Source organism: Salvia hispanica, chromosome 1 (assembly GCF_029641045.1).
Source record: "Salvia hispanica isolate PSC_SH4W2 chromosome 1, Shi_PSC_v1, whole genome shotgun sequence".
In the NCBI taxonomy this organism is placed as follows: domain Eukaryota; kingdom Viridiplantae; phylum Streptophyta; class Magnoliopsida; order Lamiales; family Lamiaceae; genus Salvia; species Salvia hispanica.
This window is the reverse complement of record NC_142692.1, coordinates 63174721-63244267: the sequence shown is the minus strand read 5'-3', so window position 1 is coordinate 63244267 and position 69547 is coordinate 63174721. Positions and strand designations below refer to the sequence as shown.

At 35.6% G+C, this 69547-nt stretch overlaps 10 protein-coding genes and 3 pseudogenes across 12 annotated transcripts in view; 6 read left to right on the top strand and 7 right to left on the bottom strand.

Annotated features, from left to right (window-relative positions):
* The first annotated feature begins 14237 nt into the window (after positions 1-14237).
* Positions 14238-15428, top strand: LOC148934348 (F-box protein At2g23160-like). The gene has a single exon (XM_089062276.1). The coding sequence runs from the start codon at positions 14238-14240 to the stop codon at positions 15426-15428; it is 1191 nt and encodes a 396-aa protein (XP_088918402.1).
* Positions 15429-22969: 7541 nt separating this feature from the next.
* LOC125220247 (uncharacterized) lies at positions 22970-24551 on the top strand. Its single transcript, XM_048122407.2, has 2 exons — positions 22970-23443; positions 23560-24551. Exons 1-2 carry the CDS (start codon positions 22970-22972, stop codon positions 24535-24537), a joined length of 1452 nt encoding a protein of 483 aa, XP_047978364.1. The 3' UTR covers positions 24538-24551.
* A 298-nt stretch (positions 24552-24849) lies between these two features.
* LOC125220248 (cyclin-SDS-like) lies at positions 24850-26044 on the top strand (annotated as a pseudogene).
* On the bottom strand, positions 25946-27814 carry LOC125218231 (binding partner of ACD11 1-like). Its single transcript, XM_048119864.2, has 5 exons — positions 27360-27814; positions 27146-27249; positions 26992-27067; positions 26792-26875; positions 25946-26694 (listed from the first exon to the last, which is right to left on the bottom strand). The coding sequence occupies exons 1-5, from the start codon at positions 27435-27437 to the stop codon at positions 26131-26133; spliced, it is 906 nt and encodes a 301-aa protein (XP_047975821.1). The 5' UTR covers positions 27438-27814; the 3' UTR covers positions 25946-26130.
* Positions 27815-29282: 1468 nt separating this feature from the next.
* Positions 29283-31282, bottom strand: LOC148934347 (uncharacterized). The gene is made up of 2 exons (XM_089063475.1): positions 30815-31282; positions 29283-29786 (listed from the first exon to the last, which is right to left on the bottom strand). The coding sequence occupies exons 1-2, from the start codon at positions 30905-30907 to the stop codon at positions 29394-29396; spliced, it is 486 nt and encodes a 161-aa protein (XP_088919601.1). The 5' UTR covers positions 30908-31282; the 3' UTR covers positions 29283-29393.
* Positions 31283-34260: 2978 nt separating this feature from the next.
* LOC148934346 (uncharacterized) lies at positions 34261-36258 on the bottom strand. Its single transcript, XM_089062275.1, has 3 exons — positions 36160-36258; positions 35476-36082; positions 34261-34358 (listed from the first exon to the last, which is right to left on the bottom strand). Exons 1-3 carry the CDS (start codon positions 36256-36258, stop codon positions 34261-34263), a joined length of 804 nt encoding a protein of 267 aa, XP_088918401.1.
* Positions 36259-36332: 74 nt separating this feature from the next.
* Positions 36333-38795, bottom strand: LOC148934345 (uncharacterized; annotated as a pseudogene).
* A 1292-nt stretch (positions 38796-40087) lies between these two features.
* Positions 40088-42087, top strand: LOC125223770 (vestitone reductase-like; annotated as a pseudogene). Its single transcript, XR_016130495.1, has 4 exons — positions 40088-40348; positions 40912-41427; positions 41510-41705; positions 41782-42087. The product of XR_016130495.1 is annotated as a vestitone reductase-like (transcript).
* An 8122-nt stretch (positions 42088-50209) lies between these two features.
* LOC125220468 (alpha,alpha-trehalose-phosphate synthase [UDP-forming] 6-like) lies at positions 50210-54301 on the top strand. The gene is made up of 4 exons (XM_048122637.2): positions 50210-50517; positions 50604-53008; positions 53103-53376; positions 53841-54301. The coding sequence occupies exons 2-4, from the start codon at positions 51000-51002 to the stop codon at positions 54129-54131; spliced, it is 2574 nt and encodes an 857-aa protein (XP_047978594.1). The 5' UTR covers positions 50210-50517; positions 50604-50999; the 3' UTR covers positions 54132-54301.
* Positions 54302-58242: 3941 nt separating this feature from the next.
* Positions 58243-61761, top strand: LOC125222166 (MACPF domain-containing protein At1g14780-like). The gene is made up of 8 exons (XM_048124648.2): positions 58243-58568; positions 58658-58899; positions 59773-59983; positions 60071-60148; positions 60322-60505; positions 60590-60759; positions 60864-60928; positions 61056-61761. The coding sequence occupies exons 1-8, from the start codon at positions 58332-58334 to the stop codon at positions 61678-61680; spliced, it is 1812 nt and encodes a 603-aa protein (XP_047980605.1). The 5' UTR covers positions 58243-58331; the 3' UTR covers positions 61681-61761.
* Positions 61762-61824: 63 nt separating this feature from the next.
* Positions 61825-64289, bottom strand: LOC125222167 (uncharacterized). Its single transcript, XM_048124649.2, has 7 exons — positions 63650-64289; positions 62928-63014; positions 62805-62849; positions 62600-62695; positions 62409-62510; positions 62132-62286; positions 61825-62055 (listed from the first exon to the last, which is right to left on the bottom strand). Exons 1-7 carry the CDS (start codon positions 64220-64222, stop codon positions 61974-61976), a joined length of 1140 nt encoding a protein of 379 aa, XP_047980606.1. The 5' UTR covers positions 64223-64289; the 3' UTR covers positions 61825-61973.
* Positions 64290-65027: 738 nt separating this feature from the next.
* LOC125218229 (SEC14 cytosolic factor-like) lies at positions 65028-67717 on the bottom strand. Its single transcript, XM_048119863.2, has 6 exons — positions 67522-67717; positions 67175-67430; positions 66411-66447; positions 65941-66058; positions 65623-65733; positions 65028-65484 (listed from the first exon to the last, which is right to left on the bottom strand). Exons 1-6 carry the CDS (start codon positions 67591-67593, stop codon positions 65347-65349), a joined length of 732 nt encoding a protein of 243 aa, XP_047975820.1. The 5' UTR covers positions 67594-67717; the 3' UTR covers positions 65028-65346.
* A 1829-nt stretch (positions 67718-69546) lies between these two features.
* The window catches only part of LOC125222314 (two-component response regulator ORR21-like), a 3458-nt gene continuing 3457 nt past the window's right edge, over position 69547 (bottom strand). For both annotated transcript variants that reach the window (XM_048124843.2, XM_048124844.2), the window contains one exon: position 69547. This exon is cut by the window's right edge. The gene's annotated coding sequence lies outside the window, so the exon portion shown is untranslated.

Here is a 69547-nt window from a genome sequence, read left to right as displayed (position 1 = left end):
TGAAGGTGGAGTATTAGATATGAATCATGATCATGAAAATTTAATTGGGAGTTGACGTGAGGTGGGAGTATAGATATAAATCATGATCATGGAGATTTAATTTGATATATTTAAATATTAACACTAAATTTTTTTTTAAGATTTAAATATAATAAATGATAATTCAATAAATAAACAATATAACTAATAATAAAACCGATTTAAATTAAACCAGTTTGGTCCATTTAAAAAATGAAGGGTATTATGTAGGATTATACTAGAATGACAACACTATTTCAAATGACATTGTACCACCAAGGACAATCGTTAGATTTCAGCCTGATGCATTCTTAAACTGCCACTTGGAAGACTTGATTTTATTTAAAAAATAATGAAAAAAATGCAAAAGGCTATAACTGGAAATCATAATTCTAGCCGTTTCTCCCTAAACGTAAATCACGGTCTTTCCTCCTTCCCTCTTTCTTCTGTTTTCGAAATTTATCTATCAAATCTTTAGCAAAAAACCTTCATCGTTATTTTCTATCTCTGCAATTATTTTAATCTCTTGCGCTATTTTCATTCTGATCTCTGTAATTCTTCCTTCAATCTTCACTCAGTAGTCAACCCATGGAGAATTATGTTCCTGCTGACATCCATTTCACTGATTTTGCAGACGGTAAGAAGCACTTTCATTCTGTTTCTTCAATTTCAATGGGTATTCAATCTCTGTAATTCTTCCTTCAATCTTCAGTTATCAATCAATCCATGGAGAGTGATGCTCCCGCTGACATCCTTTTCACTGATTTCACAGACGGTAAGAAGCACCTCTAATTGTGTATTTACCGCACTTCTAATTGTATATTTACAGTTTGTTGGTTTTCGATATTTGATTCAATTTTATGTAATTGTGTAATCGTGAATTTTGATATGTGAAATCAATTTCATGAATTTGATATATGAAGTATCAAATTTGTATCTTCCTAGTTGAATTCGTAAATGAAGTTTATGAATTTGTGACTAAATCTCAAGGAGTTCATATTTGATGGGTTATAGAAATTTAGAGCATGAACTGTTGTATTATACCATACAAAATTCGTAAGTCAGATTGCTTAGTTAAATATGTTCTGTTGCTTACGTATGGGGCTGAAATTGCATGGCAGTGTTTGTTGTTGAAACCATCGAAGCATTTCCAGCCGTAATGCAAGATTTTGGGAAAAGAAAAAAGAGCAACTCCTTGTTTTGCCTGTTACTGAGAAAAGGAAAAGAGTTGAAGATTTCTATTTCATTGGAAGACCGAATGTAGTTGAAATTCAGCCACTGGATGTGGTGAGGACCAAAGGTTCGTGCAGCGACTCTGGCAGCCGTCTTGTGTCGCAAAAAGAGAAGCCTATTATGTTGCAAACCAAACCAAAGTGTAGTTGTGTGAAATGTCGTGAATTATGTCCCCACGACCCTAAGAATTATGGCAAACAAAAAGAAAAAAAATAGTCAATAATTACATAGAACTACTTATATTAGTTTGCTTAGTTACTTTATTTTTATTGCTAACCACTGAATCGCAGTTGTATATCATTGTGATAGATTGCTTTCTTATTTGAATTCAGTTGTAGAATATCAGTGTGCTTAGTTACATGTTTATTATTGCTTAATTAGTAGTTTAAAATTGCTTATCAGTGGTCTGTATTTCGAATTCGTCAATAATATTCTAACCAAAATTATTAATCGCATATTGCATGACATTTTATACTGTATTGGTTTTTACTAATGTTCTTTCACATACTATCAATACAATTCGACCACCCATTAATCTAGTTTACTACGGCTTTGCTTCATCTTGCTCTATGATTACTTGTATTAGAAGGTGTTAGATATTTCTTATATCATATTGCTTGGTTACATTTATTTTGTTGCTTGCTTCTTCTTTCCGAATTGCTTAACATATATAACATGTCAACTTGTAATTAATTCTATTCGACTAGTGCTTGATGTACTTTCATAATCCACATTAAATTCATGTTACACAATGCTTGGTTTGTAAGTTTATTTTGCTTGCCTACGTTGTAGCATTTGCGCTTGGTTTGCAAATCATTACTACTTATTTTGCTTGCCTATATTAAAGTGTTCTAACATATTATTCTATGCATGTTATTATGCAAAAGGCACAACCAAAAAAAATATTCTAAAGCCACCAATGACTACACCAAAACAAACCAATATCCCTAACAAATTCAAAACAGAACAAAGTTATTGTCATTTTTCTAAAACAAAATCATTGACCATTCAAGGTTTGGGATACTCTGCCGCCATATTTTCAACATCAACGTGTCCCTTCTTTCGTGCCTCTTCAGGGTGGCTTGTTGCTGGCTTGTTGCTGTCCTCGTCATGTAATCCACGAACTTGTTTTCACTACTATAAACCATAGCTGTGAGAAATTTTTCAAGGAGCAACTGGAATGACTTGGACGGCTTGTTAGTAATGTCGCACTTCCATTCATTAACTGTAGTCACATATACGTCTCCATATGTCGCATAGTGAACACTCCACAATCGTTGGTAATGCCTTTTGTTTTCCACTTGAATTCAAGGTGTTCAAGTATAGCTTTTCTTAGCATCCGTCCATAGCTCACACACTTGTTGTGCTCCAAAAACTTTATAAAAAAGGTTGTCTGCAAGTAAGAAAAAAAAAAGGTTAACTCAACATGCAAATTGCAATATGCATTTTCATCTTAATTTTTTTTGCGTGGCGCATACCAGTTTTTCAACCACAATGTCATATCTAGTTGCAAGAAGCTTCCACTATGTGTGCTGTCAAGCAAGCACACCGCACCAGATTTACAAATTGTACTAAATTTATTGCCAACCAAGCAAAAAACATAACAGAACAAAGCAAATACTAAGGCTCAATCAAGCGTAAGTTTGTTGGAGCAATTACTACGGCTCTATGAAGCAAACAATATATTAAAACCAAGCAATTACTACAATTCTATCAAGCAAACAATATAATAGCACCCAGCTTGATCAAACAATTACACGGCTCGATCAAGCAATTACTAAGGCTCAACCAAGCAAACAATATAATAGAGCCAAACAATTACTAAGGCTCAACCAAGCAAAAAACATAATAGAACAAATCAATTACTAAGGCTCAATCAAGCGTCTTAAGTTTGTTGGAGCAATTACTACGGCTCGATCAAGCAAACAATATATTAGAACTAAGCAATTACTACAACTCTATCAAACAAACAATATAATAGCACCCACCTTGATCAACCAATTACACGGCTCGATCAAGCAATTACAAAGCAATTACTAAGGCTCAACCAAGCAAACAATATAATAGAGCCAAGCAATTACTAAGGCTTGATCAAGCATAATTAGTTTGTAGGAACCATACCCAACAACAACCTGAAGTTTCAAAACAAGAGACATATATCCGATAAGAAACCATACCAGACGAGATTCGCAGCACAAGAATCTGACCCGATACCTAAATGTAACAATCCTTTTATCAAGCAATTTCAAAGACATAACAAGCAAAAACCGAGTAATACAAATGCAATCCAGAAAGTGATTAATTATACATCAATTATAGATTCTAAAATAAGCAACCACAAACAAAGCAAATACTAGGTATAAACAAGCAATTTTGAATACATTAATATGCAAACCAGCAACAGTCCGTTCTGGCAATTAGCAATTAACGTGGCTATAGAAGTAACAACCAATCAACTGAATCAATAAACAAACGGAATTTTGGAGGCATGGTGGTGAATTCGAACATTTTGATTGCTTAAGCAGTCTGAAAATAAGGAATATAACAACAATCAATACTCAATAAAACCTAAATAATCACTAAGCAATCAGACTAAGCAATAATCAATCGGAAATCGAACAAAAGGATCATTCGCAGGCAGCAATGTCGGACGACGAATTTCACGCGACAGATAAAAACAACGCAGAGCTTCACCGCGGTGGAAGTCAATGATGTGGAGAGAGAAAGGTCGATTGGGGAGAGAGAATGGTCGATTCAGTTTTCAAGTTAGTGGGAGAGAGTTATTGCGGAGTGGATACCGGGATTTTCCATTCCCGTATCAGTTTTAGTTTCAGCTAAAAGACAGAATTACCCTTGTAAGCAACAATTTGTGAATAACCAAGCAATCCGTACTCTATTCTTATAATTCAATCTCAGGCATCTATATTGGAGATCGGATGGCTATAGATAGTGTTATATTGTCACTTTAATTAAGATGGCACTACAGTGTGCCCCGTATTATGTATGTTTATCTTTTCCGTATCAGTTAATCAAGTAACAATGATCTTGAATCATGGGAATTAAATATATCCATATAATCGATAATTATTTTACCGAATATATATAATTGATTTTTAGGTAAAATATCATCAAATAATATATCAAGATTCAATTTGTAATTTTGTTTATTTTCAATTTCGAAACCAATCGACTTAGTTTTCCTAAATATATATTTGAAATTTTATTTTTGTGAAGGAAATAAAAATAAATGAAAATAAAAGCAATAATACATGAAAAGATTTTATCTTTTTCCCTTAAGAGAGAAATTGTTTTGTTTCCATGTCAAGATTATATTGCCAAATTTCATATTATTCCCTAAAAAAGTTACTGTATTTTGTTTCCGTGTAAGATTTTATCTTATTTACTACTCTTATTTTGTTTCCTTGTCAAAGCTAGGGTTTGAATTTATTTTTAGTCTATAAGTATAGCAGTATTTTTAATGTAGAAGTAGTTTCCGTCTTTCATAAACTAGCGAAGTGTAGGGTGTGGTTTTTGAAGAGTATTGCGTTCTGTCCTTCATCACTTGATCAGATGAAGGAAGATTTGTTGAGTAATCTGCCGCCAGAAATTGTCGAAGACATTCTGACAAGACTCCCGAGGAGAAGCATCGCGAAGTGTAATTGTGTTTGTAAATCATTGCGCAATTTGATAAATCCATCCTTGTATTCTCCGAAACATGCGATGGTTTTCGGTCATGAAGTCATGGGGTATGCAGTCTGTGATGAGGCAGGCCAGTTACTTTTCCAATTCGGTTTGCCTCCTCCTCACAATCAGTATTCTAATCCCGATCATAATCGTCTTGTAATAGATTCAACTGATGGTTTGGTTTTGGTGTGGGACGAATTGAAAAAGAAGCACAATATTCTTTTTATATGCAATCCAATGACTCGGGAGTATATTGAGCTTCCACCTCTGCCTGCTACAAAATGTATATTTGGATTTGGAGTGAGCAGGTTAAGTCAAGAATATAAGGTTTTATGTCTTGAAGGTAAAACTAATTCATGCCATATATATACACTAGGAGGAGGAGACTTTTGGAGAAGCATCGCGCCGCCACAAGCTGCTCCAATCATTAGAGTTATTGCAAATCGAGTGTCATGTCTTGATTATGCTTTATTTTTGAACGGAAATCTCCACTGGTTAGTATCCGATTATGATAAGTATTTCTTGATTTGTTGCTTTGATCTTGAAACAGAGCGTTTCACGAGTTTTTCGGTTCCTCCAGCTCCTCCTGAAGAAGTATTAGCAGAGCGTTTTTTTATGAGTTTTTCGGCTCCTCCACCTCCTCGTGAAGAAATATTAACGAGATTCTTTTATGGACTATATCGAATGTATATTTTGAAGGATCGGCTATGTTTATGCGATAATACAGATAGCTTGATTGTTGTTATTTGGATGATGAGTAACTATGGAGATACAAATTCTTGGGTAAAGGAATATGAGTTTAGCTTCCAGTTAACTCCGGATACCAAAAATTACTTAGTTTTTCTGCTTAAAGTTTTGGCAAATGGAGACTTATTATTCACTAGTACTGAAGAACGAGTATTCATCTATTCCAAAGTCAATAGAAGTTTTGAGACATATAGTCCTTTTCCACACCTATTTCCCTATTATAATTTGCCCAATGTTACTACTTGTACTTCAAGCTTTGTTTCGCTCAAAAGAATGAGGATTTCCAATGAGTCTCAATCGACGTCGGTGGTAAGGAGGCTGATGGAGTGGCCATAGATGACGGCATAGTTACGGGAAGTGGCTAAAGAAGAGATGTGCAGCCATGGAAGAAAAGTGAAGAAATATGGAACTTTGGATAGGAAGGAAAGGATTTGCTAATGAATATTGTTGATTTTCTGAATCACAGTGTTTTGGCATGTTTGACATTCAGCATTTGCATTAAGAATATATTGCTCGAGGAGATAGAGATTACTGATTTACAGGGGACATTTTGTATTTTTCAATGGATTAAGGTTTAGGGCTGTTTAGGACTTGATGAAAGAGTAATGATAGTTTTTGGCATTTCTATTTCACCTTCTCTCTTAGTCTTGGTGTATTGGTTATTTATTGGAAGAATTGCTGCTAGAAAGAGTTTATAATACTATAATTTTCTTAATAATTTGGCATCAATCTAGGTCCTCATACTTAGTGTCCACAGTGGAAGGCCGCTGCGGAGGAGAGGGCGCGGGGAATGTCCCGTGGACGGGGCGGTGGTGGAGCCGCAGCGATGTCCGCCATCTTTTTGAATTTTTTTTTATCTATAAAATATCTATCTCAATTCATTTTTTTTATTCCATTCCTTTAAATTTATTTTTTTCGAATTAATTTAGTTCCAGTCTAATTAAAATATACCAACAATTAATAAAATTATGTGATTTGTAGCTATGGCGTGGCTGTTATTAGGCTGAACAAAATTGTCGTGGTTGTGCTAACTGAGCGGACAAGTTTTTGTGACTATGATTTGGCTATTCTGCTTTATTATAGACACTAGTTTATTTTACAAGCTCAGGCAAAACACTTTGACAACAATGCACTGTATGCAATGCTTCTCTTGTCTCAAATAAATTTTGCTTAAATTAAAAGCAACGTGTTCAAACGTGGCAGTAAGGACAACTGAGTTCCATACTACCTGGTTGCCAATTTAACTGGCACTAATTTTTTTTCCGTCCTACACTTTTATTTTTAAATTCTCTTGATAATAAATCTTAGTACATTTTATTACTACATAAAAATAAGGTATACACTCCACTAACTTTTTCAACTCACTTTCTACTATAATTTTTAAAATATGTGCCAAATCAAACAGTATCAATTCTACCACACATTCAAACCCGATAGAAAGAAGAGATGAAGAGAGAGCATAATTAGAGAAAAACCGTCGTACTGTTATAGCAAATCTATTCTAGTATATCTATTCTTAAAGGATAAATATATATTATACTAATTAATTTAATAGTAATTAATACTAAGAACCGGTTTGAATTGTGAAATACTAAAAAAATCCAATCATGTATGTAGAATTTACTTACATTTATCACTATTTATTTTTAAAATATGTGACAAGTCAAACAATGTCAATTAAGGGGAGGGGGACGTAGTGAGTAACTGTTTTCTCAACAACTGATAGTTGGAAGACTATTTCATTTAGTATAACGAATAAATGTAACCCTAACACAAACTCTTTTTGTCGATTTCGTGAGACAAGATTCAGTTGAACCCTAACATAATACAGCATTTGAACAGTTTGTTTTAGCTCAAAATACGCTAGAAGCGGAAGGTCCTTGATTTGAAAACTTCCTTTGTATGAGTTACGAACAAAGACAAAGAGAATTACTTTTAATAAATTATAATACTCACATAATCATAAAACAAATTACAACTCAATAAATTTTGTTAAAACAATGTATTATCAGTTTATTTTAATCTCATATTCTACACAAGGAAGACTATTATAATTATTTTTTTAAAATTTTAAAATCAATTATCAATTATTTAAAATAATATTTTATTTTTTATTAAATAAAAAATCAATAAATTAAAGCTAATTTAAAATGTATATGCATCATTTTTTTATGAATGGAGTTACTAATGTAGGCACTAATATAATTATTCAAAGATTCTACTTTTCAGAAAAACAAATGTGTATATGGATGTCGATTAAATGTCCATGATTAAATGTCCTATATGGGTGTCGATTATGTAACTTTTTATTCAAATATTAAATTATCAATTAATGTGATCACAACATCTATGAGTACAAAGATAAAAACATTACTTCACAGTTCACGGCGTAAAATATTTACATCGTATATGGCATATACAGAGTAATAATAAAGTTGCACTATGACAATAAATTTAGAGTTCTAAGAATATAAACAAACTAATAAAAATAATATTAATAAGATCGAACATTCTCAAATCAATTTTTCATTGTGATAATAAAGCGGATGATCACAACTTCGAAGAAGGTAAAGTTAAAAATTTTCAAAATTAATTCTGATAAAAATTGAATATGCATGATTTTATTAAGAATAAAGTTACTATTGTAGAATCTAATAGGCACTTACTGATGTCATTAATCATAAGTAATGGGTGAGCATTTCTTAAAACAAATTTCAAAATAATTACCTAATTTTTATTTGAATATTAAACTAATCTATCTATACAAAGATAACAGTACTTCAAAGTTTATGGAATAAAATATTTACATCATATTCGGCATGTAATCATAAAATTTACATCAAGTTCTAAGAATATAAACATACTAATAAAAAATAAAAAATATAATAAAGCGGATGAATTCACAATTGATAAATCTTATTCCACAAACGATTCAATTTTAGCATAAATTTTTTTTCAATAATTGTTTAAGCATTAAAAATTCGAGCATCAATAACTTTTCAGCAAATTTAAGGCATTATAAAGAAATTATTTTCTTAGACAATAAAATACAATACCACAAACAAAAAATGGTTGCAAAATTTATCAATGAATCACATTAAAAATAACATATAGAAATACACCAAGAACTAGAATTTCAGTCCATACTAAATCACACCTAGAAAACTTTTCCAATAATCTAAACCAAAAAATGAACATATATACAAACACTCCAAGAAGACAATATATGCACCCACAAGATAAGCAAAAAAAATACACAATCAATGCAAATATCAAACCCAAAACACATGAACAATAACGCTAAGCAAGATACCAGGTAAGAAAATAAAGAACAAATTTCAAAATAATTATCCAATTTATTATTTAAAGATTATCAATTATTATGATCACGACAAAGATAATACTAACATACTTCACAATTCATGGGATAGAATATCTACATCATATTTGGCATATATATTATTATATAATAATATTGCAGTATGACAATAAATTTATGAGAATACAAACATACTAATAAAAATAAAAATTAATAAGAAAGAACATTCTCAAATCAGTTTTTCATTGTGATAATTTAAAAAATTTCAATAATTTTCCTACAAATAAAATTCCATAAACTACAAACATAGTACAAGTAGTTTAATACAAATGCGCCCAGTTTATAACGCTTGATAATTAATGAGTAAAACATAGTAGTACACTATAATTATAACAAATTCATACTATATTAAACAAAAAAACTAGTATAACCAAATTTGCTCATACACCAACCAAAATATTACAAGGCAGACGACAAACAAAAACATACAAATTGCAAATTTCATAATCATATTTTTAAAACAATAAGATACAAATTAAAAGAAATTAGTAATACAGAAGAAATATTCTGAAATCTATTTTCTTTTTAAGTGAGAATAAAGCTATAGAAATCACAGTTCTGTAGAAGGTAAACTTTTCAATAATGTGATACTATTCAAGCATCTAAACCTATATAGTATTATAAAACAATTTTCTTAGAAAAAATCTAATACCACAAACAAAAAATAACTACAGTACAAAATTTAACAATAAACCAGATTAAAACTTACAAATAAACCAATAAGACAACATAGTATACTAAAATTTCTGATAAACAAACCATACCATGCTAATTTTTCACATAAACTAAGCCATACCTAGCTAATTTTTCAGAAAATCTAATCAAGAAAATGAACAGATATACAAACACACCAAGAAAACAAAATATGAACCCAAATTAGCAAAACTTATGCTACAATCAACCTAATGAACAATATAACTAAGCAAAATAGCAGATAAGAGAAAAACAACTCAAAAGAGTTCAACAGATTGGAAATGACATAAAATTATAATTCCTATTAACAACTAGAGCATTCATAATAAATTCAATTAATAAACACCTAAAATGTAACGAATAGAGTTCATCACTTATTCATCTAGAGAAAAAATAGAGTGAAAATGATGAAAACATTAGGAGCCGATCATAATATTGTGCAGATATTAACAAGTGAAAATGCAATTATGAAGAGTGTGAGAGAGATGAAGTTGAACACAGTTGTAGATCTCTCGACAGAGCAAAATAAACGATACAAGAACAGAGCATGAAGATGATCAGCAGAGGAGGTGAAAATCAACATATGTGTCAGCCAAAAGAAATTACCAGCAAAACATCAGCAGAGTATCGTTATGAACATCAGCAGATCAACGATATGAACATCAGCAGTGGTGTAGGAACTGATCATAACCAAAAGTGAACAAATCAGCAACGGAAAAGGTACACAAATTAGTAGAATTCAAAGGAAAATAAAAATGAATGATCACACCATAATCACCATTATTACACTAGTAGAATTCAAATTGAATAAAAAATTAGTTGATCTGATCAGCAACATAAGAAAATTTGCTTCATCAGCAACAAAATCAGTGGAATTTGATAGAAATTAGAAACTAAAAATTAGAGAATGAAATTCGCGGATACCTATTCGATCGGCGGCGGCAGTGAAGGAAGTTGAGCATTCTCCTCCGCAGGTAGAAAGCGGAAATGAACTTTTCCGGCAGCAGCAACACGGAAGAACACTCGATCACCTTTGTGAGCCTGTAGATGAGGCGCATAGAAGTCATCACTCACGATTTCGTAAAGAAGAATTCTATCGTCACTTCCTCCTTTAAATCTGCAGCAGGAAGACAATTTAGCAGTATATTCGTGAACTGAGCGCCTGTGTCTGTGAGAAGACGACGCGCTTCATCCTGCGCCAAGGCAACTTGATCGCCGAAAGTTTTCTCTATCTCCATCTCCACTGAAAAAATATGAAATTCAGAATGATCGGAAAAACTCACATTTTCAATTTACGTATTTATACAAAGGCTCCGATCAGAATTGAACATAACATTCACGCGCGAAAGTATTTCCAGCTGGAAATAAATAAAAACAATAGAATTAATAAAATTACAAGAGAAGCCATCATAGGATTATAACCGGCCAAGTTGTGTACAGTCGTGGAATATAACACTCAATTTATCATTAAATAGGCCGACACATAGTATGGAAAATACTCCATACTATGGAAATTCTGAATAGGGAAGGAAACTATACTAAAAATCGTTTGCAATGAAATTATAAATAATATAAATAACAAAAATAAAATTGAAATCCAAGACTCCATAGATCTTCGGAAGGGAAGGGAATTAACAAAAGTTATGATTAAATCATCTGCCAGAAAATTGAAAAATAAAACTGATTACAAAAAGGAAGTAAAAAGATTAGAAAGAATGGTCTCTTAATAGATTTAAACTCAACGGGTAAATTTATCTCAAGAGATACATGGAGTTGACACAAATCCATCATGAGAATAACAAATAAAGACAAAAGCATTTGTCAAATGAAGAAGACAAGTACACGTATGAGATAAAGTGAAGAGGGTGGGGACCTATGTATACTTATTTCAATGTCAAACCCTAGAGCCCAATTTGATTTGGACTGAGCAAACATGTTTGGGCCTTGAAAATTTTTGAAAATAAATAAAATTATTGTATAATTATAAGTTTAGTTTCCGGTTGGAAACTAATTGGCATTTCCGTGATTTACATTGTTGAGATTTCATGTCTAGTAAAGTTAAAGTAGACTAATAAATTATATTTAATCACTATATTCAGTCACCGTAAAAGAAGACTAAGAGTACTTTACATGGTACTCTTACTCCACATGATTGAAAATTTATATACAGTCAAAGATCATATTATTATACTCTCAGTCTTATTCTAAATGAATTATTTCTTTAGATTTCTTATTTTTAATGACACATTGTTTTAAAATAGAAACATCATTCTTTCTAACTTTTTCCTTTTTCTCTTCACTTAACTTATAAAATAACACTACATAAAATCTCGTACCAAAATAAAAATATTCCACTAGGACGGAAGGTGTATTACGTTGGTAGTAAAAGCATATTAGACATTGATATCATGGTAGCTCCATCTTCTTTGGGACAAAGTTCTTTATAATAAAACAGCTAGTAATGAAAAGAAGTAAGGGCATCTGTAGCGCATCTCGTCATTGTCTCTATCTCGTCTATCAGAGACAAGACGGATAAGAGACAGTGATGCAAGCTTTGTCTCGTCCCTATCTCGTCTCTTGTCTCTTCCGAAAGAGGAAGGTGGCGAGATGTCTCGCCACGCGCCTTGGCGGCGTGGTGCGCTCCTGTTCGTCCGTGACGCCCACTCGTCGGCCCGCAAGTGGGCGTCGTTTACATCCGTTAAAATTGTTTTATTTTTTTTAAATTAAGAAAATATTCAAAAATTAAAAATAAAATAAAAATAAAATCTCAAAAATTATACTAGCCGTTTTTTTCAAATTTTTAATTTTTTAAGCCTCCAATCACTTCTATACATACCAAATCATTCCCACAAATTATCCACCATAAAAAAAACTCACTATTCTCACTCAAACACTCTACATTCTTCATCTCCGAGAAGCCCTACCGCAAGTAGTCCGCCTCGTAGTGGAGTGCATCCGTCTTTGCAAGAGCGGTTGTGTGTTCGGGCAAGGGCACGTGATTCTACCCCCACGCCCAACTTCAGGAGGATCTAATAGAGCACATTTGGACAAAAATTTTGCAACCGTTAGATGATCGTCACTAGAGAACTTCTTCTTCTGCTTCTTTGCCTCCATTTTTATTATGATTTGAGTTTTGAGATTTTGAATTTAAGTGTGCAATTTTTAATTTCTAGTATTTTAAATTATGTCTTTTTTTATTTTTTTTAGGATTTTAAATTGTAATTTTCTTCTATTTAGATAAAGTGTGTTTTTATTAATTGAATTTGTTGGAAATAAAAATAAAAAATAAAATTGAATGAATAGTTAAGGGATGAGATTGTTAAGAGATGGAGGGATGCAGGTGTTGTCTTTTAGTTAAGAGTTAGGGTGAAAAGTACAATGAGGCCCATAAATAGTGAAGAGATGAGATGATTAAGAGATTGATAAGAGACATGGATGCTGATGGCCTAATGTCATCACCCACGTCTACTAAAATATTTGAAAGACATAAAGACATGTAATTAGATATATCAATACTATAATAGGAGTCATATTTGGTGTAGACATGAATTTTAAGAAAGATAAATAATCATGTTCTTCAAAAAGTTAATGAAATATGTAGTCCAATTTTTTTATATTGATTTCATAATCGAATGTAAGTGAAGTGGGTTAGTTGAATGTGCGACCTACTTACCGTTTATGACTTACTATTATTTCTCTCAACGACAAAAACAAAATTTTCTTATTTTCTTATTCATAATCGAATGTAAGTGAACTGGAATTAACAATAAAAAAATAAAGAGTGTCTCTATAGTTATTTTCTTATTCTAAAATTAATAGAAATGCATATTACAATAAAATTAATCGAACATAACATGTGAATGTGAACGTCTGCAACCCCCATCGTATATGAAGAGGAGCATAACTCCTCCTCGTCGGGAATTTGTTATGCAATTTCGGATTCTGAACTCAGTTCCGACTATTCGCCGTCAATCTGGAAGTCGATGAAATTAAGTTCTTCGCCTACTTTATGTTTTTTCGGACGTAGATAACAATGAGCTTGAATCATGGGAATTAATATATCCATATAATTTTCCATAATTATTTTACATAATAGTATAATTGATTTTTTGGATCAAATAATATGTCAAGATTCAATTTGAGTTAATTTCGAAACCAATCGATTTGGTTTTTCTAAATATATATTTGCAAATTTAAAGGAAATGAAAACGAAAAATAAAAGCAATAATACAAATGATTTTATCTTTTTCCCTTAAGAGAGAAATTGTTTTGTTTCCATGTCAAGACTATATTGCCAAAGTTCATCTTATTCCCTATGAGATAAATTATTTTGTTTCCGTGTCAAGATTATTTTGTCAAGATTTTATCTTTTTTATTATTTTGTTTCCTTGTCGAAGATAGGGTTTGAATTTATTTATAGTCTATAAACATGGCCGTATTTTTAATATAGAAGTAGTTTCCGTCTTTCCTTCATCACGTAACAATGAAGGAAGATCGGTTGAGTAATCTGCCGTCAGAAATTGTCGAAGACATTCTGACAAGACTCCCGAGGAGAAGCATTGGGAAGTGCAATTGTGTTTGTAAATCATTGCGCAATTTGATAAAAGGGGATGCATTTGCATCCTCGTATTTTCCGAAACAGGCGATGGTTTTCTGTCATCGAGTCATGGGGTATGCAGTCTGTGATGAGGCATGCCAGTTACTTTTCCAATTCGGTTTGCCTCCTTCTCACAATCAGTATTCAAATCTTGATCATAAGCGTCTTGTAATTGATTCAACTGATGGTTTGGTTTTGGCGTGGGACGAATTGAAAAATTATCACAATATTCTTTTTATATGCAATCCAATGACTGAGGAGTATATTGAGCTTCCTCCTTTGCCTGCTACAAAATGTATAATTGGATTTGGAGTGAGCAAGTTAAGTCAACAATATAAGGTTTTATGTGTTGAAAGTAAATCTCTATCATGTCATATATACACTCTAGGAGGAGGAGACCTATGGAGAAGCATCCTGCAGCCGCCACAAGCTGCTCCTGTCACTAGATTGTATTCAAAAATATCTCACCGCCCCGAGCTTCTTGATTATGCTTTATTTTTGAACGGAAATCTCCACTGGTTAGTATCTGGTTATGATAAACAAATTTTAATTTGTTGCTTTGATCTTGAAACAGAGCGTTTCATGAGTTTTTCGGCTCCTCCACCTCCTCCTGAAGAAGTATTAGAAGAGCGTTTTTTAATGAATTTTTCGGCTCCTCCACCTCCTCGTGAAAAATTATTTACGAGATTCTTTTATGGACTATATCGAATATTTATTTTGAAGGGTCGGCTATGTTTATGCGATAATACGGATAGCTTGATTGTTGTTATTTGGATGATGAATAACTATGGAGATACAAATTCTTGGGTAAAAGAATATGAGTTTAGCTTCCAGTTAACTCCGGATATCCTCTACTTAGCTTTTCCGCTTAAAGTTTTGGCAAATGGAGACTTATTATTCATTAGTGAAGAACGAGTATTCATCTATTCCAAAGTCAAAAGAACTTGTGAGACATATAGTCCTTTTCCACATCGACTTCCCTATTATAATTTGCCCAATGTTACTACTTATACTTCATGCTTTGTCTCGCTCGAAAGCATGAGGATTTGCAATGTCCGATCCTTATCTTTGTTTTGATTCAACATTGATGGCGATAAGAAGGCTGATGGAATCGCCATCGATGACAGCAGCGAGCTTATGTGTTGGAGATAAAGTGGCTAAAGAAGAGATCAGTGAGAACGATGATGCTGCCATGGATACGAAGGAAAGGATTTGATAATTTTAGGATTTTTCGGCTGAATACAGTGTTTTAGAGATTACAAGGACATTTTGTGTTTTTCAATGTTGTTGGCATTTTTATGCGTGCTGATTTTTCCTAATCTGCTTCATTCATCCTTACATCTATTTCACCTTCTCTCTTAGTCTTGGTATTTTGTTTACAAATGAAATATTTATTGGATGAATTGCATGCTTGAAAGAGTTAATTTATGATACTATCACACTTATTTATTCGTTTATTTTACTAGCTCAGGCAAACAATTTATCAACAATGCACCGTTTGCTCTGCTTGTCTTGTTTCTAATAATTTTGCTTAAATAAAAAGCAACTTGTTCGGGAGAAAATATTCAGTGGTCCTTCCACACCAAAGTGTCATAATGAGGTGGTATACTCAATTATTTAATTTTTGATAAATGGAAAAATAAATGACTAGACATGCCAACTAATAGAGTTATTTAAGGAAGATATTCATTAAATCACATTTATAGAAGATATGCATTAAATCACTTTTATAGAATAATGCATAATTCTTAATATTAAAATTATCAATATTTTTTTTGCCTCCTACGTATACACTACATACTTATATGTATAATAATAATATTTTATATGTATTCATCATCTTTTGGCAAAAAAAAAAGTATAATGACGGAGTGAAACACTAACAAAGTATTATTTAAATTTTATGATTATAATTTTCTTTATATTATATGTTTTTACATAAAAATATATATGTAAGTGAAAATGCACACAAACAAAAAGTATGATCATAATTTAATTTTTCTAATTTTAATTGCATGTAAAGAGTTATATATACTTAGTAACTTGATATGAATGTAAAACTAACTTATAACTATTTAAGTACGTAAATATATTTATACATAGGAGGAAAAATATTACTAGCAATTTTTAGATTATAAAATTATACAATATTACGTAAATTTGGTTTAATAAATTTTGTAGGATTTTAATGCATTAAATAGGTTATATATTTACTCAGTAACTTAATGTAAAAATAAAAATTAAATTATAACTATATAAGTGTGTCAATATATTTATATATACTATAAGTCTATAAGAAGACAAAATATTGACAATTTTCATATTTTAAGAATTAAGAATTTAAGAGTAATGAATATCTTCTAAAAATAACTATATTAATTGGCATGTCTAGTCATTTATTTTTTCATTTGTCAAAAATTAAATGGTTGAGTACACCACCCCATCATGACACTTTGGTGTGGAAGGACCACTGAATATTTTCTCCTTGTTCGGAACATCCTCACCCATGCTCTTGCCACGTGGGCTCGAACCCACTTTTATTCATTTTTCACTCCATGCTCTTCCGCAAGAGTACAAAACCCACATCCATGCTCTTTCGCAAGAGTATGCTCAAGGGTCTCACCATTCTATTATTCAATTTAAATTAAAACATTTCCACAATATTAAAATACATTAAAATACCCAAAATGCTATTAAAAATTACTAAAAAATTAAAAATTATACATAATTAAAATCCTAAATATTGAGGTTGAGAGAGTTGTTAGGAATAGTGTGATTTTGTGTTAAAATGAAGGTATTTAAAAGATGAAAGTGTGAATTTTGGGATAAAAATAATGAAAAAATAAAATAAAAGTGTGGAAAAAATGGATATATTTTATTGGGAAGTGGGAAAATATTTTTTTAAGAAATCTGAAATTTTCAGATTTTTTCAAATTAAAAAACAAAAAAAATGATAAACCAACGGCCAATCAGAGCATGCCACGTCGGCTGCTAGTGCTCTTGCCGTCGGCACGGCGGTGCTCTTAGCTAAGAGCAGGGTCATGCCGTCGGCAAGAGCACAGCAGTGAGCACCGCTACAGATGCTCTCAAACGTCGCAGTAAGGACAACTGAGTTTTATACTCCTTCAATCCCCTATTAAATGGCACCAATTTTCTTGTTTTGTCCATCCCCTTGTTTTGTCCATCCCCAATTAATTAACACTCTTATTTTTTACTAATATTTTTAACTCATTTTATTCATATTTTATTATAAAATTAATATATTTCATAAAAGTAAGAGATACACCCTCCGATTCTTAAACTTCCTACAATTTTTTTAACTTGTTTAGCTCAGAATATGCTAGAAGCGGAAGGTCCTTTATTTGAAAACATCCAATAGAATTTGTAAGCAACACATAGAATTCCTACTCTACTGTAAGGATCCACTGATAAACTGTAGGGTGATCTTATTCTTTTCAACTGATCATAAACCAGTTACCACATGTAATCGCAGTACAATTAACACGCTGTCATTGTTTTGGTCGGTATGTAATCAAGCAATCTTCAATTTTTGTTCTGGAAAACTCAAACCAATCAAAGATGCTTGCTACTCACATCAGCTGAACTGACCGGAAGAGCTGGTGACGAGTTTAGCGACTGGCATTGATATATTGCATCCTCCTCCTCCTCAACCCTCTCCACCTTCTGCATCGTCATCGCCCCTACATCCTCGACCGCCTTTGTGATGGCTATGTATGCATTAGTGACCCACGAAGCTCCAGTCAAGACATAGCTATTGCCCTTGATGACAGATCCTGCACTGCTGGCTGTATCCTCCACGGCGAATAGGCGAACTTTGTAATATCTGATACTTGAAACACCTCATCCATTTCTCGCACCATCTCGTTTGCTGCAGCTGTCCCCATGCTCAGCGTCTTGCTCAGCCCAACTCTTCGGTCTAGGGAAGCAACGTTAGCCAAGGTGTGTAATGTCAATTTGTGCTTCCCGTCAAATGACTTTAATGAGACAAACTCTATAGGACTAAAGGATTAGTTGATATCTTTAGAGGATAGACCAAAATAGAAATAGTTACTAGGAGTATTTTTAAAAGATAGATAGAGTATATTTTATTATATACTCCCTCTTTCTTACAATAGGAATCATGTTCGATGTTGACAAGAGTTTTAAGAAATGCAAATAATAATAGATTGAAATATGAGGTTCACTTTTTTATATTCATTTTATAATAGTAGTACGTATATAAATATATTTTGGATTCATTTTAAAATATCTGATCCAGTATTATCTAAATTTTTAAAAATCTAATTCGAACCTAAAAATCAAAAAATCCAAATCAAAGCTTAAATTTTAATTTACTTTGAATCAGATTTCAGACATTTTGTTCACCCCCGATTAATGGATCTCATCTCTTTGCCCACTTATTTCCTCTTTATTTATTAAATATAATGAGGGACGGTGTGTTTAAATTATCAGGTAAAGTTTGTTTATCCCCCACTCCTTTTAAAATTTTGCTAGTGTGAAGGAAATTAAATTATGGGAAAACATCTTTATTTGGGGTGGGGTTGATAGAGTTTTTTGCCACACGTAATTATTATTTACCCAAAATAATCCTTATATAATATGATAAATTTCTCTCTAATTAATTTTTCTATAAATTTCTTACTTTATTATTTTACATTAAAATACGTATAGTATACTACTCCCTCCGTCCCACATAATTTGACTCAGTATTTCATTTTAGGCCGTCCCACATAGTTTGTCTCATTTCACTTTTACCATTTTTTATAGTGGACCTCATATTCCACTAACTCATTACTACTCACATTTTATTATAAAACTAATACTTTAAAAATAGGACTCACATTCCACCAACTTTTTCAACTCACTTTCCATTAGATTTCTTAAAACCCGTGTCGGATCAAAGTGTCCCAAATTATGTGGGACGGAGGGAGTAGATGGAAAGTTATATACATCAAGTTTGTTTTATACAAATGTTAAAATGAGCAGCGTCGCTCTTCCCTAAAAAATTAAAATGAGGGAGAGATGTGCTAATGGGCTTTCTTTTAGATGTGTGGAAGTAAATTTAATGGGCTTTCTTTCTTGTTCGTAGCTTATAGTGTATGAGTCCAATGAGCTGCAGGTTTGGTTGAAGGTGAAAACATTATAAAATAATTAAAATCGTCTCTACTTAAATTATTAAATATTCAGAATTACTTATAAGGATATTTGAAATAAGTTAAAAGATGCATATAAGTAAGGTAATACTCGCATCATAAGGAATATATTTCTCTTATTAAATAAAAGTTTCTACAAAATTTAAGGACAGTAAACTCATATAAGTACTTTTTTATCTTTTGACTATATATAAATTTCTCCCAATCATATTACACCTTTAACAACAATAAATATTTATGTTGGTGATTTTGTTGGAAGACAACTAATCCATTAAATAAAATATACTATTTGCTATTATAATTTTCTATAACTTATTTTTATTTAACCAAAAAAGCCATTAATTGCATTTTATTTTTTCGATCCCTCTTTCGTCATTCTATAAAGACCTACCGTTTATTTCTTTTTTTCTTCCATTTTCATTAAAAGCATCGCCCGTTACTCTCTCTCCTAAAATACTCCGCGTAGCTCTTTCCGGTGATAAGCAAAAGTAGAAAAGAGTCGATTCAAATCACAAATTGTGTTCGTTAATTAAGAAGACCAGCCAGGTTCGTGTTGTATGTATATTGATTTACTCTATATTTATTGAGGTTCAATAGTTTTTCAATTTGATTTACTTGTGAAAAGTCAATTACCTTTAAAGAATGCATGAGTTTTAGATCTTGATTAAAATTTATTTGGTAAAATCATACTGAATTTTTATCGTGGTAGAATTTTCGTTCATGATTTTAGTTTTGATGAACATGATTTTTATTTAGGGGTAAGATTAGAATCATAAGAATCAAAACTCCTAACCTAAGCCAGAAGATAAAATCCTCACTCGAGAGAGTTTGCGCAATAATTTTCAGACCTGTTAGTAAAGATTCTTTACGCGTGAATCGTGTGTACCCTATTCAACCAAGTGTATTCACATTTTAATTTTATTATCATTAAATACACATCCTATGTGGTTGCAATAACTAGATTTATACCTTGTAATGCAATTCTCTTCTCTCTCACACGCAAATCATTTAATTAATTTCGTGGTTCGTTTAAATTAGAAAATAATTTGTGTTACTACCGATGAAAATGCGTGCAAAAGTATCTTTTTACGCTATATATCTATTGGGCCCATAAAGCTTCACATTCTTTTATGGGTTTTTTTCTTATTTTATGCATATAGTGTAAGCCCAATGGGCTACGAGTTTATAGTTTGTTGAAGGTGAAAACATTATAAAGTCACCTTCTACTGAAATTATTGAATAATTTAAATTATTTAAAAGTATATTTTGAAATAAGTTAAAAGATGCATACAGGTAATAGTGGCATCATAAAGAATATTTTTGTCTTATTAAATAAAAGTTTCTATAAAATTTACCTAGGATAGTAAACTTTTATGTATTTTTTTCTTTTGACTATATATATAAATAAATTTCTTCCGATCACGTTACAACTATAACAGTGACAAATATTTATTTTTTAAATTTTGTTAGAAGTCAACTAATCCATTTGACAAAATGTCCTCGTATTATAGTTTTCTACTACTTATTTTTATTTAGCCACAAAAATTTATTAATTACATTTTATTTTTCGATCCCTTTTCAGTCGCTCTATAAAGACCTACCTTTCTTTCCTTTTTATTCCATTTTCATTAAAAGCATCACCCCCCCTCTCTCTCTCCCTAACAAATATAGCTCTATCTGACGATAAGCAAAAGTTGAAAAGAGTCGATTCAAGTCACAAACTAGTCAGGTTTGAGTTGTATGTATATTGAGTACTTATATTTCATCGAGGATCAATATTTTTTAGTTTGATTTACTTGTGAAAAAACGTTTCTCTTTAGAAAATGTGTGAATTTTGGATCTCGGTTAAATTTTATTCAATAAAATTGAATCGAATTTTCAGCGTGGTAGAATGATTTTAGTTTTGATGAGCGTGATTTTTATTTTATTATATGTAAACACACATAGTTTTTTGGGTTGGATTTAGGGGGTAAGAGATATAAATATATATAATAATTAGAAAAATCATAAGAAACAATACTCCTAACCTAAGCCAATTGAGAAAATCCTCACTCGAAAAAATGTGTAAAAGAATTTTCTGAGCTGTTAATAAAGATTCTTTATGCGTGCATCGTGCGTGCACCTACTCAACCGAGTGTATTTGCATTTTATTAATATTAAACCGAATTACATATCCTAATTATCATAGACTCATAGTTGCTTAAAGCGATTCTCTTCTCTAACACACGCAAATCATTTTATTATTTTTCCCGTTCATTTGAATTAGATAATTATTTTTTGCCGTTCATTTGAATTAGATAAAATTGTTACTACTACTACTACTACTATTTACCATCCGCTAATGGTAAGTTGACTAATTTTTTTCACATGGCAATAAAGGCCCCCAATATTATTTAAGTCAATTTAGAGTTTTAGACAATCTTATAGCAGCCATTAGGTCATATTATGTCTTACAATAAAATTGTTTTTCCTCCCGGACACAAATTATTTAATTTTTTTCGTTTGTTTGAATTAGATAACTATTACTTTGACTAAAGACTGAAAACACATTTTAAAATGTTGCTTTATAGTCTTTTGGTTGAAAAATTGTTTCAATACCAATTAGACCATTCGATGATGGTAAGTTGACTATTTTTTTTCACTTTGTTTACACGCACTTCATTAGTCAAATTTATTAGTTGTTTATTTGAATTTACACCAAGTATTATAAGTTGATTATTTTCCTTTTCAATTCTAACTCATAGTAATTCTTTCTGCCTGCGAAAAATCACATTGTTTTTTAATTGTTGCACATTCGTGAGGCAACTCATTTTTCCAACTGTTATATTCATTTGTCATCTATATTTCATTTTTATTAATAATCACAATTGGATTCTTTTCATATTGGTTCACAATTTATGAATCATTACTTAAAAGATGCACGAAAATCACAATCTACTGTCACAAATTAATGAATCAATGCACAAAGTTATAAGCATGTCTGTAATTATGTATATCGCTCTCTATCGCACGCACGAACACATCCGTGCATGTTCCTGCGCGTTCGTGCAAGTGGACTTATATATTTTTATTCTTAGTCTACAAAATAGGTCAAATAACGGTTCTAATTTAAGTACTAATTTATTCGCATGTTTCTAAGTTCTAACATATATTATGCATAATTAATCCACATTCGTTATTTTATTGGTAATACTAACTTCTTAATTGGGCATTGTGTAAAGAGCTCATTCTTTAATTTCTAGTACATTGTTATCTGTTTTGGGAATCATGGTGATTTGATTTTGATCATATGTATATGATTATGTGTCTAAGCTATGATGGATTGACTTAATGTTTATTCTTGATTGAGTTTTGATATTGCACAAGCATTCTAATTTTGCTATTGCACTAGCATTCTAATTTTAATTTTGATATTGCACAAACTGATGCATCTTTAGTTGACAGATGACTAATTGTATGGAGAATCAAGTTGCATCCTCGTTGTATGATTCGTTTGGGGAGCCAAAAATCGCACCTCGAGTTGGGGATGAATATCAGGCTGAACTGCCTCAGTTTCGCGGAGATTCAAACACTGGTATGAGTAGAATGGATGAAATAGACGAGCGCAGTTGTATGGTGCCTGAAATATGTGATGAATGCTGGTCTGAAGCTGAGAAGGGCTGTTTCCTTGTTGGATTGTACATATTTGCAAAGAACTTTGTCGAGATAAAGAAATTTGTTGGGACGAAGGATATGTTAGCTGTGCAGTCGTACTACTATGGGGCGTTCTACTCTTCACCGGAGTATCGCAGATGGTTCAGCGCTAAGCACAAGAGATGCAAATTAGGCCGGGGATTGTTTTATGGGCTAAGGCTGCAAGAATTTCTATCTAGGGTGCTACCAAGAGTCGAGGAGGAGTCTCGGAATGCTCTATTGGAGGTACTTATAATTGCTGATGTTTTCATCTAAATATCTGCGTTTTTACTTGATTGAATTCCAAATAGTGCAGAAATGTGCTCATTTAGTGCACTTTTGTGCTGATTTTTTCTTTCTAGGTTTCTAAATCATTTGAGAATGAAAAGATATCAGTGGCAGAGTATGCCTTCCGTTTGAAGGCGATGATTGGTACAGAGTTGCTCGTGGAAGCCGTTGGCATTGGGAGAAAGCATCAAGATCTCACTGCAATGGCTACGCGGCACTCAAAGGCACGCGGCCATGATATGCCATCAGAGAAGGTTTATACCTCACTTACAACAGCTGAGATATCGAGCTTGTTGAGTGGAGAGCACCGACTGAGCAAGGCCAGATCGAATGATCTGTTCTGGGAGGCAGTCTGGCCGCGTCTGCTAGCAAGTGGTTGGCATTCAGAGGAGGCCACGAACTACCGAGACGTTGCTAGTTCAAATGCAAGTCCTAGCCTAGTTTTTCTTATTCCCGGAGTGAAGAGATTTTCGAGGAGAGATTTGGTGAGAGGTGATCAATATTTTAATACTGTGGCTGATGTGTTGAGAAAAGTTTCTCAAGAGCCTGCCCTGCTGGAGCTCGACCAAGAAGCAGAACAATGTGGATTGAGTAATGATGAGAGTTTTTCTGTCACTGTTGTGGATACAGGCCTCCCAGATGGGAAGGTAGTCGAATTCAGAACCTTCCCATCTGCAGCAGAGATTAGTCGAGAAAGGACTGATGCCGCGGATGAAGAAGCTCGTGCGACTTCCCCTGATGTGCACAAGAAACGCACCACTCGAGATCAAGTAAGCAAGAATCTTGATATATTGCCATCCACTAGCAACAACAGCATTGAACAGCAGCAACAACCTCAGTTTTATATTGACCTCAACTTCCCTCCAGAGGCCGAGGCTGGCTCCTTTTCTGCTGAGCAAGATATCATCGCTTCCAAAAACAATGCTAGCTCGAACCAAACAAGGTTTAGCACGAGGCGTAGGCCTCCAACGATGAGGGTTCTAGAAGCTGTTGCGCACGGATACTTGAGCGTGAACAAGAAGCAGAAGAAGAAGAAGGAAGACGGGCAATGAGCAAGCGAGGTACAACGTGATGGTGATGATAATATTCATTGCGTATGCATAGGCCCGCCTGAAGAAATCCGATTTAGCTTGCTCGGAGCAGTTCTCCATCGGCGCCGTTACGAATAGTGGTGAAGAATCATATGAAGAAGAGGAGCAAAAACTGGAGTTGCGCCTCTGGAAGTCAATTTAAACAGCAGTTCTGCAGATCGACCTTTACCTTGAAGATCGATCATAATTCGGATGTAATCAATGTGAGTTCCGAATTATTTAATCGACGGCATTCGGTTTCGGGTAGATTGGGGAATTCGCGGCGGCGGATTAATGCGAGCAGAGTCATCATCGTGTTCAGTAACGAACAGAGACTTGAATTTGAAGAGTTCGAATGTGAAGTTTCTAGCCGCGAACGACGCGATGGTGTTGGAGGTCGAAGATGAAGAAAGCTTCAGGATGATGAGGATGAGAGAGAGGAGGCAAGAATATATATGTGCACGATTATGCAGAGGAATACTGTAATGATACTTCCTACAGAGACCTAGTCATTCAACAACGCTTGCAAATGCTACACTGGATTGTTGAGGTCTTTTGTTTTCATTATATCCTCCATAGTGAAATTGCTGAGGAGAAAGTATTGGTCTAATTTGGTAGGGAAATGATTTAGACTTTTTGGAGGTTCTGTTTCAGATTGCTGGCATTGCGTTCCTCACTTTAGCCACCAGGCTTGAAGAAAATCAACCCTACAACTGGTACAGATTTGTTACTGTGTTATCTATGTATATGTGTGGCCGTCTGCAAAATTGCTTTGGAAACTTCAGCATTGCTATGGACTTCTAACTTGAATAATATCTGTATCAGTGTCTGGAAGAAGTCATTTTACGTCGGTGGGACTATATATGCCCGGTGTGAAGTGGTGGCTATGGAGTGGCTAGTGCAGGAAGTCCTCAACTTCAAATGCTTCCTTCCCACCGTGTACAACTTCCTTTGGTACATACGAGTACATGGCTTCTCCAATTGCTTTCAGTGTATAACCTTCAAATTTAGATGCAGATCTTTTTTTACTTGTCCTTACATCAGTTTACTCTTGGATGCAAATGAGTGTTTTCTCAGGCTGTTTCGACTTTCAATGTGCACAGGTTCTACCTTAAAGATGCAAAAGCTAACGAGAACGTGGAGAAGACAGCCAAATGCCTTGCAGTACTCACCTGATGGGACACCAGCAGCTTTGCTACTTGCCATCAACGGTGGCAGCTGCACTTGTTATTATTGCTTCAATTGCAACTGAGCAAGATGCTTCCTCCCACTCGGCCATAAAGATTTACCAGAATGCATTAAGGTATTTGTTATATTGTATGTATACCGATCATCATAAACATCCAATACGAGCACGATTGTAAATTCAAATAGAATTTGTAAGCAACACATAGAATTCCTACTCTACTGTAAGAATCCCCTGATAAACTGTAGGGTGATCTTATTCTTTTCAACTGATCATAAACCAGTTACCAGTTACCAAATGTAATTGCAGTACATTTAACACGCTGTCATTGTTTTGGTAGGTATGTAATCACGCAATCTTCAATTTTTGTTCTGGAAAACTCAAACTAACTATAGATGCTTGCTACTCACATCAGCTGAACTGACCGGAAGAGCTGGTGACGAGTTGTAACGACTGGCGTTGATGAATTGGGAATATATTGCATCGCCCTCTTTCCCTAGGCTCTTCCTCTTCTCCTCCTCCTCCTCAACGCTCTCCACCTTCTGCATTGTCATCACCCCTACATCCTCGACCGCCTTTGTGATGGCTATGTATGCATTAGTGACCCACGAAGCTCCGGTCAAGACATAGCTATTGCCCTTGATGACAGATCCTGCACTGCTGGCGGTAACCTCAACAGCTGAATAAGCGAACTTTGTAATATCTGATACTTGAAACAGCTCATCCATTTCTCTCACCATCTCGTTTGCTACAGCTGTGCCCACTCTTAGCTTCTTGCTCAGCTCAAAACTTCGGTCTAGGGAAGCAACGGTAGCCAAGGCGTGTACTGTCAATTTGTGCTTCCCGTCAAATGACTTTGCCCTTTTGAGACTATCCTTTCCCAAGACAAAGCCCCTAGCTAGCATGGTGCTCACCACATCCTCAGCCTTCTTCACAGCACTCGACTTGGGCGGCTTCAATGGAAGGAAACATCAAATGCACAAGTTACTAGATTGCAAAATGCCATCTATAGTTTTTTTTTCGATTTATTTGTGAGTAGAGTTAACTTACTGATGTGAGGGAAGCAGCATCTGGAGGCAGTTGATAATTCTTAATCAGCGTTATTGACACATAGAGATCAGCTAACTTGGATCCCTGAAATTTGATTTATCTGAATATACTCAGTTACCATCTTAAAATAAAGGGATCAGCCTTTCATCAACAAATCATTGCTAGTTTCGCTGATCCATAAAATGAATAGTAATGCTCACATTCAAAATTGCAGCTCTGCTTGCTCCCTGAGAATCCATGAAGGTGATATAAGCAACCTGAGTTGCTTTACTTTCCCTGAAGAATTAACATTACTCGTGTCAACCACACACGTAGCTATTATTTGACAACGCTACAAGCCCAAGAAACACTGACCTCTGCATCTCAATATAAACTATGCTCCCAGAAAAGGTAAAGAAGTCAAATATATTGCGTTCGGACACATGTAGCGAGACATTGCTGACCTTAATCGTCCTAACCTGTCGATATTGGATATAATGTAAGAATATCTGATCTCTAGTGAATTACAAAACTAAGGTTATAGTTATAGCTAAAACAAGTGCGATTTGTGTGAGGACATAAACCTCACATTTGAATCTGAAACGTCGATCGTCCAGCTAGGAGAAGTTGGCTGCAATTCTCCTTCTATTGCTTCGGCACGATCCATCAATTGTGCACATTAACGTAGCCTAATTGTTACATTTCCATATATAGGTGTTTCAAAAACTGGATTGGATCTCTAGAGAGAATTTTACAATTGCACAACAATTTAAAGAAATGCAGATTCTTCCTTAGCCACATGCATGTTCATTGCAAACCAACGCATGAAATGTTCAAATGCAGCACAAAAAAGGGCTATTTCAATGCCTTAGGCATTAACATTCCGAATGATCTGTTCAAGAACTAAAAATTACTGGTGCAAGAAATAGAAAGTGAAAGGGGGATTGATCTGAATCATCTGATCTGCTACATATGAAATGATCTTGAGAATCCCTTCTGCTATCATTCCTATAAACTTTGGTTCAATACTGATATTTTAGTGTTACATGAAATTTATAAATCTGAAGGAGAAAAAGTGAGCTTCAAATTAGAGAATTGATAATTCAATGGCCACGGTAAAAATTGCAAGGATGAAAAAGGTTAGGCGATTAAATTTAAACTAAACATATTTTGTCAATTTTTTAAAAGATTTTAATTAGTATTAGCAAATACTAGAAATTATCTACAAAAAGGAAGAGACATTCAAATCAATCACATCTCGTTTATAATAAAATTTAATAGTATTGTTATTTTAAAGAAATACTACTACTCGTCTACTCCTGCATTTCAATTTGCTTTCAAAAACCCATATAATCGATATCGATCATGATATACATTAACGTACTCTGTCTGTAAATATTTTACTTCTATCACTTGGTATTTTCATATGAATCAGAGACCTTGATTCTCGATCATCACATAATTTTATCCTTTTTTTTCTAAATGATAAAATCAAAACTGATGTAGCATACCACAGTGAAAACGACCATGCCCATTTTAATTTAAAATAATTTTTAAAAATAGTACAGTAAATAAAAATTCACATTGCTGAAGAAGGAAGGATTCTAAACGTCTCCTCTTCCTTATTTGACAAATTTGTCTTAATTTGACAAATGCAAAAAGTAGTAAGAACAAATAGACTGAAATTGTTGATTGATTGTTACTAATTGATTACCCAATCTCAATCTTATTAGCCGGCTTTAATTACCACAATAGTTTTGATTTTATTACTAATTAAAGTAAAATTTAGAAAATAAAGTTCAGAAAAAAATTAAAACAATATTACTGAGAGGTAGTGTATTTATAAAAAAATCAACTCAAAATTTAGTCATGTATCAACATCAAAATAGCCTGTCTTGACCTGTTTTTGGGATTGGTGGGTGGTTTCTCACTACAAAAAAACGCGCGTTTACCTAGCACCGAAGTGCTAGGAATAACCCCAAAGTGCTAGGAAAAATAGAGGTTTCCGAGCACATTTTCGAGCACATAGGGTGCTAGTAATTTGCTCGCTCGGAATTATTTCCAAGCGCCTATCCGAGCAAAACTCAAATATTTCCGAGCACTCGAAACGTGCTAGGAAACTTGGTCAACTCCTCTGCTCTTCCTAGCACCAGTGTGTGCTCGAAATAATGCTCTCCTAGCACCAATGTGTGCTCGGAATAATGCTCTTCCTAGCACCAATGTGTGCTCGAATAATGCGTCTCAGAATCCTACCATAGTTTAGTGCTCGGAGTAATGTGATTCAAGAAACAAAACCTAGCACAATTTGGTGCTTGGAATACTGCATTTCAAAACTCCTAGCACAATTTGGTGCTAGAATTGTACATTTCATTCATATTCACGAATTTCATTATTTTTTCATATTTTTTTTTTATTATTTCAGCTTCATTTTAATTGTTAATTCAATGAAATTAAAATGACATTAAACCAAAACTAGAAATAAAATAAACTAATTGAAAAGCCCAATGGATTACAAGAATTCAATTGTTTCACAAAGTTGATCAATTCAAAATGCAAGTCTAAATCTATATTTCACCAAAATTCTCAAAGTTGATCAATTCAAAATGCAAGTCTAAATCTATATTTAACCAAATTTTTCACTGAACAAGCTCCTCATCTCTTCTTTCATCTGTTCTTTCATCTGCTCCTTCATCATTTCCATATTCATATCATTCGCTTCCTTAATTTTTCTCTCTCTCTCATTCATCTCGGCATGCATTTTCTCCCGCTCTTCTTTAAGTTGTTCTTCAAGTCGTTGCTCGATCAGCTCGTCCATCTTGCTAGGATCGATGTCGGTTGAGCGTACAGATGCATATGCTGATGTAGCTGATGGGAAGTATAATTTTGTTGCACTTCCTGCCCCAGGAATCTGCTTTCTCTTCTTCACCTTCCCATGACGCTCCAAGAAAATGGCATCTAAATCCGGATTCTCAACCCCTTCGGCTCTTAATTCTTCTGCCCTTGTCCTAACATCATCCTTCCAACAAGCAAACACAAATTAGATACTACTATAAGCAGGTGAGCAAACAAACAGTTTCACAACAAACTGACAAGTTTCACAACAAACTGACAAGTTTCACTGCAAAACAGTTTCACAACAAACTGACAAGTTTCACAGCAAGTTCCACAAATATTCTGTACACATGTATAATGTTCAACAAGACAAGATAATTCAAGGATGCTACGCAAATGGTAATTCTACGGCATAACCAAGTCCAAGGTAATCTTCAGTATTCGTGTTTGCTACGCAGATGGTAATTCTACATCCTAACCAAGTCCAAGATCATCTTCAGTATTAGTGTTTGCTACGCAAATGGTAATTCTATGTCATAACAAGTCCAAGGTAATCTTCAGTATTCTTGTTTTCTAAGTCCTACATCATAACCAAATCTGAGGTTGTAGCGTCTAAAGGAATTAGTTACCGGAGAGCCTAATATAATCATAACCATATTGGATTGCTGAATTACCCACATTCAAGGCAGAATTCTATGTGTCGTGAATAAGTCTTATGATTCTGGCATGAGAATCACACGATGAATAAGTCTTATGATTCTGCCATTTTCAAGGATGCTTTCCCTAAAGCTACTACTAAACAATAGGATAAATGCTAACTCAGAATACCTATTATCATGTAGTTCTAAGAAATTAATCCAAGTCAGAATGTACCATCTGATTATATCTTTCCCTTTCTCTATCATATACTTTTACTCTTTACTCTTTGTAGCTTGATAATTGTGAGATCATACATCTTCTAATGCAGTGGGGTTTTGACGGTATGAACTAACCAAAACAATCCACTAAAAAGTTGGAAAAACAATGAGGAAAGCAGAACATTGCCATGGAATGGAGGCCATCTAAGGTTATTAATACCACTAGCATGCATATAAAAGGAAGAGAAGCTAAAACCTGCATTTATACACTAAGTAGGCTGGTTTCAAGCATATGCACATTACTGAATCATCTGATCTTTTACTGTCAAATTAGTCAAATTAAGATTAAACTTACACGAATCTGTGTTGCGCGTTCAGAAACCAGGCCTTGTGAATCTTTTGTTTTGAATGTGTGAGTCCTACCAAAGATATCTACAAATGGAGGCATTATCCCGTCATTTTCCTCTGTCTGCAAAACATTAAAAAGGATTAAAAATATAATCAAAAAAGGAAAGAAATCAAACTAGAACAATATAAATTTTACCATTATTTCAACTGTCTCTTCAAATGGAATACAACCATTACAATGTGTTCCAAAGGCCTTCGCACGCCCTTGTCTACGATTTCTCGAGCACCTCTCAGAAACCTTAATATTCTCAGGAAGCTGCCAGGCATCGGTGTATGTCGTCCACTGGGCATCCGTGAAATAGGCCGGTTTCTTCATTGTCTTTCTTTTATAACCAATGTAATCACCGTACCTAGCTTTGCACTGACTGTGAAAAGCTTTCTTGCATTCCACTTGATCATAAGCTTCGCAGTTGGCATCTTTCTGCAAAATAATAAAGTATTAAATAATTTATGATAACTGAGTTATAAATATAAAATGCACAATTTGACCTCAAATTCTTTCCAATAATGGTTAATATATTCCTCCGAAAGCTTTGCCTGGCTGTATCCTCCCGGATCAACTATGTGCTTGAAAGCCTTATTGCATATGTTGGCTACTACACCAGTCGGACGCAATCTGTATATTAATATACAATTAGTAACTTAAAAAATAATATAATGAATGCATAAAATTAAATGAGCACGTACGTTCCATCCCTAAGTTGTACATATATCCGGCCTCTTGCGTCCCTCTTATATCCATCTTTTTTTGAATTTTTAGCATTTTTAGTGGCTGCATCTCTACCTTCTACTTCAACGTTAGCAGCGGTTGAATACTCCTCGTCACTATTCTCGTCCACCAACTCTAAAGAACCAAGTGGCCGTGAGTCATCGGAGTATGTAGTTGAGCGTCCCAATGATAACCCTCTCATTTCTACAATTATATAACTACCACAAACAAGGCAGAAAGGAGCATGTGATTAGTACTTTTCAATAGGCATGAAGAAAGAAAAACAATATTGTAATGTTGACATCACATATATCACCAAACATTACTGTCATTTTCTTGCCAATGAATACAACAATCACTTATTATCTCTTCGCATCATCAACTCGGGGAAAACAGAGGATTTGACACAAACTTAGCATCAAAATCAGAAAAAAATTCAAGCAGATGATGGAATCAATCAGTAGCAATAGCAAGTTTTGATTCAGGCAGTAATGGAAAATCAACCATGATCATGAGATAGTCCATTATCCAAACGCGACAAAAGCTCTAGGATGCAGCAGGTTATTGAAGCTGAAGCTACTATCTGATAATCCCATTGTGCAAAATAACTGAAACTTAGAGCTCAAACAAATTCATAATACCAGAAATGTTGATATTTTATCTATTGGATTTTGCTTTGAAAGGTGAGTGAGTACATATATGGATATCAAGTGAGTGAGCTCAAACAAAGCTCTATTTTTTTTATCAAACTTGTGCAGTTGCTTGCACTACTCTATAGTACACTATTTATTTTCACTACTATCTACTATGCACTCATTAGTACATACTCAACACATGCTTGTTAGGAAAAAGTTATTATGCATCTGTTGGCACTTGGCTGTATTATATGATGATCTGATTCCCCAGTCATCCATTTACCTATAAATGAGTATGTTTTATTGTATTGCAGGCTGCCTCTAGGCAAGGAAAAGGAATTGACACATCAGACAATGCAGCAAAATCCCACCAAAAACACACAACCTCAATACCTCATGACATAGATCAAAAACCACAGCAATAACTACATTTCACACGGAATCGACCAAATTCACAAAAACCACAGCAATAACTACAGTTTCACACAAGCTAAAAAATGTAACATAGAAAAAATTCACAAAGACAGTAAAGTGATGTGTCAAGTGAAGCTACATTACATCAAGCTTCAAAAAAATCATGATGACAATGCAGAAAGGAGCATGTATCTCATTGTCTTTCAGAAGAAATAACTATGCTTTTTGACATTTATGTAAGTTATTAGACTTGTGCTTATATATATGAAGTGGGAAAATTAGTACATTAAGTCTAAGAGATTTCCAGAATACCAGTGAATAATCTGAAAACACCGGATTTCTTTGGCCCTGAAAACACCAGATTTCTTTGAGAGATGCAGTCCACGATCAATAATTATGGGCCTAGCTCTTTGTTGTCTGCAAACAAGACATAAAACTGAATTATATAAGGAGAAATGAACAGTCAAGGGAAATGATATCAGAAAATGAAACTCAGTTAGCTCTTTGGAATGGCAACGGTATGAACAGTAGAGCAATTTTATCACATAAAGCAAGAATCTGAAAAGTAAATATTATCACAAAATCCCTCTAGAATATTATCACACAGACATCAAACAGACAAACACTGAGAAAGAGATCAAAGCAAAAACACTATGAATGCCATTATAATCCACAATATTATCACAAAATCCCTCTAGAATCCATAATGAAGAGCACACCAAATATGAAAATTGATTTTTTATCCTTTGCAGAAATCATATTTTAATTTTCAGCAGAAATTTTAAATCTCTGCAGAGACGGTATAGAATTTACTTAATTAGCATCCGTGTTTATATCCTTGAGAACTCACATTATGTGGAGCAGCAGAGAGATATGAGAGGCCAAGTTCTCCAAGGAAGAGATCTTTGTCGTCTCCAACTACTGTTCTAGCACAAGCAATGGCAACCCTCTCAGCAACAGCCCCAACTGCACCTCCATGCATTCCACCAGATGCATTCTATGCGTCCAACCAGAATAGTTCAGTCAAGTGGGACAAAATCACAAAAATTAACTCAAAACAATCCACATTCATGAAAAGAAAACAAGCTAGAATGATGAATTTCAAGAAATTAGCTTACAGATAACCAAAAAATTACTTACAGAAGCCAGGCTGCCTAATTTATTAGCTGAGAATTCCATATTACATGAGCTGGGCGATGATCATTTCTAAATTCTAAGTAACCATATCTAGCCCATAGTAGCTCTTAACTAGTCAATCCTCAATCGTGTTAAATACTAGCAACCATCTCGTTTAGCAGATGCGTTAATTACCCAGCCCTTTACTGATGAGGTTAGAAAAACTAATTTATCAGCAAAAATGATGGTAAAATTTACAAGATCAAGTAAATTCATTCCCTCTCCAAAAGCATCAGAGGAAAACTAAAACCTAATATGTACCTAACATTTCATCCGAATTACTAGTTTTTCCCCAATTTCCCAATTAACCTAGAATTTGGAGACCCGCAGAGATAAAGATACAGAAAATCCGAGAATCGATCAATAAACTATACCAATAGAGTATGTTCATTGCACGGAGGATTTGACACAAACTTAGCATCAAAATCAGAAAAAAATTCATGCAGAAGATGGCATCAATCAGCAGCAATAGCAAGTTTTGATTGCAGAAAGGTTCACCAGTGAAGATTCACTTATGTTTAACCAAAATGCATAACTCATGCATGAACTAGCTAGATCTGCAAAAATGAAGTACGCATGCAGCTCATTATCCATAAACAAACACATAAACACAATAAAACAACAAATCAACAACACAATCTCCAAATTCAACCAAATCGCAGCAAGTAGCAGTACAGAATAAACGAAATCCGATGCGGTTTCTACTAGTTTCTCAGTGATGCAAAATCATTCAAATTGAACCTCGAGTCAATGCCAACGCAACAACCAACGCAGATTGATAGCCACAAACAGCGAGAAAACAGCGTAAATCCAACTGAAAGCGAGGGGGAGAGAGAGAGTACCAAATAATTACAAAGAGTGATGAGTCAATTGAAGCTACATTACAACAAGCTCGTGAATAAAATTGAACTCTATGCTTCAACATCGAAACTCTATGCTTTGAAAGGAATCGACTAAATAATTATAGTTTCACACACGGAATCGACCAAATTCACAAAAACCACAGCAATAATTACAGTTTAACATGGAATCGACCAAATTCACTAACCTGCAGGTGTGAGAATGGAAGATGTGTGCGAGCGGTGAGGGAGAGCGGCGAGACCGGTGAGAGAGAGCGGCGAGAGCGGCGAGACCGGCGAGATCGGTGAGAGAGAGCGGCGAGACCGGCGAGATCGGTGAGAGAGAGCGGCGAGATCGGTGAGAGAGAGCGGCGAGACCGGCGAGATCAGTGAGAGAGAGCGGCGTCGGCGAGACCGGCGAGATCGGTGAGAGAGAGCGGCGAGATCACTGTAAGTGTGAAGTGTTTTGGTTTAGTAGCCCTAATTAATAAATGAGGATCACCATCTCATCCGCTAATTAAGCAATAATTTAGTCAAACAATAATTTAGTCAATAATTATCACATAATTTAGTCAATCATAATTTTAGTCAATAATTATTACCACATTTGGTTATAAATGAATTAATTATGACTAACGAGTTTGTAAATAACACTTAAGTCATTCTACACTTAAATCTTTGTTTACCGTTTCATCAATGTCTTCATTTTCTTCCTCATCCTCATCTTCTTCGTCTCCGTCATCTTCATCTTCATCTTCATATTCTTCTTCATCTTCTTCTTCATCTTCTTCTTGATCATTGTCGGCAATTTCTCTCAAAATTGAAATCATTGCACCACTGGGATCACATCGTGGAGGGTCTATGAGTTGAACATCATCAGAAATTTCATGAACTTCTACTTCATCTTGTTGAAAAGCAGCATCTTCATTTTTCTCTTTTGTGGTGGCATAACTAGCATAAAATTTCTTTGCTCGAACTTTGAATACTGCCCGCCAGTTCGCCTTGTCTCTTTTCTTGCTCGGAAAAGGTACAAAATAAACTTGTGATGCTTGTTTGGCTAAGACGAAGGGATCGTATTTTGGGTACTCCTTCTGAATATCCACTTCAACAATTTTGTACTTTGGATGAACAATTGTACCACCGCGTGGAGCTGGAGCCGGATTATACCATACACAATTGAACAATACAACTTTCTTTATTGGTAATGCCCGATATTCCACTTCCACAATTTCTTTCAAAATGCCGTAGAAGTCATCTTCATCATAGCTGTAATTCGACCCTCTGATGCATACCCCACTATTGACTGTAGATTTACTCTTTCCATAGGAATCTGTGTGAAATTTATATCCATTGACAAAACAAACATTGTAACTTGTAACCTCAGTTAATGGTCCTTGCGACAGATAGTATAGATGACTATCACGAGGCAAGTTATTACGGCCCTGTTTGCCAAACACAATTAGTGAATAAGTATATTTTTCGACAAATAATGTACAAAGAAAAAATATAGAAAACTTACATATTCTTTGAACCATGATGCATAATGATCTTCTAATTGTTGCTCTATCTGAGGAGGTGTTATTCCCGGATGCCACCCACGCAATTGTGCAATGAACATACTGTTTTATAAAAAAAAACAATTGTTAAATAACATTTAGTTAGTTAAATAAATGAGTATTGAGGAAATCAAACTTACAGCTCGAATTCCTTTGCTTCCTGAGTATTAACTAATATGTAAGTTTGTGCCGCTTTGTATTCCACTTCTGACAAGAATCGTGTTCGTCCATTCCCAACACATCTCGTATCATATGTGAAAATTGGAAGCATATCTTTGGGGTGGATAGAACCTCCGCCATCATCATTACGAGGAACATCTCTACCTCGGCAACGGACATGTGACTCGAAGTAATAAGTGCAGAAATGTGATGCTTCCTCAGTCAAATAGGCATTACATATAGATGCTTCAACTGCAGCTTTGTTCTTGACATTTAACTTCAACTTGCGCATGTACCGCTCAAATGGATACATCCATCGAAAATGCACCGGACCTGCGATTAACGCCTCATATGGTAAGTGGATTGGAAGATGCTCCATGGAGTCAAAGAAAGACGGGGGAAATATCATCTCAAGCTTGCACAAAGTAACTGCAATCGACTCATTATACTTTGTCATATCAATTTCCCTTATCACCGTAGCCGTAAGATCTCTGAAGAAATTGCTCAACTCGGTCAAAGGTTCCCATACTCTGTGTGGAAGTAACTCACGGAGTCCGATTGGTAATAATCATTGCATAAACACATGACAGTCGTGGCTTTTCATGCCGAACAACTTATGTTTCTTCATATCAATGCACCTTGATAGATTGGAAACATAACCATCCGGAAATTTCAAACTGTGTAGCCACTTGAGCAATAATTCCATACTTTCTTTGTCAAGCGTGTAATCAGCCTTATGATATTTTCCACCACGTGGCCAAAGCTCGGGTCGTATACCAAGCAATTCCAAATCCCTTCTTGCATTAGCATTGTCTTTTGTCTTGCCTTCTACATTCATAATGGTATTGAAAATATTATCAAAAATATTCTTCTCTATGTGCATGACATCCAAATTGTGGCGAATCACATTTGTTTTCCAATACGGAAGATCCCAAAATATGCTTCGTTTATTCCACCCAAAAATCTTGCTCAACTCAGAGTTTATTTCCGCATCTTCATCAAATACTCTCTTGAATTCAAATTGTTCCAGATGATCAAGTATTTGTTCTCCATTTAAGAATGGAGGAGGACCAGAATGCTCGGTTATGTTCTTTCTAAAGTTCTTTCTGTCTCTGCAGAATCGATGATTTCTGTTGAGAAACCTCCTGTGGCAATCAAACCAAGTGGTTTTCCGTCCATGCTTCAAGGAGAAAGCTTGCGAGTCCTCCATACAATATGGACACGCACGGTGTCCAGATGTGCTCCACCCTGACAACATTGAATACGCAGGGAAGTCACTGATAGTCCACATCAACGCTGCGCGTAGCTGAAAGTTCTGTTTTCTTGATATATCATATGCAGGGATTCCTTCTGTCCATAAATCGTTGAGCTCTGCGATCAGGGGTTGTAGAAACACATCAATATTCTGCTTGGGATTCTTCGGACTGGGCACAATCACTGTGAGAAACATGTATGGATCTTTCATGCACATCACTGGAGGCAAGTTGTATGGAGTTAAAATCACTGGCCATAATGAGTACTGCGAACCGGTCTGACCAAATGGTTGAAATCCATCAGTACTAAGTGCTAACCTGACATTTCTTGATTCAGAAGCAAAGAAAGGATGTATCTTGTCGAAGGTTTTCCAGGCTACAGAATCTGCCGGATGAGACATCTCTCCTGGAGTCTGGATGTGCTCTGCATGCCATCGCATGGATTGAGCGGTAATTTCGGATGCATACAAACGCCTCAACCTTGGGCCTAAAGGGAAATAGTACATCCGTTTGAGTGGACTTGTGCCATTACCCTTAAATCTGGCCTGACCACAAACTTTGCATTCAGTTCGGTTCTCGTCTTCCCTCCAGTAGATCATGCACCCTCTCTTGCAACAATCTATCTTGAGAACCGGCATATCTAAGGTCTGCATTTGTTTCTTGCACTTATAAAAGCTACTAGGCATACGATTTGGTTTCGGCAAGCATTCCTCCATAAATTGGCACAATTCGTCAATAGCTCGCTGAGACATTCGATGTTCAGACTTCATAGTCATCAGTCGAGCATTTGTTGACAACTCAGAATAATCACAACCCGCCCACAAATCAGCCTGAGACGCTTCTAATAAATTATAGAACTGCTGCGACTCGTTAGTGGGTGATTCCGGCATGTAAGCAGGCAGGACATATTGTTCGGAATGTTGCGCTTGGAAATGATGAGGCTCGTGACTGGCTGTCTGTCCCCACGCATTGTATACCATATGCTGGTATGGATCCGATGATGGATCGAAATGCATAGATTCAGCCGGTGTTGAACTGGACGACGCTTCTACATCGCAATGAAATCTCCAATCATAGTAATCTGGGGTAAACCCCCTTCTCACAAGGTGCTCTTTCACCGTATCAGGAGAAAAAAATTTGTTATTATCACATTTTGCACATGGACATCTAATTTTTGAACCATCCATTTTAGAGGGAAATGACACAGCAAAATTTATAAACGCATCTAACCCATCGATAAAATCACAATTGAATTCTCCGGTGGGATACTTTCGCTCATACATCCACTCTCGTCCCAGAATTTTATCCATTTCACTATCCTGTAGTATGAAATCAAAACAAATAAAATGATACTTTCAATAAATTAACAAAGAGTTTAAAAAATATTAGCAAATAAAAATTATAATATTGATCATCAAAATATTACTTGAATAAAAATATTATTTCAAATTATTAAAATTCTCAAGTTTCTTGTCTAGAGAAGTTTGATATAGAATAGTTAGCTAATCTATCATTTTCATGGGTAAGTCCACTATATATTAGTCACTAAATTAATAAATTAAAGTAACCTATCCATTTTACTATCCCTATAGCATAAAATTAATATAAATTAAAACAGATATAATAATATTCTAATTATTTAACATGAAGTTAGAGAGAATAACTAAAAAATATAAATTATACTTTTAGATAAAAGATAACGAGGCGAGGTGGCAACGGGCAAAGAGACAACTTTGGTTTGAAGAAATAACAAGGTAAGATTGAAACAATGTAGGAAAAGATTGAAGAAATCGAGTTGGAGAGAAAATGGAAGAAGTTAAATGATAGGAGTTAGATCCAGATCTGTGTGGAAATAATATCCTAATTCCGAGCACCTTGCAAGTGCTAGAAAATATTCCGAGCACAATCAATTTGTGCTAGGAATGTTTCGAGCACAGTCATTGTGCTAGGAATGTTCCGAGCACAGTGATAGTGCTAGGCATTTTTTGCCGAGCACGGTCATTATGCTAGCAATTCTTCGAGCATAGTCATTGTGCTAGAAAATTTTTCCGAGCACAGTCATTGTGCTAGGAATTTGTCCGAGCAAAGTTAATTTGTGCTCGTAAGTTGCAATAGTCATTCCTAGTACGTTGACCATGCTCGAAATGTGGTCGAGGGTGCATAATTTCTTCAACATTCCGAGCACTATCAGAAAGTGCTCGGAAAATGCTAGGTAAATTCCGAGCACATATTGGTGCTCGAAAATAAGTGCTAGGTAAATGCGCGCTTTTTTGTAGTGTCTGGTTAGTGAACTAAAATATAAATGCTCGTATTAATTATATCCATGGACGTATTGTCTACTTGTAATTTGGCAGTTTTATGCATAAAGTTGCAGCTATAATAATGATTTAACGAATTTCAAATACAAACATATACTAATTAATCAATTATTGTACTGGTTGAGTAATTTGCATTAGATCATTATCATTTGACTAACTATGGAAATGGGAGAAAATAAAGACATAAATCTTCTGCCGGCTAGAGCTTACGTCCAAGAGAAAAATACATATATTCTTCACTTTACCATTATTTAAAGAGACATACATCCATTGCTCCCACTTGAATGAGAGAGAGAAGATGGCGAATGTAAACAAAAAGAGAGTGTGTGTGACTGGTGGAACAGGTTTTCTTGGATCATGGACGATCAAGAGGCTACTTGAAGACGGCTACTCCGTCAACGCCACCGTCAGACTCCATCCAGGTTCCTATTTTTCTCGCTTCTGTGAGATACGCATATTTCTAACGTGTCAATAAAAAATATAAGTGAGATCATGTAAGCTGTTAGAAACATAGATCAAGCAGTGGCGGATACACATATGAATGTCTTGGGGCTTAAGCCTCTAATAAACTTGATTTTTTTATATTTTTCTTTTATAATTTTTTTAATTAATATCAATTTCATGAAACTTCTTATATAAAATCCTCTATTAATGAGCTAAATTATATGATCATAATTTGAATAGTTTTTTTTATAAAAGAGCCTCTATCAGTGATGATTTCTGCTTCCGTCATATAGACCAAGGGTTCATGTGCATTAGATCCAAGGATTCTAGTTTGCGTCTTTAAATATATGCATCTCTAACAACTTGCATAATCAAATGTTTATGTTTTTCAGGTGACACGTTAATATGTGTCTCTCATATTAACACACCTGTTACCATTTCTCGAAAGTAAAAAGATTTTGTAAATATATTATTTTTCTCTATATTCGTCTACTTCGAGAAAAAAATCGAGCCTCGATTTTGAACTTTTTTTTATTAATAGACCAAAAGAGGGACATTAGCTACCTCACGAATCTACCCGGCGCGTCCGAGCGGCTGCGGATCTTCAACGCCGACTTGGACGAGCCGGACACCTTCGCGGCTGCCATCGAAGGATGCGACGGCGTGTTCCACATGGCCCACCCGCTCGACTTCGCCGAGAAAGACACCGAAGAGGTGAAGCTCAAACGCGTCACCACCGCCCTACACGGCATCCTACGCGCCTGCGCCGACTCCAAATCGGTCCGCCGCGTCGTCTACACCTCCAGCGTCTCCGCCGCCCTCTTCAGCGCCGCCACCAACGACGAAAACTCGTGGACCGACGTGGAGCTCATCCGCAGCCTGAACACCTTCGGAGGGCCCTACGTCGTGACGAAGACGGTGGCGGAGAGAGCCGCAATCGATCTGGCGGCGGAGCTCGATTTGGACCTCGTCTCCGTGTTGCCGACGTGGATCACTGGCCCTTTCATTTGCCCTAATTTGCCGGATACTGTTCACATCTCCATGGCCTTGATTAATGGTACACTAATTCAAAATTGTGTATTTTCTTATTACTTGAGCAACAAGCAAATCTTGAATTCGAATTGGAATTGATAACGTAGGTGACAAGGGACACTACCAGCACCTAAAAGAAGCGAGTTTAGTCCACGTGGATGATGTCGCTCGGGCGCATATCCATCTGCTGGAGTATCCGGAAGCGAAGGGGCGATATATTGTTGCCGCGGCTCAGTTCACTATTGATGAGCTCTCTCATTTCCTTGCTGCTAAATATCCACATTATCAGATGCCTTCTTCAGAGTAAATTCAATTATTTTTTAAAAAAAAATAAATTGATTAGGCATTAATTTTTTATTTTTTACTTTTGGGGGTGCAGTGTGTGGAAAGATGTGACGGCGGTGAAATCGTCGGGGCTGTAAGAAGCTGGAGGAAACGGGATTCAAGTATGAGAATGGATTGGATGAAATGTTTGACGACGCAATTAAAGCATGCAAAGAGAAAGGGCTTATGTAGATGTATTTGAATGAATTCGATTATGGTTTCATCTTGATTTGAAGTTTAATTGTGTGTTTTCTCGTGCAAAAATTGGGAGGAATAAACGTTGTTCGTGATGTAAGTACTAGTATAAAAATTTAAGGTTACAAAATAATGAAGATTTTTTTTAAGATGAGAAGCAGCACCAGCGCCGACGCCACCTCTCTTTTCAAAATCGGTTAATAGTTAGGCACTATTTTTGCAAAATCATACTTATAACAAAGTAGTGTAAGTGTAACCTTTTGTTACACGATATTCACTATTCGTAGATCTTGCAAGTGTAAACACGTAGTAGTACATTGTTATACGCTATTTGCAAATTGAAAACCGTATAACAATTGTTATTTTCAGATTTTTTTTGTCTGCATTATGTATATTTGACTAAAATAAGGTTACGATATTCGCACCGGGCGATTTAATTTTTATATTTAGAAAATAGGAGTATATGTCAGGGGAGGAGTGATCAATTGCTAACTAATTAGCTATTTCAAATTAAGATTAAATCTTAGCAATTAGATTAGAAGATAATGTCACATAAATTATATTTTTAATTAAGAAAATTAATAAATAAAGTATTAATGTCAATTCTCTCTCATTAAAATCATCTTAAAACTTTAAATTTGCGTAACTTTCTCGATTTAAATTATTTTTTCGCAAAAAATATATCAAAATAAAGATAATTTTATAAGGATTCCAATGAGATCTCAATTGCATATGTTCCGACGACATTCGGATGATGAAATTTGATATTTTTTATTTTAATTTTCGTAAATATTGATAACCAGATTTTTATCAACAAATACATCAAAAAATCTCAATAAAACCATGTAAAAATCTCAATAAAATCATGTAAAAATCTCAATAAATATGTGTTGATATTTTTTCTTGTACTAGTGTTGATATTCTTATGTCATATTGTTGATATTTGTAATACACTATATTGATATAAAAAAACATTCACGAAAATTATCATATGATAACATAATGACGATATTACCCTTTTGTTGATATTTTGTCTACTACTCCCTCCGTCCCGGCTAAGATGACACATTGCTTAGCCGGCACGAGATTTTAGGAGTTACTGGTTAAAGTGTTTAATTGGAGAGAGAAGGTGGGTGTAGGTATTAAAGTAGAGAGATGAAGATAGATGGATATTTTAATAGGAGTGAAAAAAAGTGGTTGAGTGTATTAATTAGAGAGAGAAAGTTACCAAAAAAGGAAATGTGTCATCTTAGTTGGGACAAACTAAAAAGGAAAACGTGTCATCTTAAGCGGGAAACAAACTAAAAAGGAAAACGTGTCATCTTAAGCGGGACGGAGGGAGTATTTATTGAGATTCGTAAGATTTAATCTCATTCACTTATTTTAAAATCTAAAGATGGAGAATTTAGTCTTGATTTTGGATTAGGGTGCTATAAGCATTTCAACATGACTCATATATGTCACGTCTAAGTTTATATGTTTAAACCTAGTAATAGTGTTTCTCATGAATCATGATAGATGGTATTGTATCACGTCTAAGTTTATATGTTTAAACCTAGTAATAGTGTTTCTCATGAATCATGATAGATGGTATTGTATCACAACCCCTATTATATAATTTGACAATTTTATAACAAAATTTACAACAAATTGCTTGATGGGCTCTTGAGCCCAGTTTGTGTCATTTTTAATTCTGAATAAAAATTTGAGGTGATGGTTATGATTTTTGAACTAGTAGCTTGCTATTAATGAGCATTTCAAAATTGAGATCCTATACCCCAATATCTATGTATCATTCTGAATTTCTGACAATTTGTTCTATTGTTAACTTTTAGTTATTTTCCATTGTTTTTCTTCAATTTCAATGCACAGTGATTTATTTAATCTGATTATAAAATACTCCTACTAACTAGTGGGTTGATTAAAATTAGAGTGTACTATAATTTTTCAAAAATTCAAAGGTTATGATAATATTACTTTAAGATTTTTAAAAGTAATTAAATAATTAACGTTGCGAAAATGCGAAATATAGGGCTATCTCTGGCACACGATGTCAAATCAAGTGCGATACATGTATTTGTAATGCCTATTATTATGCAAGGTATCAATACTATATTTATGATAAGAAAATCTAATTATAATAATTTAATCTCTAGTAATAAGTTGAATAACTAAGATTTATATTATCTATAAGGTGTGATACAAAACTCAAAAGATTTATACATATAGAAGACATAAAGGCTTTGGTTTATCACAAAGTTGTACTACACTTGGCAAAATCTATTGGGTAGGCTCGCAGGCGAAGGAATATCCATAAGCATATATCAAAAAATTCAAAAGGTGTAGATCAATTGTCTAGAGCGCAACCCCACACGCAGTAATATGAGTTTATCGAAGATACTAGCTGTATTAGGAGTATTTTATTATTTAAATATTTATGGATAAAGCATTAAATTATCCAATATTTTATCATCTACTCATCTCCTCTCACAAAGAGATTAGAAAAATTAAAAGAGAACAAGAACAAAAGGGAAACCCATTTCATTCCCTTCTCACTCTGTCATACTACTAATCACTACTACTATTTCTTCAACAAATTTGAATATAAATTCTGTCATCACTTTGCCGACTAATAGTAGTAGTAGTATTTTTTTATGTCAAGACTTAAATGATTAATTTATTTGAACACTTGCAAAAGGCATGTTACTGCATTTGCATAATGGACTACAAATGTCATCCGTTATACAATATAAGCACATGACACAAAATATGCCACGTTTTTTTATTTGATACTCCCTCTGTTTCATAGTAATGGAGACGTTTCATAGTGAGGGAGCTGAGGGAGTACTACCTCCGTACCATAATAGAAGTCATATTTGATATGGGCACAGATTTTAAGAAATGTAATGAATAGTTGATTGAAAAAGTTAGTGGAATATGTGGTCCAATTTTTTATATTGATTTTATAATAAAATGTGAGTAAAGTGAATTAGTGTAATATGAGACTTATTTACTATTTTTAGTAAAAAATAAAATGTGACTCTTATTATGGGACAGACTGAAATGATAAATTGTGATTTTTATTGTGAGATGGAGCTAGTATTATACTCCTCCGTCCTATATTAGTTGAGGCGTTTCTTTTCGGTACAAGATTTAAGAAAGTTGCGTTTAGTGAGTTAAATAAAGTAGAAAAGAGAATAAATTAGAAAGAGAAGAGAAAGTAAAGTTAAAGAAAGAATAAAATAAGTATGATTAGATGTTTTATTTTTAGTTCAGAATAACTTAAAATGAAATACGACTCAAGTAACTTGGAACGGAGGAAATAGTATTATAATATTGTTCCCTACCCCACCTCGTCGCATTCAATAACACTTTATACTAGCAATTAATGTTAATAAAAAATTGAGATAACCTTTTACCAAAAAATTTTTTTTTTGAGATAACCATTGAAATATAGAAGGGCCCGGCCGGCCGAAGACTGTGTAATTAGGCCTAAGCGATAAGGGCATTTGAGCACGTGGTATTTGATGATTTGGGGTTTGGGGTACAACCATTTAATGCGGGCCTTGCACTTCGGAGTTTTGGCGGTAATATCGATGCACACTGGATAAAATCTCTTTCTAACAACCCTCACTGTTTTATCCACTCTCATTTATCATTGACTTTGACTCCCCTTTTCACTCTTACTTCCTCCTCCATTTAATTCGATAGTTGCTTTAAAAAAGGTGAAGGGAAGTGAATTAGTTATAATGAAATATGAATCTTACTTTTATAATATAATGTCAATGTAATAAGGTAGTCAAAAGTAAAGTTCACATAGAAAAAAAAAAGAAACAAAGCAAATACTATAAGCATTGTTTTATGGATAAACTGAAATGACAAATGTATTATTTCTTAGAAAAAAAGCGTGAATTAATTTGAAATTTAATTATCATACATATAGATTTATCATTCAGGTGTATTTATATGTATGCTTGATCAAATTTTGTTATAAACTAAATACAGCAATACTCTAAATTAAATTAGTGTAACTTTTTTTATTGTGAAGTGAATATACGTTGGATTTTAAATACTAACAAAGACAAACTAAATATTTCATTCGTCTCATAATAAATATAATATTTTTAATTCAGCACAAGTTTTTATGCAGTTTTGTTTTATGAGCTGGATAGAGAGAGAATAAAGTAGAGATTTAAATATTTTTGTATTAGAAGATGTGTTATTTTGAATGTGTCATTCAAAATTAAAATATCATATATAGATTGGGATAGAAGGAGTATAACTGTAATTCCAATTGAGTTGAAACTTAAAGGAAAATAGATTAAAAAATATTGGAATATGATTTCTATTTTTATGTAACACTATTATATTTATTTCATTTTAAGTGAAACATTTTTTATTTATCATGATATTTTACGTAAAATTATTTTATGATTTAATTGAGATAATAACGTAAGAGGATAAAAATAAGATAATAATGTTTATATTTCAAGAAATATGTAATCATACGGCCTATGAGAAACTGAATTCTCCGAATAGTTGAAAGATTAAACTTTTTGCAAGCGTTTGCAATGTAATATCTTTATGCTAAAATTTGAATCTTTTACCGACGTTTTCGTTATAATATCTTTACGGCAATGAAAAGATATTTGCACCTAATAAAATATAATACTAGTGATAAATATAAACATAAATTTACATATATAATTAGTTTTTTTTATGTGTTTCACATTTCAAATTGGGTCATAATTTTTAATTAATTTTAAATAAATTAGAATATTATATTTATCCTTTAATAATATATCAGGCAAATTATAAAATATGCTTTATAAATTAGTACTATAAAGTATAAACAAAGGAAGAATGTGACGCTTCAAAAGCAAGAATGTGATTGTGTACTAAGAGCATCCGCAATGGTCGGCTAGCGACCGGCTAGCCGATTTGTCGCGCTAGCCGATCGGCTAGCCGAACCATTGCAATCGGCGGGGGCGATTTCGGCGAGCGGATCGGCGTGGGCTGGCCGATCGCTCGTCGCTGGCCGAAGCGCTAGCCAATCGGCTAGCCGCCATTGTGGAGGCCCGATCGGCCAGCGCCGATTTTTGATTTTTTTTTGTTTTTTTTTTAAATCATACATAAACGCGATTTTCGTTTCATTTTCATTTGCACCACTTGTTTTAACGAGTTTTCTCTCTCTCTAACTTTCTGTACAAGAGCATCATCGAGCGATGGATCACAACAACGAGTCCAGTCCGGCGACGAGCGGATCTCAGACTCCCACAGTACCCGTGGGATCTGGATGGGGGCAGATGGGCACGGGGTTTAACATCCCTTAGAATCAGATGATGGGGATGATGGCTGGTGCGCCGGGGGGGGGAGGAACCAGGGGGGTATGCCGGGGGGTATGCCGTGGGGGACGCCGGGCGGCGGGCAGTCAGCGCCCAGGTAGGGGGGTATGCCCCAGATGCAGCAGCAGATGATGCTGCAGCAGATGATGGGGATGATGTGGCAGGGGGGGATGCCGGGGGGGATGCCGCACGGTATGCATCCCGGGATGCCGGGGGAGGGGGGGGTGCAGGGGCCACCGGGAGGGGACGCGGTATATCGGCCCTCGCTTGATTTTTTGACGGCTTCGTCTCACACGTCGACCCCGGTGGAGACGCAGTTCTCTGGCGATGACCTTCTGTCATTGCATGATATGGGGATCGATCTCGGGGGCGATGATACTCCCGTTCCAGCGACGCCGGCCGCGCCGAAGAAGAAGACGAGGGGGAGGGGGAAGGGCAAGGCGGTCGGCGAGTCATCGCAGCCCGCTGCCACTGGCCGGAGGAAGTGGACGGAGGATGAGTACGCCGCGGTGGCCAAGGGGTGGTTGGAGGTGTGCGACGATCCACTGGTTGCGAACAACCAGCGGGTCGTCAACATGTGGGCGAAGATCAGAGCTGCCTATAAGAGCCACTGCCCGCACGGGAAGGACTTCAGCAACGAGGAGGTCCGGAAGGGGTGGGAGCGCACCAGGGCCGCGGTGGGCCGTTTTGCGAATTTGTACGCCAACGCCCTCCGTCAGCTCAGAAGTGGGCAGACAGAGGACGACGCCCGGAGGATAGCCGCGAGTCAGTTCCCCTTGGAGGGGAAGTATAAGGAGTTCACCTTCTGGGAGTGCTTCTTGTTGTTGAAGGACTCCGAGAAGTTCCGGGCGAGGTGCGACGCTGGGTGGCCGAAGAAGCAGCGACTGAACTATAGCGGCGACTACAGCGGCAGCAGCGGCGGATCCCACAACCTCCCCCCGGATGCTGAGGAGTTTCCATCCCCTCCTTCATTTACTGGTCGCCCCCGCCCGGTTGGACAGAAGCGGGCGCAGCGGGCTGCGAGGGGCGGATCCCCCCTATCGCCCCGCGAGGTCCAGTCCTCCGCCCTCCCAGCCGCCCCACTCGAGTACACTCTCCATTCGCGTAACCAAACGCGGGCTCAGATGCTACAGGTCTTCCGAGAGTGGAAGAACGCCACTGACCCCACGGAGAAGAGGTTTCTTCACGAGATGCTCGAGAGCATGCGTGCTGATTTAGAGATCGCGAGGTCACGGCTGGGGGGTTCCGACGTGGGCTCAGATACCACGGGTGGCGGCAGCGGCGGCGGCGACGGCGATGGCGATGATGAGTAGAGAGTGGCGGGGATCGTGTGTTGAAGCCCTTTTTTTAAAAAAAAAAATCATGTACTTTTTTTTTAAATCTTTGTACTTTTTTTTAATGGAATGGATTTTTTTCCCGTATATGTGTCGTAAATTTAATTCCGTATATCGCAATTTTAATTCCGTAAATGTAGTATATTTTGAATTGTTTTTATTGCGGCTGGCCTATGGCTGGCCTAAATCTGACGTGGCAGGTGATTTTTTTAGTGTTGCTGACGTGGCAGGGGAGAGAATGGCTGGCCTATGACTGGCCTAAGCACCATTGCGGATGCTCTAACCAAAGATTTGCATATTTTATTAGTCAAAGGATATCTCCTTCACTTAATTCCATTGCTTCAAGATTTTGTTAACAAAATTAGAATCAATGGACAATGATTTATTAAATCATTGATATAAATCATTGATTTTATAAAAAAAATCCGTAAATGACATTTTTTTATTATGTGAAAGGGACACACCAATGTTATACTTATTGGCGTGTTTAATTAAAAAGATGTCTATAATGTTGGCGTGCCAGGTTTTATTTTACTTTCAAATGATATATGCCATTAATATTGACGTGTTTTCTCTTTGCATAAAGTACAAAAAAAATCCCATTTAGTGAATTAGAGACCTTAATTAAAAAATAACTACAAATTCAAATTTTGGCCTACTAATAATGTGAGTCCTATTATACACAAATACCATTTCATTTTTTTTCACATTTCTCTATTTTAGAAAATAGATGTACACACACTATTTATAAAATTTAATATAATCCATCATTATCTACATTAACTAGCACAAGAAAAAAGAGAAAGATTATTTTTATTTGAGAAAACACACTACATATATAAAGTATAAACAATATAAATATAAAGCTGCTAATTGTATAACAACATGTCAGTTAAATAGATCAAATTTTATGGAGTATATTATGGTATACTACATTAAATGAAATTAATAATCATGAAAGTACTCTATTGTGTAGGACTGAAAAATTAAAATGCATATTTAGAAATACACGCGCACAATATATAACCATACATTTTCCATTACGTGTTGTATATGTGTGTGTGTGTGATTAAGATGTCTCAACATTAATTTTGGAAGCTGAAATTAAACTTAGGCCCCTCGATTTAATAGACTTGTGTTTAATTTTGAACTAGTTGAATCTGTCTTATTAATAATTTAAGATTGTGCCTTGACATACTCGAAATTTTAATTATTTAGCTTATGAAAGTAATTTGTGTTTTGTTGCACATAATTATATCATGAGGACTAAGAGCCAATTTTTTTTCTTCCCTCTAGTAAAAATAAAAATTTTAGGAAGATATAAATTTCAATTTAAAATTAGTAAAATAAGATCGATAAAAATAGTTTAGAATTATTTTTTGGGTGGGGGACGATGAAGAAATTTGTACTCCACATTTAAAACATAGTAAAAAATTAAAAGCATTGGTAGAATCAAGAAGTGAAATTGTCATTTTGTTATTCTTGATTTTCAATTACCATTTGACTTATAAAAGGAGGTATCTAAGCTGGCTAAGCTGCAACAATGGACCACTTTGCCAGCTATTTACTGTAATTATTTTATGTTATCTAAAGAGTTATCCATTAGAGCATTGAGCTACACTGACATAAATCCAAAGTGAAGCACATAAAAAATTAAACCAAGTTTTTATTGATTTGCTCTGATGATTTCCACTGTACTGCATTTCCAGTGTATATAAGAAGCTTTTGATGCATTTCAAACACACCCTTTCATTGCCTTTATCCGTAGACTAGGGTTCTTCCCCCACTTTTTTATTTTTCTGGTTTTATTTAAACTAAAATTGGATGAACTGGTTCTTGAAATATAACCAGTTGTTTGTCCCTTGCTATTCTTTGTGTCACATCTTTATGTGGGCTCTTGCTGTTTACTCCTAACAGGTGAGTTGTTATCTTATTGTAATCTATTTTGTGATCTGAAATTTATTCTATTTCCTGAATTCCAAATTTTTACTCATGTGTTGCAGTGTGTAGCTTGATTGGATCCTCACAAAGTCAAATCTTGAGGGCACCCTTTTTGATCTTATCTTGGTAGGCATACAGTTGAACCTTATTTCTTGCTCTATGTTTGGAGACAGAGAGATTTATCATGCATGTTAACTGATTGTTCAGTTTCAAGCATAATTTCACTCTCAGAAGGGGTCTTTATTGGTATGTTCTTGGATACTGGTTTTGAGAAAATAAGGTTTGAGGTTGTTGGGGTAGTGCTCTAGATAGAGATAGAGAGTGTGTGTTTGTGTGTGTGCTGTCTGTTTCAAGCAAAATTTCACTCTCAAAAGGGTCTTTTTTTATGTCATTGGGTGGTTTTTTAGGAATTAAGGTTTGAGGTTGTTGGGGTAGTGCTCTAGAGAGAGGAGACAGAAATGGTGTCTAGATCATACTCAAATTTGTTAGAGCTAGCTTCTGGGGAAGCTCCATCGCCATCTTTTAGCCGTATGAGCCGGCGTATCCCTCGTATTATGACAGTGGCTGGGATAATGTCCGATATTGATGATGATGGTTCAGACAGTGTATTGTCGGATCCATCATCGTCGTCTTCTCAAAAGGAGAGGATAATTATTGTGGCCAATCAGTTGCCTATAAAGGTGCACAAGAAAACGGATAGTAGTAAAGGTTGGACTTTTAGCTGGGATGATAATTCACTTTATCTCCAACTAAAAGATTGTTTAGGAGATGAAGACACTGAGTTCATTTATGTGGGGTGCCTTAAGGAGGAAATTCATCCCAATGACCAAGATGAGGTGTCTCAGATACTCCTCGAGACGTTCAAGTGCATCCCCACCTTTTTGCCACCTGATCTGTATAGCAGGTACTACCATGGATTCTGCAAACAGCAGCTATGGCCTTTGTTCCACTATATGTTGCCCCTGTCACCCGATCTAGGTGGTAGGTTTAACCGCTCGTTGTGGCAGGCTTATGTATCGGTGAACAAGATTTTCGCTGATAGGATCATGGAAGTGATTAATCCGGAAGATGACTTTGTTTGGGTTCATGATTACCATCTGATGGTACTGCCTACTTTCTTGAGGAAGAGGTTTAATCGGGTGAAGCTTGGCTTTTTCCTGCATAGTCCGTTTCCATCTTCGGAGATTTATAAGACGTTACCAATTAGAGAGGAGGTTCTGCGAGGTCTACTTAATTCTGATTTGATTGGTTTTCACACATTTGATTATGCCAGGCATTTCCTCTCCTGCTGCAGTCGGATGTTGGGGATTTCGTATGAGTCGAAGAGGGGTTACATAGGCCTCGATTATTATGGCCGCACTGTTAGTATCAAGATTCTTCCTGTTGGCATTCATATGGGTCAGCTTCAATCGGTTTTGAGCCTTCCAGAGACAGAGGCGAAGGTAGCAGAGCTCGTTAAGCAATTTTCAGGGCAGGGACGGACACTGCTACTGGGTGTTGATGATTTGGATATTTTCAAGGGCATCAGCTTAAAGCTATTAGCAATGGAGCAGCTCCTACTGCAGCACCCCGAGAAGAAAGGAAAGGTCGTTTTAGTTCAGATAGCTCTTCCTGCTCGAGGCAAGGGAAAAGATGTCAAAGAAGTGCAGGATGAGATATATGCAACGGTGAAGCGGATAAATGAGACATTTGGGGAACCTGGATATGATCCGGTCATCCTGATTGATCAGCCACCTAAATTTTATGAAAGAGTTGCTTATTACGTTGCTGCTGAATGTTGTTTGGTTACTGCAGTTAGGGACGGAATGAATCTTATACCGTATGAGTATGTTATCAGTCGTCAAGGAAATGAGAGATTGGATAAGATATTGGGACCCGAAGCATCCACCCCAAAAAAGAGCATGTTGGTTGTATCTGAGTTTATTGGATGTTCGCCATCTCTAAGTGGAGCTATTCGAGTCAACCCATGGAATATTGATGCGGTAGCAGAGGCGATGGAATCAGCCATTGTAATGGAGGAACCAGAAAAACGTCTGAGGCATGAAAAACACTATAAGTATGTGAGCACACACGATGTCTCGTATTGGGGTAAAAGCTTCTTGCAAGATCTGGAAAGGACTTGTAAGGATCATGTGCGACGCAGATGCTGGGGCATTGGATTTGGCTTGAGCTTTAGGGTCGTTGCTCTCGATCCTAATTTCAGGAAACTGGCCATGGAGCACATAGTTTCAGCTTACAAGAGGACTAAAACTAGAGCTATACTTCTCGACTATGATGGAACTCTAATGCCCCAAGATTCAATCGACAAGAAACCAAGCTCGAAAACACTTGATATCTTAAATAGTTTGTGCAGAGACAAGAACAATGTGGTGTTTATCGTAAGTTCTAGACCGCGAGACAAGCTGGATGCGTGGTTTTCATCATGTGATAAACTGGGAATTGCAGCTGAGCATGGTTATTTTATGAGGTAGATGAGTTTACTTTATTTAGTACTAGTTCGTATTATACATGGAAATGTTTATGGGAACTAAATCACGAAAACTGGTAATTGGTATTTCCAGGATGAAGCGGGATGAGGAATGGGAAACCAGTATTCCGGCAGTAGAATGCAACTGGAAGCAAATAGCAGAGCCAGTAATGCAACTTTATACGGAGACGACTGATGGATCAGTGATTGAACCTAAGGAAATATCGATGGCTTGGTGTTATGAGGATGCTGATCCCGATTTTGGATCTTGCCAAGCGAAAGAACTTCTTGATCACTTAGAGAGTGTGCTTGCCAACGAACCTGTCACAGTCAAGAGCGATTCAAACTGTGTAGAAGTTAAGCCGCAGGTATTCTATTTCTTTCATAGCCAGTTGAACATTCTCCTTAACAACAATTAAGTCACTTTTAGGCTATTATATATACGATATATTTGCCAACATGTCACACCGTAGTCTGCTTCGTTTGCCTTCTTTAATAGTATTTGGAATCAATTATCTTTGATATCAGTATTTATGTTCCTTGTTTCAGAGGGTGGTATGAAATTCTGCTACATCTTTGTTGGAGGAGAAATACATTTTCTGCTGTGACTAATTACTGTGTTGAAATGATTTTATTACTTTATGTGAATTGTTACATAACCTTTTCATCATTTAGTAGTAATTGCATATTAAAAATATGACCTTTTGATATCTGTTCCAGACATTACCTCTAAAGTCTAAAATATGTTATAATTGTTTAGCTACGTTTCCCAATATACTGATTTAGGAGACATATCAGAACCCAGTTGTCGTAACGAGTTTGATGAATGCAGGGAGTGAGCAAAGGTCTTGTAGCGAAACGGCTGCTATCCTTGATGCAGGAGAGGGGAATGTTGCCCGATTTTGTGCTGTGCATCGGAGACGACCGGTCAGACGAAGATATGTTTGAGGTCATTAGCAGCTCCACCACCGGTCCGTCCATAGCTCCGAACGCGGAAGTGTTTGCATGTACGGTGGGGAGGAAGCCGAGCAAGGCCAAGTACTATCTGGACGACACGGCTGAGATCGTGAGGCTGATGAAGGGACTGGCTTCTGTTTCGGAGCTTATGATACCTGTATTGTAAGCATTCATCTGTCTGTCTCTCTTCACTTTGGTTTGGAATTGTAAATTATAGACTCAAAAAAAGCTGCAATATTGTTGTCTTACTTGCTTGGTGAAGTTTGGGTGAGCTGTATATATAAGCCTTCGATATATTTTGATCTCTCTCTATATATACATCAATTGTTTGAGGAAGCAAGATTGCAACAGAACCTAATAGCTGTTGTCTGCTCTTACAAATTACACTAATGGCTTTCTCATAGTTTATCTATTCATTTTTTTTTTAAATAAAAAAATCCCTAAGATATGTTATTACTTTGAAAAATCTACAATTTTCTGAAAGAGTTTGATTTATTTCATGTTTTACAAATTCTAAGGCCGGAATAATGTGTCTTTCTTTGACAAGAAAAAGTTTATATCTACTGAATGCAATAGTCCATCAAACAAGAAGTTAGGTTTCTTGCCCTAACGAAGTGAGAATTCTTTATTTGTGAGTTTTTTTAATAGGTAAATGAAGTTAAATTTAAATGCGCACTAGACACAATTAAACATCCCAATCCACAAAGATATATGGACATCTCACACAATTAATCCACATCAAAATTGACTCAAACAATAAGCTAATTGTAAAGATTTTCTTGACGAGCGAGTAGCTAAGCCGCCATATTTCGTACAGAGACATATATCTCATAAGTTTCCAGTTGTTAGTAGGTTATCTAACTGTTAATCACTATTTATAAGCAAATTATTTGGACCAGTTCCAGGGACGAACGCAGAAATATTTATCGATAGGGTCTGAGAATTCTAAATTTTATTTTAAAGTATATTTTTGAATAATTTTGTAGAGGTTTGTTTTTACAGTATAACTACACTAACTTGAATAGATTTTTTAAAAAACTAATAGAAAAAATCAAAAAATCATTACAATAAGGCTTTAGCCCCCCTCCTCCCTTTCACTTGGGTCCGCGTCCGCGCCCATGACCAGTTGTAAGCTAGCTGCCTTAGCTAGCTTATCTGACCAAGTTATAAGCTTAGGTCACCAAGTTTATCACTTAGGTAAAGAATAATGAAAATTTTTAACCAATGTACCCCTCCTCCTCCTCTTCTCCATACCTCAATAAATACTCGCTCGAGATAATATATAGAACCACTATTTATGTTTCTCCATACCTCTTTGAAAACTTTATTACTGAAATATCATCATTTACTTTATTTTGCTAGCATAGAAATTAGAAACTAGTTATAGGGCGTCGACTCTTTCAAACTCATGATTGACAAATATGAAAAGCTACAACCACATGTGGTAAGTCATCATGAATGGACATGGACCAAAATATAGTCATACAACAGAAGATCGCATAAATTCAAGTTTACACCATTTTCAGTCAGTGCCAACATCCACACCAAGTATTAAGGATGCCCCAGTTATACAATTACCAAAAAATGAAGTCGATATTGAAAAATTGAGCATAAATTCGTGATTTATTTTGTTATTAATTTTAAAATATATAATAAATTATAAATAAAGTTAAATAAGGAGTACAACTTAGTACGTGCTTCGTCATGGTTGGAATTTGAGAAGTTTGGATGACTTTTTGTCCTTTATTTTCTGTAATCTTGACAAGAAAATAAGATATGAAGACCTAGAAAGAATTTGAAAAAGAAAAATGTGTGTTCATACTTGAAATTGAGGTCCAATAAAAGTTCACACATAAATGTCTCTTTCTCCTTACCCACACGCAAATGGCTATATGATCAAAACCTCAATAATTAATTGCACTGATTAAAGACTATACTTGGTGTTATGATCACCTTTTGTTTCCAACATTCACACCCTGTTTTTGTGTGGATATTAAAGCATTTGGCTAAGGCTTTGTATCGGCTCCATCCATATCATTTACTAGTTGTTCTCTGTCGAGGTTTATGGATTATCATTAAACTTTTTATTAATCGAACCAAGGATGTTTGAGACTAAGTATGAGGACATGAGAAACTTCAGAGCTTTAGAAGTTGTAACTCTCGTAACTCGTTATATGATCAACACTACAACCAACAATCTCAACGGAAGTTTAGTGATATTTGTGATTATCCTAGTAAAGCCCGAGTCAGAAATTAATGGAATAATGGATTTATAATCTGAATTCTTTCAAGAGTCGATGAAATCAATATCTAGCAATTCTCTTCTATTTGAACTTTGTTATCTATTTTACGTGATTCGCTTTATTTGCATTAGTTTAATCAAATCACTCCTTGAATACAGCGATCTAGATAGTGTTAGACTTTTAATCATTGTACTTAAAGCCTAATCATTAATCTTCGTGGATACAATGCCCTTACGTACCTTTAGTTATACTATAACTATTTTGTACACTTTATGGTTAATTATTAGGGCATCCACAATGTGGCGGACTTGACGACGCCCTAAGTCTTGCCCTATGCACCGCCACATCAACATTTTATCTTCTGCCCTTTCCACCTGCAATGGGGCGGACTATAGCTCGCCCTAAGCTCCGCCCTAAGTATTTTATTTATTATTTGAATATTTAAACACTACAAAAATTCATTAATCCTATTTTTTATATTTGTAAATATATCAATTAGCAAGAATAAAAATATAAAAACACCACAAATTAAAGGCATATCCTATTGTCAGTATTTATTTATTTTTTATATATTTTATGCTTGCAAATATCAAAATCATCGGAATTCACTATTGAATTTAGAGAAAAATTGAGATGGAGAAGAGTGAAAGGTGTGAAATGAAGTAAAAAAATTGGTGATATATATAGAAGAAAATACAAAAAAATAAAAAATAAAAAATTTAAAAATGAAAAATGTGTGCATAGTCCGCGAACTAAGGAGTGGGCTTAGGGCGGGGTGCTGCAATGGCGGACTATGCGACGGACGATGCATCGTCCGTCGCATAGTCCGCCCCATTGTGGATGCTCTAATGTTAATGAAAAGTGAATACATGTGTGTGCACTAGCTGAGTTTATAGTTCTTATATCTTGATTCTTGTACTCCCTCCGTGCCAAGGAATATGACCTCTTTATTAGGCAGCACAAGAATTTATGTAAATTTATTTTGTGTGTGAAGTGGAGAGAATAAAATAAGAGAGAAGAATAAAGTAAAGAGAAAACATGTTTGTAATTTTAGTAATGTGTCATCTTGATTGGGACAAACCAAAAGGAAAGTAGATCATCTTCAGTGGGACTAAGGGAGTACTATTAATTGTTTGTGCTTCGTGCACATCTTGAGTGATGTTGTTTCGATCCGTTTAGATTTGCAACTTTCAATTGTATTTCTTCCTCTCTATCATTTGAATAGTTTTGTAGTTGCTGTATTAATAATTGTGAGACTGATTATCTCACTGAACAATTAATAAAAGAGATCTCGATTAGCAAGTGAATTTTGAAAGAGGTCTCGATTAACAAGTGAATCTTAAGGATAGGGTCCTTATTCCTTACAATGATTCTAGCTATTAATCCTTGTGTTGATATAGAATTTGTCAATTAGTCTTTATTAGATGCGTTGACTTCTCAGAATATCTTTCGTGCTTATAATGTTGCAATTAATTCTCGGGGAAAAACAAGGTAAAAACAAGTTGAGATTAAGTGCTCGAGTTTATTACTATTACTTTATTAGTAGGTGAAAAAATTATCAGCAATTAATTAGATACCAAATCTAGATTATTAAATACTGCATTTGTCCAAAATAAGAAGTCTTCGGCCAAAACTGGCAAGTAAGAGAGATATTGACAAAAAAATGATAGAAATAGTATACATGTTGTGTCAAATTTCCTATATATATACTAAGATACGACATATAATACGAGAATATCACGCAGAGGATCATCCTTTTCCCTTTTTCACGTCAAACTATACGACTTAACACAAAAATAAATCCAAATTATGGGATTAATTATAGCTTTGGCCAAAATAACTCTTACACTCAACTCTCAAAAAGAATTTCAATTTTTATTAGTGTGAAAGTTTACCCAATCAACCACACGGAAACGTGAGACAGTTGCATCAGTCAACTTCCCCTATTTATTGTACCATACATTTCCTTCAAACAAGACAAGAAACTTATTTAATCAAATCTCTTCCAATTTTAATATACTATAGTAGTACTCCTACTACTATATATATTAGCCAAACTCCACACAAAAAATCTCTGTGCACAAATAGATCGAAAAAAAAAATTAGATAATAAAAAATAAAGAATGGGTGATGGAATTGTGCAAAGGGCTCTATCCAGCCTTGGCAAAGGCTTCGATTTATCATCCGATTTCCGACTGAAATACTGCAAGGGCGACGGCCGCCTCGTACTCCTCAACGAGTCCGACACCCAGGAGCTTCGGGTCCCGGGGTTCGGATCCCTGGCCGACGTGTCAAACGACATAAAATGCGACAAGGGCGACCGTACGAGGTACCAGACCGACATCCTCGACTTCAAGCAGGTTAAAACATGAACCAGTAGCTTTGTCAGTTGAGCCATGAACCAATAGCCTCACCGGTTCATTTACTGATCCCGTTTTTTTTTTTTCAGATGTCGGAATTTTTCAACCAGAAAAGCTCGGTGGGCGGGAAGGTACCGTCCGGGCTTTTCAACTCGATGTTCGGGTTTCAGAGTGGGTCGTGGGCCGTGGATGCTTCGAATACGAAGAATCTAGGGCTGGATGGGTATTACATAGTGCTGTTTACACTTCGTATTGATCGACATCCTTTGATTCTTGCTGATCATGTAAGAAATGAAGTTCCTACTAAATGGGACCCAGCTGCTCTTGCCAGGTAATTGATCAATTACTCATTTACGTTACTCTGCTTATAGATGAAATTTGAAGAGTGTGGAGTTGGAATTTACAATTTATAGTAGAGTTTTATTTTTGTGAATTGATTGTCATTTATACCATTGTGGCAAAAGATGTTAGAATTAGGGAACTTAATTTTTTTTTTTGGAACTTGTTTCTACAATTTGCCAAAGAAATAAGCTTAGTCAAACATCCTCAAAATGGATTTCTTTCAAACGAGATTACGAAATGGATTTCTTCCAAACGAGTATTAATGTTGACCCACAAATATATAAATAATACTAATGCACATATAATGTGACGTCAAAAACATAGTTGGTGTCTCTATATGTATTTCTCTATGTACTAATTGCATGCGACAGTACGAAGACTTTTATAAGTTAATTGAACATTTCAAACTTGGAAATTTACTTCAAATTTCAAAATCCTCTAAAGAGTATCAACGTTGCACCTCGTTAATTACATTAATTAATTTTCTATGACCACTTCAAGATTTTTTTAGATCACTTTTTTTTGTTCTTGAAATGTCTTTGTAAATCATTAAGTTGAAATCGCCATTATTTTAGATTTGAGCCATAATATTGTTTTTTTTTTAAATCTAGCATGATATAACAACGTAGCAAAGTTGGATTGTTGCTTTCACCATAGTTTGAGACTTAATCCGTTTACCTTAAAAATTTCTTAGTCTGTCAAATTTTCCATAAGTCGGCTAGTTATATCAATTTAAAAAATGACATTACTCTAGAGATTTGATTAATATGGTCATAAAGTATTGGGAATTGTGGTATAGATTAAATTAGAAAAAGCAATGTTAATTAGTGGGAGGTTGATGAATAATTTTGGAATGTGACAGATTTATTGAAAAATATGGTACTCACATAATTGTGGGGCTGAGCATAGGTGGAAAGGATGTAGTATTAGTAAAGCAAGATAAATGTTCAAACATGGACTCATCACACCTCAAGAATCATTTGGAAAATCTTGGTGATCAGTTGTTCACTGGGGCCTGCCCCTTTTCTCCAAATCATCCCACCAAAACTAATCAACTACAACAAAACTACAAGGTTTTTTTTTTCCTTCCAATTTCCTTTTCTATTTTCTTCTTATGTCATTATTATTGAGACTATGTAGTGTTTATTAATTAATCACAGGCACCGCAAGCTTTCCGTGAGATATTTGATCCACACCCAAATCTCTTCAGCAACTACGCCTCTGCAACTTCAAAAGATGTAGGTTTGGTCACTTTTGATTATACATGTAGAGATGTGATGAAATTCAATAGTTTCCAATTTAAATGAATGTAAAAGCAGAGCCCCTAAGTTGGACTTTAAGTCTGACATGGGATGTATTTATGGTAAATGTGAGAGAAGAGAGAAATAAATGGAAATTGGGATGTGTGTAGGGGATAAGTGTGATATGTTCAAGAAGAGGTGGAGATCCAAGAGTGAGCACACATTGTGAATGGCTGCCAACAGTTGGATCAAAGCCAGATGCCATTCATTTCAACTTCATTCCCATCACTTCTCTTCTTAGAGGTGTCCCAGGCAGAGGCTTCTTGTCCCATGCCATCAACCTCTACCTTCGTTGTAAGTTACTATCACTTAAATCATCATCTCAAATTAAGATTCAATAATTGCTCAAAATTAATAAAATAAAATATTTATGGCCAGATAAGCCTCCAATTGGAGACTTACAGTACTTCCTGGACTTTCAAGCCCATAAAGTATGGGCCCCAATCCACAACGACCTCCCTTTGGGCCCTAAATTGAATAAGGCTTTGCAAACTCCATCTCTCAGTTTCAACTTGATGGGCCCAAAGCTATATGTCAATACAACTCAGGTGAATGCAGATAAATTAGCATAAATTTATTCCCCAACTCAATGATGTATTAGTAGAATTTTTTTTTTATCAAATTTTAAGGTCCCATTTTTTAATGTGAATAGGTCACGGCGGGAAACACCCCCGTCACTGGAATGCGATTGTATCTCGAGGGAATCAAATCTAACAGGTACTAATTAAAAATCAATTTTGGATCAGTTGCATATTTAATATATCTTTATAACTAAGTATTATAGTTAGTATTTTATAGTAGCAAAATGAATATCTTGCTTGGTAACATTCACATGTGTACTCAGGTTAGGAATACACCTCCAACAGTTGGTAAACCCACCGGTGCTGCTAGAAGACAAGCTCCACCACCCAGGCACGTGGCGGGGCACGGAGGACACACCCGACCACCACCGCTACCTCGAGCCAATCCAGTGGAAGAAATTCTCCCACGTGTGCACCGCTCCCGTCAAGTACGACCCGCGGTGGCTCAACCCGGGGGCCGAGGCCGCCTTCATCGTCACCGGAGCCCAGCTCCACGTCAAGAAGGACGTCCTCCACCTCCGCCTCCTCTACACCAGGGTCTCTGCCGCCTGCATCATCCAGTCCAACTGGATGCAGACGGCTTCCGCCAACCACTCGTTCAAATCGGGGTTTTTCTCCTCAATCAGCACTTCCATTACCGGGACCACTGAAAAGGACAAGTCGGAGCCGGTGATCATGGACTCCGCCGTGTACCCAACCGGGCCGCCCGCACAGGCGCAGAAAATGCTCAAGTTTGTGGACACGACGGAGATTTGCCGGGGGCCGTCAGATAGCCCCGGGCATTGGCTGGTGACGGGGGCCAAGTTGGACGTCGAGAAGAGGAAGATATGCTTACGGGTTAAGTTCTCTTTGTTGAACCTTTCCTCGCAGGCAAACACTATATACTAATATGTCACGTGCAGATATAGAGAAAGGAAAAAGATGGTTAGCATTTCTTCATTCTTTTAATGGAATTTTTTGTCCAATAAATATAGTATTTTCAGCATTCGTAACAAGTAGAAGAAGCTGTTGCAGAGTCTTAAAAATGATTAATAAAGTTTCCCAAGCGAAAATATTTTCTTTTATTTAAGAAAAATAAGGCAGTAAACTAACATAGGAGTTAGAGTTACTGCTATATAGCAGCTGTTAACCGCATACAAAATTTCTCATCATAATATTAGCTCACAAATAGAAGTACAATTCTACAGCAACAGTTCAGCAATCTGGACAGCATTTAACGCAGCACCCTTGCGTATTTGGTCTCCGCAAACAAATATGTCCAACCTATTTTCACAAGAGAAGTTCGTGTTGATAATCATACCACATTTCATAAACTAGCCGAATATAAACAGATTCTTACCCGTAGTTCCCTTCTTGAGACACATCTTGCCGTATTCTTCCTACTGCAACATCATCTTTGTTAGAAACTTCTAGTGGGGTGGGGAAGTTGTTCGCTGCACGATCATCAATCACAACCACACCCGGGGCATTGCTGAGAATCTCCCTTGCCACGTCCTGATGGAAATAAGAGGTCAACATGGAAGAGGAATATAACAATTCTCGCACATTATTATTGGTAGATTATTCTGAACCTTGCATCGGATAAGAGAGAAATACTCCAAAGTAACAAATTTTACCTCGTCTAGAGGTGTCTCGAACTGAAGATTGACACTCTCAGCATGAGCACGCATGACAGGTACTCGTATACATGTAGCAGTAACTTTGACATCATTGTTGTTCTGCAGGGAATGACAAAGGAATCGCTTAGACAGTTGACATAGTATAATACATCAATTAAAAATCTGTAGAACTAAAACAAAAATGTTACCCATATCTTCCTTGTCTCTTTAACTAATTTCATCTCCTCTTCATTGTATCCGTTTGAAAGAACGGGTGCATTATGCGAGAACAAGTTGAAGGCATACTGTAGATTTATGAAATTTATTAGAAATCAATATTGAGAAGATGAAAAGAATGGTTTATGAAACCGATAAGAGTTGCAATACAAAAGGAAAGAAGAGAGATTTGTTGACCTGCTGGCTAAAGATGTAACAAGTGGGCTCTTTGCCTTCCAGTACCTGTTAAAGAACAATGTTGTTTCATTCATCCACAAGTTGGCAGATCAAAACATGGAAAAGAAAGGAAGAGAAAAATACCTCACGAGTCTGCTGTTCCAGCTCTTCCATTGCTGCAGCACCTGCACCACTAGCTGCCTGGTACGTGCTGACAACCATACGCGTTACCTGCATAGCATAATCAGCAACATCCGACAATGAGACACGCACAGTCCATGAGAACACAGATTAAAGATATGCCAAAAACAAGGATATAATTCAGCACTTGAAGAAGAAACTTTTGAAAGTGTCTCAGCTCAAAAAATACAAGTTCATTTTAAGTACTAACAAATAGAGTGCAATAGGCCATAATCAGAACTCTGGCATCCAGCGTAAGATCTGTTGTGTTTATGCAGTTCATTTAATATGTGCGAACATCATGTTTACCAATGACTGTAGGCAGATCGATGCCTCTCCCTTTCGTAGATTAAACTGCAAAATGTTGATAGTATACACTCGTGTCCATTTATCTAGCCCCATCTGTAACAATTCTTTAACCAAACAATGTAGCTATCACAGCATACCCGTTCACACTCCACGAGCTACTACAAGCAATTTGAGATCAGAAACAAAATGTAAATTCTTTATTTCTCCTCAACTCCTTATGCAACCAACCACAATCCACCCTTACCTTACTAGCATAGAAAGCATAATAATCCAAATTGCACTTAAAGTTATTGAGTTGAGAGATCATAGAACGCATACTAATCAATAATTAAGCTTCTAATGGAGCATGATGATAAAAAAGAGAGGAAAAACTGTACTTTAGCACGACGATGCAGAGGCGTGGCTGCCATGAGGCAAATAATCGTGGAGCAATTCGGATTGGCAATGAGCGCCCCTTTCCCGCTGGCGAGCTTGATTCCGTCCATGGCCTCGGGATTGACCTCCGGAATCACGAGCGGAACCCCCTCGTGCATCCTGAAGGCGGAGCTGTTATCCACCACAATGGTGCCCTTGTCCGCCGCAATCGGGCCGAACTTCTTGCTAATGCTCCCTCCGGCGCTGAACAGGGCAATGTCGACGCCGTCGAAGCTGTTGTCGGTCAATTCCTCGACGGTGTAATCCCGATTCTCGTAATTGAGGGATTTTCCGGCGGAGCGTTTGGAGGCGAGGAGCTTGAGGGATCGGTAGGGGAAGTCTCGGTCGGATAGGACGGAGAGGAACTCCTGGCCGACGGCGCCGGTGACTCCGACGATGGCGATGGAGGGGCCGTCGTCGCGGAGGGACATGCGGACGGAGAAGGGGGCATTGGAAGAGCGGGAAACGGGGAGCGCGGTGGTTTTGTGGAGAAAGGGGGTGGCGTGGTGGTGCAGAGAGAGTGCGGGGAGCTTCATTTCTTTGGATATTGGAAAAATGGGTGGCGCCGGCGGCGGCCTTTGATTTCGTAGGGTTTATATGGGGCAGAAGCAGATAGTCTCGTTGGCGGCCAAATTAACTTTTTAAACACAAATCCAAACCAAATTTATAATAAATTAAATTATTTAAAATTAGTCAACGAAAATTTCAAATATTGAGATAATAATTAGTATTAGCAAATTACACTGTACTAATTTCAATTTAATCAAAAAAACTTGTCATAGTTAGTTCAAATGAACTTCAACTAAAAATAAACGTAATGGGTTATAGATAATAAACCGATGTATTATTACAAAAGTTATTTTGAAAAAAAGTCACTTAGATTTATTTCAATTAAACTTTTAAGTAAATGTAAGAGATCAATATTATTGGACTTTAGTCTTTTTGAAAAATATAACCTGAATAAGTAGGAGTAGTTTATTATTTTTCAAGATGTGGTTTCTCATTTGAATCATTTTAATGGTTCATATTATTTACATATAATTCTTCCTTTTCACAGTAGTCGAGTCATTTTATCATTTTATTAAGTTTCGTAGTAATGGAAACATTTGGCTTTTTAGTAAATAAAAGTCAACACATGTATTCTCACTTACTTTACTCTATCGTACTTTATTCTTTTTTCATCCCTCTCTCTATTTTTTGTTTCCTACTTTATTCTTCCTTTAATGAATTCACCTAACACAAATTTTCTTAAATCACGTGTCAAAAAGAAACACCTCCACTACCGCAGAACGGAGAGAGTAAGAATTAAGGGTTACCAAAAATGACAACTCTTAGGCCATATTGCAATTACAATAGTAGTACAACTTTATAAAAATAAGGAGTAGCTTTGTTTATTATATGTTCCTGTTTTTTAATACTTACTTCATAAAAGATAAAGAAACAAACCTGCATACTAGGATGAATTAGACAACATACATATATAATAATTCACCACAGTAGTATGCAGATTTAATGCACCTAAAAAAGTGTAACTAGTAGTACAATACTAAAACCATTAATCTCTTGATCCTTGCATGCCTTCCTCTCTCATTCTTCTTGATAAATCCATATGGAAGCTACTAAAATCAGCAAGTGGTTAGGCTCTTCTCAAATAACTTAGTCATTCTGTTAATGGCTGAAGCTCCACATCTTGTAGAAGGGTCAGCTTCGCTTTCCCACCATACTCCTCCGGCAACACCTCCTCACCAACTTCCCTAACGAATTCCTCTTGTTCCTCCTCATTTGTCACGATCACAATCTGAAAGTATATGGAATGTCTGTTCATTTCTTCAAAACAAGAAGTGTGTAATCTAAAACCAGACCGATGCTTGTTTTAGCTTATCTGAAGTACCAGAGTTTCTATTTTCTAAGGTTCGTCATCATTCCCATTCTATACCTTTTCCAAAGTTGCTTTCTCAAGGAAGCGCGAAACCAACCTCCAAACGCGCACGAAAAATCCAGGCATGTGTAGCAGGTAACATTTGGCTAGGCGCTCGGGATAATATGCCTATTCAGACGAATCACAATGTGACAATCTGTGTATAAATATATGTAGGAAATAACAACAATACATGAATGACTTCAATTTTCATGGCCATGTTCTTTGAAAATGCAATCCGCATGATCAAGTATCCGCAGCATATATGCAATTCTTTAGTTTTGCGACAATGAAAGATTTTAATCCAGAAAATGGTGGTAAGAGCTGAGCACTTACTTGCAAGAACTGAAAACCAGTGATTAAACCACGAGCATCAACGTTCTTGTAGCCAATTTTTTGTAGATCAAGAATGGCAACCAGCTTTTCATTTCCTATTTCTTTGCCTCTAAAGCCACTGAAATCATTTTAAACAAGTCCACACCATAAATTCTAATTTTATTCAACAAAATAAGGAATCATAGTAACTCATGATTCTCAGATTATTGGAGCACAGAATTTGATCATTGATAACACATTAAGTAGCATCACCCTTAAAAGTTAAAATGACACGTCTTATATGAGTGTGGAAATAAAAGGAAATTACTCCGAGCAGTGTATAAACCCTTCAAAACACAAAATGAACCTAAATGAATGTAGCTCATGAAACATTATAATTTCTTTATAACTGTAACTAATGCTAATAGTAACAGAACACATTATAGGCCAGTCTAGAATGACTTGAGAGAACCACAAATCGAAAACTATACCTTGCTATGGTTTTGTCGAGCAGATGAACCACAAATTCTGCACCATGAGAAAGGTTTGATCAGAACGCTCCCTTAACCATTGTTTCATTGAAACTCAAATCGAATACATCCCCAATTGACAGAAGATATTAATTAGTCTTACTACCGACTAAAAGACATCTCCTAAACTTACAAGAGGCCACGGTGAGTTTTAAAAAATGGAACATGATAATAGCATGTGCTCATGTCTAGCAAATTCTCATATGTTAGAAAGCACACAATTAGGCCCACATACTAGTCCACATCCATCCCACAAAATTCCACTAACCTCACTTAGCCTATCAACCAACCAATGATGAGGACTACATTTTCCCAAAGTTCAGCACATATTATAAGATGGAAAAGCAAGTCCAAAACCAGCAACCTGCACCACTTATTCATGCACAATATCAACCAATCGACAACTTGCCTAATTACAACAAACCATCAATTAACAAAAAAAGCCAAAAAAGTTCATCAACATACTACTTGAGGGTGGTAGATGTTGCCTACTTATGGAGGAGAGAACCATCAACCCATCATATTCAAACTTTCATCAATGGCCCCACAAATAAAAAAACAAAAAAAATCAGTAGGTGAATAATGTTCAAACTTCTCCACAATTCTTTAATCTCTCCCCATTCCCCTACCCAACAAAAAAATGATCGAATTAGAATCCATACAAACTAAACAACAAACTTAAAAATTCAATTTTGAAAACCTAAAGAAAAGAAAATGTCACAAACTCTTGAATTGAAGAGCATCCTTGGCAGGAAAATGCTTGTTGGCTTTGCAAATCACCAAAGGATGGCCTTTTGTGGAAGGGCCCTGCAAAAAGATCTTTTCTGCGCTTAGTTCATCGGGAATTTCCGATTCAGGGATGGAATTTAGGGGCACAAAGGAAGCCCTCCAATCCCGCCACTGCACAAACATCTTTGCAGCCTTGTCGATGTCGAATGATCTTGCGATCAGGAATCTCGTGAGAGTTATATCCCCATATCTCTGCACAAGATTGCATCTTTTTGGTCAAAACTGACCAATTTCTCCCCCAATCATGATTTTGACTGTGAAAATGTGAAGGATCAGAGAGTACCTCAGTGGAAGAGCCAAGATTGTGAACTGCCCTCCTGAGCTGGGCGACTGCAAGTTCTTGATTTTGGTCCATTTATGGTCTTACACTTGCGAAAAAGCTCTAGTCTTGCAGTGTAGCACCCAATGTGTGGAGGGGGGAGAGAGAGAGAGAGAGGGACGGTTGGAAAATGCAAAATTCTTTCCGTTTTAATGTCAAAACAGATGCCAGATTATTTAATGTCCCTGCAAAATTATTTTTTTATTTTTTCCCTCATTTTCTGTTTTTTGTGGGAGTGGAATATCATTGACTTCATTACGGAATAGTCTTATTACTTCCTTAGTTTACGAAAAAATAGTCTATAAAGATTTTAGTGAAAAAATTGAAAAAGAGTGAAAGAAGAGAAGTAGATAAAGTAAACAAAAAAAAAAAAATTATTTTTAAAATGAGACTACTTTTTGTAGACATTTTAAATGCAAAATGAGATTTTTTTTTTGTAGATAGGGAGAATATGAAGTATTTTTTTGTTTAATTGAACACTAAAAATGAAAACTATAATCCAAAGTGTTATTTTTACTCCCTCCGCCTCATTCGTCTGTCACTTAAAAATAGTTTATATCCATTTATGACAATCTTTTTTCCTCTTCTATTTTAGTTTATACGTTTACCTACGCATTAAAACTCATGTCAATCTCAAATGACCTATTTAGGTGATGGAGGGAATATAAATAAAATAAGAGGACTCATGCAGTAGCAATTTTAATATGTTTGACCAAGTTACTGACAGCTAATGACTAAAGTTAAAGTGTGATTCAGTTAATGATTCTAGATTAGTCTTTATTAATTTCACTCAACGTGTTTAATTCGATTTGTTTTGAGTGCCGGTATTTTTATTGCGTTCACCATTACTGACGGAAGTAGACTATTAATGATCATTGAATTCTGCATTTACTAATCAAAAAGTCAAATGCAACTAACATCACTATGGTATTATCTACTCCCTAAGTGTCATTCAATCATACAGACATGCATATCACACGTAATTAAGATATTTTTTTATATTTTACAAAATATCATGATATTTCTTTATGTTGATTAACTGTATTGGCATACGGGTGCGTTTGGATGGGTATGGAGAGAGAGTGAAGTCACTTGAAATCGAATTTTGGATAAGTATTCATTTGTAAATTATAGACTATATAAATTTGTAACTGGTGGATCGTCTTTTAAACACATATACTAAAAATTATAAAGATGCGGAAACTCATCATCAATGAAGTTAAGAAAAGATTAGCGTTTTGGAAAGCGATGAGTCACTCAATAACAGGCTGATTGGTCCTTATTATATACTACTCCCTCCGTCCCACTTTAGCAGTCCCATTGACTTTTCTGCCATCGTTTTGTAAAAAGATATAAATAGTTAAAGTGGAGAAATAGTAAAATAAGAAAAAGAATACTGTAGATAAGACTCTTCTCTACATTATTCTCTCTCTTACTTTACCATTTCTCCACTTTAACTATTTATTACTATTATTTTTACAAAACGAGTGCAGAAAAGTCAGCGGGACTACTAAAATGGGACGGAGGGAGTACTAGTTACTATTCGACAACCCCCAACCATGCCATCGCATTATTTAAGCCTTTTTTGGGGCAAAAAGAAAGATGAAAAGGGGAGTTGATTGCATGGGAAATTATCCAAAAATCAATTGATGAAGGTTTGTCACTACTTCTTAAAATAGTGATGGAGGTTTATGCACGTTCAAAAGTCATTGTGAAAGGAAATAATTGGATCCAAAAGATTGGATAGTGGCAGAGTGAGTAGGCTGCTATCACCAAAAGATTGAATAGTAGGAGAGTGAGTTAGGTGGCATTTACTTCTTTGCTAGCTGAATTATACTAGTATAGTAAATAGTTCTTCCTTCCACATCTTAGCCATTTATTTGCTCACATTCTGTACAACTCTCTTCTCTCTTCCAGTTTTAATAGATATGTACATAATTTTGACAGCAACTCGCATAAACTAACTACAACCACAGACCATATCCAACCT

What these genes read in the sequence shown, in the direction of transcription:
- LOC148934348 (XM_089062276.1), top strand. Translation starts at nt 14,238, where the DNA reads ATGAAGGAAGATCGGTTGAGTAATCTGCCGTCAGAAATTGTCGAAGAC.
- LOC125220247 (XM_048122407.2), top strand. Translation starts at nt 22,970, where the DNA reads ATGACTAATTGTATGGAGAATCAAGTTGCATCCTCGTTGTATGATTCG. An exon ending in CTCGGAATGCTCTATTGGAG is followed by an intron (nt 23,444 to 23,559) that starts GTACTTATAATT and finishes TTTTCTTTCTAG; the next exon opens with GTTTCTAAATCATTTGAGAA.
- LOC125218231 (XM_048119864.2), bottom strand. Translation starts at nt 27,437, where the DNA reads ATGGATCGTGCCGAAGCAATAGAAGGAGAATTGCAGCCAACTTCTCCT. An exon ending in GCAGAGCTGCAATTTTGAAT is followed by an intron (nt 26,876 to 26,991) that starts GTGAGCATTACT and finishes ATCAAATTTCAG; the next exon opens with GGATCCAAGTTAGCTGATCT. An exon ending in ATGCTGCTTCCCTCACATCA is followed by an intron (nt 26,695 to 26,791) that starts GTAAGTTAACTC and finishes CTTCCATTGAAG; the next exon opens with CCGCCCAAGTCGAGTGCTGT.
- LOC148934347 (XM_089063475.1), bottom strand. Translation starts at nt 30,907, where the DNA reads ATGCCTCCATTTGTAGATATCTTTGGTAGGACTCACACATTCAAAACA. An exon ending in AACGCGCAACACAGATTCGT is followed by an intron (nt 29,787 to 30,814) that starts GTAAGTTTAATC and finishes GCTTGTTGGAAG; the next exon opens with GATGATGTTAGGACAAGGGC.
- LOC148934346 (XM_089062275.1), bottom strand. Translation starts at nt 36,258, where the DNA reads ATGTTCATTGCACAATTGCGTGGGTGGCATCCGGGAATAACACCTCCT. An exon ending in CATCATGGTTCAAAGAATAT is followed by an intron (nt 36,083 to 36,159) that starts GTAAGTTTTCTA and finishes TTTGGCAAACAG; the next exon opens with GGCCGTAATAACTTGCCTCG. An exon ending in TCCACGATGTGATCCCAGTG is followed by an intron (nt 34,359 to 35,475) that starts GTGCAATGATTT and finishes TCATTTTTGCAG; the next exon opens with ATCTAGCTAGTTCATGCATG.
- LOC125220468 (XM_048122637.2), top strand. Translation starts at nt 51,000, where the DNA reads ATGGTGTCTAGATCATACTCAAATTTGTTAGAGCTAGCTTCTGGGGAA. An exon ending in GAGCATGGTTATTTTATGAG is followed by an intron (nt 53,009 to 53,102) that starts GTAGATGAGTTT and finishes TGGTATTTCCAG; the next exon opens with GATGAAGCGGGATGAGGAAT. An exon ending in GTGTAGAAGTTAAGCCGCAG is followed by an intron (nt 53,377 to 53,840) that starts GTATTCTATTTC and finishes TGATGAATGCAG; the next exon opens with GGAGTGAGCAAAGGTCTTGT.
- LOC125222166 (XM_048124648.2), top strand. Translation starts at nt 58,332, where the DNA reads ATGGGTGATGGAATTGTGCAAAGGGCTCTATCCAGCCTTGGCAAAGGC. An exon ending in AACTACAACAAAACTACAAG is followed by an intron (nt 59,984 to 60,070) that starts GTTTTTTTTTTC and finishes AATTAATCACAG; the next exon opens with GCACCGCAAGCTTTCCGTGA. An exon ending in CATCAACCTCTACCTTCGTT is followed by an intron (nt 60,506 to 60,589) that starts GTAAGTTACTAT and finishes ATTTATGGCCAG; the next exon opens with ATAAGCCTCCAATTGGAGAC.
- LOC125222167 (XM_048124649.2), bottom strand. Translation starts at nt 64,222, where the DNA reads ATGAAGCTCCCCGCACTCTCTCTGCACCACCACGCCACCCCCTTTCTC. An exon ending in TGGAACAGCAGACTCGTGAG is followed by an intron (nt 62,850 to 62,927) that starts GTATTTTTCTCT and finishes GTTCTTTAACAG; the next exon opens with GTACTGGAAGGCAAAGAGCC. An exon ending in TCTCAAGAAGGGAACTACGG is followed by an intron (nt 62,056 to 62,131) that starts GTAAGAATCTGT and finishes TTGTGAAAATAG; the next exon opens with GTTGGACATATTTGTTTGCG.
- LOC125218229 (XM_048119863.2), bottom strand. Translation starts at nt 67,593, where the DNA reads ATGGACCAAAATCAAGAACTTGCAGTCGCCCAGCTCAGGAGGGCAGTT. An exon ending in ATCTTGGCTCTTCCACTGAG is followed by an intron (nt 67,431 to 67,521) that starts GTACTCTCTGAT and finishes AATCTTGTGCAG; the next exon opens with AGATATGGGGATATAACTCT. An exon ending in GGATGCTCTTCAATTCAAGA is followed by an intron (nt 66,448 to 67,174) that starts GTTTGTGACATT and finishes CTCATGGTGCAG; the next exon opens with AATTTGTGGTTCATCTGCTC.